At 36.5% G+C, this 60948-nt stretch overlaps 3 protein-coding genes and 2 long non-coding RNA genes across 8 annotated transcripts; 4 read left to right on the forward strand and 1 right to left on the reverse strand.

Annotated features, from left to right (window-relative positions):
* Positions 1–4489: 4489 nt before the first annotated feature.
* BICRAL (BICRA like chromatin remodeling complex associated protein) lies at positions 4490–29944 on the reverse strand. 4 transcript variants are annotated; one of them, XM_087963105.1, is made up of 13 exons: positions 27762–29727; positions 23594–23781; positions 22558–22606; positions 20313–20361; positions 19793–19861; positions 16332–18023; positions 15095–15185; positions 12607–12707; positions 11767–11828; positions 11502–11647; positions 11241–11335; positions 9688–9790; positions 4490–8375 (listed from the first exon to the last, which is right to left on the reverse strand). In XM_087963105.1, the coding sequence occupies exons 3-13, from the start codon at positions 22599–22601 to the stop codon at positions 7576–7578; spliced, it is 3252 nt and encodes a 1083-aa protein (XP_087819231.1). In that variant the 5' UTR covers positions 22602–22606; positions 23594–23781; positions 27762–29727; the 3' UTR covers positions 4490–7575. The 4 variants fall into 4 exon arrangements, with proteins under 4 accessions (XP_087819231.1, XP_026539103.1, XP_087819241.1 ...); XM_026683318.2 differs by lacking the exons at positions 23594–23781; positions 27762–29727 and adding an exon at positions 29798–29944; XM_087963115.1 differs by lacking the exon at positions 23594–23781 and having other exon boundaries at positions 28536–29727.
* On the forward strand, positions 25605–26021 carry LOC148132788 (uncharacterized). Its single transcript, XR_015749229.1, has 2 exons — positions 25605–25676; positions 25810–26021. It is a non-coding gene; the product is annotated as an uncharacterized LOC148132788 (long non-coding RNA).
* A 93-nt stretch (positions 29945–30037) lies between the features above and the next one.
* On the forward strand, positions 30038–37490 carry LOC148132789 (uncharacterized). Its single transcript, XR_015749228.1, has 4 exons — positions 30038–30177; positions 32891–33057; positions 36592–36789; positions 36832–37490. It is a non-coding gene; the product is annotated as an uncharacterized LOC148132789 (long non-coding RNA).
* A 1245-nt stretch (positions 37491–38735) lies between these two features.
* On the forward strand, positions 38736–42261 carry TBCC (tubulin folding cofactor C). The gene has a single exon (XM_026683331.2). The coding sequence runs from the start codon at positions 39765–39767 to the stop codon at positions 40833–40835; it is 1071 nt and encodes a 356-aa protein (XP_026539116.2). The 5' UTR covers positions 38736–39764; the 3' UTR covers positions 40836–42261.
* A 2939-nt stretch (positions 42262–45200) lies between these two features.
* Positions 45201–58984, forward strand: PRPH2 (peripherin 2). The gene is made up of 3 exons (XM_026683343.2): positions 45201–47133; positions 52324–52570; positions 56452–58984. Exons 1-3 carry the CDS (start codon positions 46553–46555, stop codon positions 56677–56679), a joined length of 1056 nt encoding a protein of 351 aa, XP_026539128.1. The 5' UTR covers positions 45201–46552; the 3' UTR covers positions 56680–58984.
* The last annotated feature ends 1964 nt before the right edge of the window (positions 58985–60948 follow it).

Raw genomic sequence — 60948 nt, forward strand, 5'->3', positions numbered from 1 at the left:
TTTTGAATATCACCACTGGTGCAGAGGTTGGAAAAGCCCCTTTTTCCTGCTTTTTCAACCGCAGCTGTGTCATGCAAAGCAGCTGCGTTTGAAAAAGCAGGAAATAAAGGTCAGGTAAGAGCCCAGGCGGACAGGTGGGCCAAAACAGCAGCAGACATAGAACGGGTTCTATGTATGCTCTCTGTCTGCTGCTCTTCAGAACTACCGGTTCCACAGAAGTGGACAGAACCGGTAGAATCCCACCCCTGGTCAGGGCCAAAGTATGGTTCTGAACAAAGAGCTAATGAGTAGACCAACACTTTGGAACCTCTCCAGATAAGGAGAGGATAGGAGATTGCCCACATGAGTAGAGATTTTGTAATGTTATAATCATTTGCTGAGCAGAGATATTTATCTACTGTTATAGAAGCAGGTTTCGTATCTCTATTGTTCTAAGATAATGTTTCATATATTGTCAAGTTTAGTTGTTTTCAGTGTTATAACTCACTTGGTGTGTGTAAGGAAAGAATAGTAAGGAAAACAAAAATAACCATAAATAAATAAATGAAAAATCAGTTCCTTAATGTTATTACATGCTATTACACTTGGTAAGTTACATTTTTTAAATATATACTTAGTTCATGCAATTTAGAGAATTCTCATTAAGAACTACAAATTAGTCCTCTGTACTTACAATCATAATTGAGCCCAGAAAATTCATTAAGTGGTAATTAACTGAGGCATCACATCACCGTACCCAGTTTTATGAACTTTTTTCAGCAGTCATTAAGTGAATCACCACAGTCATTAAGTGAATCACCACATCACATAATTGTGACCTATAATCTTCCCTGCTGGTTTGTCCACTTTGCTTATCCTGAAACCAGATTGGAAGGTCACAAATGGTGATCACATGACTGAAGGATGCTGCAAACATCCTAAATGTGAGTTGGTTGCCAAGTGCCCAGATCACAATTACAGGACTGCAAAGAAGCTGCAATAGTCATAAGTGTGAAGATTGCAGTAAGCCACATTTTCAGCACCATAACTTCAAATGGTCAATAAATAAATGGTCAGAAATTGAAGACTACCTGTATGAGGATGTTGGGAAGCACTCGGCTTGGCAGGGAGGAGGGATCAAGTGTTGAGTTAGCCTGGAGTCACTGCAAAACCACAAAAGGGCTAGAGCTGACCCTCCACCCCCAGGTTCCTTGGAGCCTTATCTAATTGTTCCCAGGAGTCTGCTGCCATTACTGACAGAACATAATAAAGTACCGTGTTTCTCATATAATAAGGCCGGGTCTTATTTTTTTTTGAGCCCCGAAAAAATGGCTAGGCCGTCTTTTTGGGGGTGACTTAATTCCCTCCCCTTGCATCTTCGGGCAGGCGGGCGGTGACGGCTTGGATGTTGACCTCGGCGTTGGTGGGGCACTTTGTATCAGGGTCAATGCAGGCAGCACCATATCTGGGTGTGCAACAAAAGTATCCAGCAAGCCCCCCCCACTGCCATTCCCCCCCATTTCGCATGTTTTAATATAGGCCTTAATTTGGGGGGAGGGGCTTAATTTCATTTCATGCCTACAAAACATGCTGGGACTTCCTATTGGGGGAGGCCGTATTGTTGGAGAAACAAGGTAGTTAGTTTGAAATCTGAATATGTGGGCCTGGGGGCCTGGGAATTCGTGCCTGACAACAGATCTTGGAAATCAGAATTATACACACTTGAAAGACCTATACTATTCACAATATTTTATGAATATTATAAAAAAGATAAATGTACAAATTTGCTGATTATTAAAGATGAATACATGGTGAGTAAAAGATCTATATAAAAGATTTGAAACTGATAAGTATTAAGCCTATTGATTTCAGTTGTTTCTTCACCAGAGCTCTTTTGCTATTCTGATAAACAGAAAATTATGATGATGCTTTGTACCCAAACATGTTTTAAAACAAGCAGAAGGAAATAGTTATCTACTCAGAGCAAAATTAAATGATGGAATTCACTGCAAGCCACTGTGCTAATAGCTGCCAGATAGGGTACCTTTAAAAGTGAACTTGACAGATTTATAGTGGATCAGGCTATTAGTAGTTTCTAATATGGATTTATTATTTCCTGCATATTAGCTGACTATTGTATTCTGCCTATCATTTACCAGCTGGTGGCAGCAAAGAGTTAAGAAAATAATTTTTTTTATTGAGTTTTTATTGATCTGGTTATTTCATGGCCATGCCTTTATAAAAGATCCTAATGTTCAAAAGTTTGTAGGCAATGAAAAGTTGTAGGTTTCTACAAGCATCTGTCATTCTTTTTCAGTCTTCCTGAAGAAAAAACATTTGAATTTTTCTTCTGCACATTAGAGTAAGAGAGCAAAGAAGGAAAATCTCAAATATTATAATGATCATTCAGTAGAGATGTTGCATGAAATAACAATTGTAATTTCACAGGCAGGTTCATACATAGTGTGGGGAAAAAATCAACAGTCCTGTAATGACTGCTTTGGTAAAACCAGGTTACTCTGTAAAACAGAATAGTACACTACTTCTCTACAGTGTAAATCTATTTATTAATATGGCTTATTAAAAATACAGAAGGACTACATATGTTCAGGAATATGAAATGTTATATAATTAGGTGGGAATTCTAAGAGTTGAAGTATAACACTCCTGGCCATACTTTTAAATGAACTTATCAATGAAAAAGCAATATTGTACTAAGCCAGTGGAAATAGAAGGAGAATGAATTGTTGATCACTGAGCAGATAAAGACACCACTTCAATTTCAAAACAAAGAAAGGATCCAGATTCCTTGGCTTTTCAGCCCTTTGATTCTACATCGCTGTGTTTCATTTTTGCTTCCCTTCTATTAGCCCTTTCAGGTAGGCCAAATCAAAAAACAAACAGGAATGGTACTTTATAGTTATATGACGGGGTCCCCAATCTGTGGCCTATGGCCCACTACCAGGCCATGGCCTATTCGCAACCGGGTCCCATGAGTAGTGAGTCAGTGTGTATGCAGACCCACTTACGCAAGTAGCAGGCACTCACACAAACGAAGCTGTGTACGTGCACCTGCTCCTTGCACAAAACCATTCCCTCTTCTCCTCTGCCCCAGGCCGCCAACCCAGAAACATTGGGGAATGCTGTTGTATGGTATAATACTCCAATAGATTCTGGAAACCCCACCAGATTTTCTATCTGCCCTGTTTATACCAAGCCAACTCAAGACTGGGTAATTTTGACTTTCCTTTTCACCTCATATTTTTGATAGCTGTAAGAAGGGTGATCAGAGAGAGAGGAAAAAGCTTAGCATCATGGATCTGTAAAATGCCCCATAAACAAAATATTCTGGGCTTAAGTTCTGAATACTAGTCAAAAATACTATTTGAAATACTTTTTATTTGTATCCCACACCTTTATTTTTATAAACTCAAGTAGTATTTTTATAAACCACCCAAGTCTGTAAATATCTAGTATTTTAAGTAAATATTCAGAAAAAAATCGATCTCTTTTCTGATCCTGCTCCAACAATTCACAACACAGTATGTTTCTCCCAATAAGAATTTTACTTCCCCTTCATCCATCTTACAGCCCACCCCCCTGCACCCTAAAATTGCTCTGAAGAAATTCACAGATCCTCAACTGCAGTTCTAAAGAGAAGTTTCAGGAGAAACTCATCCATCAATCTCCATTTCATAGTCACGTGCTTGTGTATGTGTGTGGTGTGTGTATATTGTAAGATCCATGTTGATACCACAGGATGTTTATAATTCATTCACATCCTTTTTTTATGCCTGAGAATAGCTCTCTGTAAGAGCAGATAAGTGAAAATATGTAATCAATCTCAATTTTCTTTTTAAAAATGGAATAGTAATCTGTATTTTTGCTTTTCATATAAAATTTGCTTTCATACAATGCATAAACTGATCATTTATGTACTCCAGCTGAGATTAATTCTGGAGGTTTTTAAACGATTAGACAACTATTTGTTCAAAATCATATGAAGATCCTGCTTTGGACAGGGGATTGAACTAGAAGACCTTGAAGTTCCTTTCCAACCCTATGATTCAATTGGCACTGACATGTGAAAAACAAATTAAGTTTTATGTAATAAAGTATTTGGCATAAAATACACACATCATCTTTTAAAATTATTGAAGAGCAGAATACTATATAATCAGTTAATGCAGCATTAGCATATTGGCTAGGGCTTTCAGCACTGGGCAGACATACGAACTATGTTCACATTTGACGTATACAGAAGATAGCTTTTTGTAAAAAAAATGACCTAATAGAATCTTTATACAGCTAAGCAGTTCTTGGTCTTACTAGTGCCTAAACAGGATACCATTTCAAAAACCTGTGTACTTGCTTTTTGTGCAATCTTGGAATAAAGGTTGAACATAAATATAACAAAAATGTTTTTAAATAGACTATGTAAAATAAAAGAGAGACCCTTTCAAAGTCTAACTATTTATCTTGGTTAAATCAAGACAATCACAGATAATGATTTTCCCAAATCTTTGGCTGTATTGCAATGGTTGTTTCAATTTGTAGTATCCAGCTAAACATTTCCTATTATGGGTTAACAATATATTTTTACCAATATGTGTATTTTAACAGTATTTATCCAACATAACAAAATAAACTGCAATTTGTCATATTTTTTACAAAACATTTTATAAATATTTTTACAAAATGTATACAAAGCAATTTCAAGTGAGACATACTATACAAATGAAAGTTTTTAAGCAAATGAAGTTCATATTACATTGACAAAGTGACACATCCTCTTTCAGTAAAGTCAGTCTGTAAGGCCTCCCAAATCTAACAGATCAGTTATGCTGACCTTGTTGAATCAGATTTTTTATAGTTGCCAGCTAAAAATGTTTTAACTTTAGACAATGTGGAAAGACATCAGGTAGTCAAGAGACCAAATCTACAAAGCAGGTAAGCACAAATAAATGGCCTTCACTGGATTTAGGATCATGGGCTGCATAACAAATTCACACTTTGTTTCTTTACAATGAACAAAAATATTTTACTGCATTACCATTTAAAATATTCAGAACTCTAAAACCAAGTTCAGTTTAATAAATAAATACATTAGCTATCCCAGGTTAATTCAGCTGAACTTCGTTCAGTGGGTTCCCAGCACAAAATCCTGGGATAAATATAGGTATGATTTAATCCACATTGATGAAGTGCATTTCAGATGTCTTGGCTAAGACGTTATCTAAAATTAAACTCTCACCTAAGATTCAAAACATATACACTTTATTTTGGTATTTAGGTTCAGAATATTCTGTACATACAATGGGAACTTTACACTAGCAGGTAAAATCAAAATAAGAAGTTGTACAAATGTGAACATTTTTTTTTTACATTTCCAATCAGATACTACTTAAACCAATTTATGTGACTGGTGCAATATACACCCTGCTTTCCAAATTACCTCATTATGGTTACAGTTCAATTATGTTTCCTTCACAAAACCTTGAGGGAAAAGCACCTTCTCTTTATGTTACTTAAAAGAAACAAATAATTAAAGCCATCCTCGCAAAAAATAAATTTGTGAAAATGCCAAGCCACCAATTATAGTTATTTAAATTATGGTTGCCATGAAGTGTACAAAATCCTAAGCCTGTGACTTTAAAATTCACATACTTTTTTTTTAAAGGAGGCAATAAAATTAAACATTTTTCTATTCCTATTATATGTGGATGGTACATTAACTGTTGTTACTCTTTTGCTGAATTAAATGATATTTTATTAATCCATGGCAATGTGATCACAATACAAGAATGGTAGTGTGTTTTCTGTGTTGAATAATATAACAGAATTCAGTTTTGCTGAATTATTTGGAATAAAGAAAGGAAAATGTGACTCTAAACATTCTGGCAATCTGACAGACAACCAGTTCATCATTGCTATGTAGCAAAACTACATGGAGCTTTACAACTGAATGAAGATCTCCATCAGATCAGCATCAGAGAGTCCGCAATAAATTTTGAATATTTCTGTAAAGAGAAGCTGCAGACAAAGCGTCTTATAAATCACAGTTCTCTGTCCTTTTGAGTGGGCATAATTGTATGCAACAGCATTAAAGAAAGTTTGTATAGATTTTTTTTCTTTAAACCTGGCAACCTAGAAGGAAAAATTTATAGATTTAAATAAAGAAATTTACATTATCAATATGATCACCAGCCAAATGCAAACCATGCATGAGGTTCCTTTGTCTCTAGATGATGAGATATATGCTTTTACATGTAATTTTGTTAATGGATAGAAATTTAACTTTGGTTTGTATGTGTTTTGGTAATATGACCACTGCTGCAAATGGATTAACATTCTGAACAATTAGAAGCAGAAACAACCAAAATAACACTGTCCTTTAACTTGTTCAGATTAAGGCTAGTACTTCTTAAACTATAAACATCTACTATAACAACACAATTTTTAAGTAAAAATGCTTGTCATACTTTGTTTAGAAAAACATAATACAATTTCAGAAATATTTAGTTGATTATATCCAATTATAAAATACAAAAGCTTTTGATGAAGAATCAATGTGTCAATCAAAAAGGTGTTTTTGTGTATATGTGTATGTTATGTGCATGACTACTTTGTAGCCTCTTTTGATATTTCCTAGCTACTAGCTTTTCTAAACTTTATGTTCATTGTTCCATACCAAATTAACTTAAACTCTACAATGTTATTCCTCTGAATTATATTGGTTTCTGCTTATGGAGCAGTTGAATAGCACTTGAAGTATAAAACTCTGTAAATTCTGCTTATAATTTCTCAGTTTACATTTTTTTCTCTATTTCTTGTAAATCTGACAAAGACATTTCTGCAAAGGTAAACTGTAAAAATTTTAACTAGAGATTTAAATCTTGACAGGATATAGAGAGAGCATTTTAAATTTTTCTTATTAAATATTGACGGTATTTACACCTCTTAGTAGACTGTGATTGTCAATACCAGTATACTACCTTATGTAGGGTTTAGTAAATTAATGTTTCATTAAGCTGCAACATCAAAACTGTTTATATGAGCAATGTAATCCGGTGGTTAGAGTGTAACACTTAGCCACAGATCATGATAAAGATGTTGGGAATTTTCTGTTCCATATTTTATTAGCCACAGTTTTGTCATGTTGCCAACTCTGGATTATATAACCCTAATTGTAACTATTGGAAAGCCAACAATTGTAAATCATGGTTCATGAATCTAGTTTAGTTATTCATTATAGCTTCAACCTCAGGCAACACATTAAACTATAGTTTAAAATAGAAACAAAAGCTTCTGATCTTACTAGCGCAGTTGAGTTGGAAGAAGAGAGGGAAGGGAAAGACTCACTGAGAATCACTCTTGAAATGGTATAGAACATGGATGAGAATTACATTCAATCACAGCCAACAAATAGGCCTTACCAAACAGTTTTCTCTTAAGGTTTTATATTACTGGATACCTCACTGTAACCACAATGAGTATTGCTCTCAAACAAAGAACAGAACCTACTTTAGAAAGTACACATCAGTGGTATCTTTCACATTTGTTTCTAAGGAAGATTTGTCCACAGTACTGTAACTATTAACACTCTAAGATACTATTTACAGCAGCTTCCAAAAGAGAGTCAGTTTCTACAATGCTTTCATTGTGGTCTGGAATAAACTTCTCCAGGCAGTTTTCCTGCGGAGCAATAAGTGAACAGTTAGGATACTCTAACGAGCCACTAGCAGCTGCCTCACTTTGTGGCTGCCTTTCAGTCTTTTTCAATTCTACTATATTTTTTAATGTACTTTCTAAACTCTTATTGGCAAGCAAATCCTTTTGGGGTTTTCCAGAAACTTTCCAGTTGTCTGGTGGCAAATCCACATTCTTTGGAGAACTCCGAGGAGTTTTATCTTGGAGGGAATGATTATATGCTGTTTCTGAACGAGAATCAACTGTATTCCAACAGGTTTTATTATGCGTACCACGATCTGCATTTGATAAGAGTTTATATGAATGAGCTTTAGAAGCTAAAGAATTTTCATTCAACTTGTCAAGACCTTTAAGAGCGATTTTTTGTTCAGAAGAAGCCATATGTTGGCTTTCGGGAGAGCAGCTTTCAGAAGAGCATTTCTCAAATGTTAAAGCTTTTGCAAGATCTGCTTTTTTAACAGAAATGTTTTCTTGTGGTGGACTCACAATATTGTTAGGCACTACATGAAGTTTGTTGCACATTAAAGACTCTGCTGTGCTTGACTTGTCTCTCATTTGGGTATTAGCAGTCTGGTTTTGAAAAGTTAAAGATTTGCTAGTTTGATGATCACTTTCGTGAAGCTGTGTGTCATCATCACTCTTGTCATATTGTGTGGTTGAGCAACAAAAGTCTGCCAGAAAACCATCTGAAAATTGGAAGAAAAGTATTTAATACTACAGTGTTGTACAATAGCAAGACATAAGAAATATTCTTTAATATTTCAGACCTGGGATACTGATATGTTTTCAGACCTGGGATACTGATATTTTGCCCAAAGTGGAATTTTGGGACCAACGTCTTTTTTTTTTTTTATCATGGATCTGTAGGACACAAATACTACAGTAAGCCCCATTTACATTAAGCCACAACTAAGACGTAAAAAATAAGTGATCTGCTAAATAAATAAAAACATACAGTGAACTATTGTACATATTAAAATATGTTTTTAGGTTTCAGATTGTAGCTTAAGCAGAATTCTGGTTAGTTCAGTGTTCAGTGTGAATCACAATGAAAAGTGTTGTAACAAAATATCCTTTAAAAAGAAGTCAAAGTGGGAAGAAAGGACCTACGAAATCCATTTGGTCTAGTGGTTAAGGCACCAGATTATAAGCCGGAGACTCTGACCTCTAGTCCTATCTTAGCCATGGAAGCCAACTGGATGCTCGGGCCAATGACTCTTTCTCAATCCAACTCATCTCACAAGGTGGTTGTTGTGGGGATAATAGGAGAGGAAGATGCATTGGATATGTTTGCTGTCTTGAGTTACTTATAAAAATAATAAAGGTGGGATACAAATAAATAAATAATATTAAGTTAAAATTACCTGACCTATTAATTATTGCTGGACTTATTAACTGTTACTTCACTGAAAACTGACAAATGCCTTCTGTACCTATATACACATTTTTTATAAAATAAAGTAATATTTAAGAATTTCAAAATATTCAAATTTTGTGTTGAAATTTGTTCTCAACTGCCATCATTAATTATTTTAGCTTACAACATTTCTATTCAAAATTAGAATATTTTTCTAAATATAGAAGTAAGAAATATACTTGCACACATAGTTCCTTTTAAAACAAATCACATCATATTTTACAAGCGAAAGTGATTTAAATATTGGCCCTTGGCAAAACAAATTTATGAATACATGAATACAGGTGTATCAAAATCACACACTGTATCCTTCCAACAAACATATTGTTTGGGGAAGTGAAGAATAGACAAACAAGTGGTGCCAGCGGGAAGAATTAAGATTAATAGCACAACATAGGCTACTGCATTACACTGTTATTTATTCATTAGTATGAATACGGATGCAGTATGGGTCTTAAAAACCACATATCCATCAAGAATTATGAGACTATGTTGCATTCAATTGGCAAATGAAACAAAATGAAAAAGCAGTGAAATAAACAAAAGAAGTCTCATGTCTAGGAGGAGTCTTAGTTTCTTACCAGGATCAACTATTGCAAGACGTTTATCCCGGGACAGAGATTGTCTTTCTTCCTGGTTAAACATCCTGTCAATCATTACCATTTCTGCTGAAGGATTTATTCTCTGGAAAAGAAAACAAACAAAATCAGCTCCCGTGTTACAAACAAAAATATGCTCCTGTTTTCTAGCCAATTGTTGAAATTATATGGGAACCATATTAATATCATATCAAACCACAATACAAAATAATACAACACAGTACAATACATAAAAATAGAACTCTGTCTGTTTTTGATCCAGAAGAGCCTTTTCTGCTGCAGTGCCTGCTCTTTGGAACATCTTATCCTAAGGCAAGATCTTCCCCCACCTTCCTATCCTTCCACAAGAGCCTAGACCTTGCTCTGTTGAATGGCCTGGGTCCAAATAGGATAGTTCAATGCTGGAGGTGGCTGCTGGATTTATGGCAGATTCCCCCTCCCCCTCGTTCTTTGCTCTTTACCCATCCATCTTTCTTTTTTGATTGTATTTCTCATTATGGTCTCTTTCATTGTTTATTTTATTGTTCTATTACCTAGCTTCTGTTCATTCATTTCATTTCTTCCTCTTCATTATTGTAAATTGTCTAGAGTAGCCCTGTGGCAAAACAGTTGGCATATAAATCTAACAAATAAATAGCATAACAGTTCCAGTGACTGCTGCACTCAATGCTGCTCCAGTGGTCACAGGATTGCCTTTCAGATACTTGGCAACTGGCTCGCATTTACAATGCGTCCCACTGTCAGTTTCCAGCAAAATTGATTTTCTTAACAGCCACATGATTAACTTAACAATCACGTGTGTTCTTTAACCACCATGGTGATTTGCTTTACGACCATCATAAAAATGGTCATAAAATCAAGTAGTGATCCACTTAACAACTGCAACCAAAGGAGGGAGCAAGGAATGTGGCAATGGTCAAACAGGATGTGCAAGAGCGCAATACAAGTTGGAAAGCAGCAAAGGTAGAAAGAGTTCAGAAGGGCTGGGGATGATGCACGGGTAGGGGAGACTTCCCTGCCAGATTACCCCCATTGACTTTCCAGGGAAGTCACCATAGAAGGTTGCAAATGGGAATCATGTGATTGAGTAAGGTTGCTGCTGTTTGTAGGGTGAACCAGTTGACAAGTTTCCTGACTGCGATAGCATGACTGCAGGAGTCTGCAGAGTGCTGAATTCCAAGGATTAGTCATAATCACCATTCATTCAACATCACTGTAACTTTGAACAGTTGATAAATAAATGGCTCTAGGTCAACTCTAACTGTAGTTTGACATGAGTGACTGTAGCAAATGAGGATTATGTTATAGAGCTAAGAATTTGTAGTAACCTTTGTAGTAACCTCAATTAAAAACTGGGTCGCCATGTTAGCTACTTACAAATGAAAGATACTTTGAAGCTATCTTATATCTTGGAAATGAATCAATTTTGCTTCCCTCTACCTATTACATTCACATGCCAGTATTAAACACATAGTTAATGTTACAACTAGTTTGGCCTGAAAAAAACATATATAATTATTTTTCATTGGTCTTACCATTGCATCTTCCAATAGAAGACATCTGTATTTATTTAGCATTGACTGTGTTCTTTTCAGAAGATGTGTTGCTGCAGATTCAAATTCATTATCCACTGAAAAGGCATTAAAATACATTTAGATAGTAATTTTTAAACAATAAAATATTTATAATAAACCTTTTCTTCCATTTTCCATTATATGTATAACATATAACTTATAAGCCCCCCTCCCCCCATACATACACACACCTTTTTCAAAATAGTAGAATGGGAAAAATACCTTTCCTTAAATCCTCTTCAGTTGGCAGTGATCCTTGGCACACATGGTATGAAAGAAGTCTCTGGACTGCATCCCTTAAAGATCTGAACTGACTTTTGTCAGGAGTTACAGCCTGTGCCTGATCTTTCTGTAATTGCTGTAGAATGCTAGTAGAAAGAAGATAACCATCAGCTATTTTACGATGACATCTGGAACAATTTTGCAAAATTTGTGAACGGCAAAAATTTTTAAAAGCTAAAATGTATATTGAAAGGAAATAACTTACAAGGCTCCTTTGGTTAATTGTTTAGCAGCAGGTCTCTTTTGTCCTATTATCTGACCATCCACCTAGGTCCAAAATACATTTCTGTTACATTAGGATAATCTTTTATTAAAAGAAACTACAATTTTTGTATATTTAAAAATGTTATAAAAAAATCTACTGAACTACTTTCTATAAACTGCATTAATATGAATTTGAACTTTTTGTGTCAAATATGAAAATAAATGGTTTATACGTTACTGAAGATAATAATTACAATTTTAGACACATTTGCCTTTGAAATTTTTCAAAAATAATCATCCTTATCAGTAGGATATGCCTGTATAATCAAGCATAAAACCAGAGTGTACTTTTTATAGTGTGATCCAAGGATTAATAAAGTGTTTAAAATTTATAATGGCAACTGCCACCAAATATCTAAATTATTGTTTAGTTTCATACAATTTCTCTATTTTCAAATGCACTATCAAAGATTTCCTCACGTCTTATTTTTCAAGATTATTGAATTCAAGCAAATGACAGCAAATATGCTAATGCAGTGTTCCATGTCACAATATTTTATTATTCCTGTAAGCAAGATTATGCCAATAAACAACCTCTTTCATTTTTTATAAACACAGAGCAAGTTCTGTTGATAAACAAATAAATGGTAAGCTGTTGAAAATAGACAGGATTATGTATTATGTATTACAGTATTATTTAGCTTCATATAATATTGAGATATAGTGATAAGAGATTTACAAATGTACTATTACAGATTTTTTTCACAAATCTCCCTTCTCAAAATTATTTTTGGTGGCAAAACGAGAAATTACTTACAGAAGGTGATTTTTTTTACCCTACCTGCATATTTGTTTGAGCAAGCAATGACCCTGCTGTTTTTTCTTGGTGTGGTAACACTGTTCCTATAGGTTGCTGTATGATTTTGGTTCCAGAATCTTGTCCTGTAAATATATTCACTGTGAAGATTCTTGATATTACACAAAGCAAACATATTTGAATCTTCTACCTAAATATACATCACTGAAAGATATTAAATAAATTGTCACTAGGAGTGTTTTTATATAACTTTTCTAGACTAGAGGCCCCCAAACTTTGTGGCTTGGCAGTCCAGCACAGGATGAGGAGATGGTTTGGTGTGAGTGGCAGGTGAATCCACATGTGCGCACAGCTCCATTTGTGGTTATGCGGCCTGGTTCCAGAAGTGGGCTGTGGTTTAGGGGTTAGGGACCCCGTCCTAGACTATAAAATACAAATAGTCCTTGACTCACGACCACAACTAAGCCCAGAATTTTGGTTGTAACTTGTTGCCTTCTCTCTCCTCCCAACATTCTCAAGAAGATTGACCTCTCTTGCCCTGCCCTACACCTCCAGGAAATCTGCTGTAGGCTAGAATGCCTCAGCCATCTAAACTCAGTGGTGCATGAAAATTGTCATGGGTCAGAAGGCAGTAGCCAGCTAGAAGTTGCTACAGGCCAGGCCTCAGCCCTACTAGGATTAGCAGCATGAAGAAACCTGCCTCAAACTGGATCCCCCAGCCTGCTAGGCCCAGTGGCACACAGACCTCATGCCTTCCCAATACCGCTCCCAAGAAATCTAGCTTTCTCCCTCCCCTCCCCACGTCTTCTCTGTGCCCTGGAAGGCCTTCTGGCTGACTTTCTGCTTCCGGCCAGTCTTGAGGAAGAATGCCTTTGGTTAGCTTTCTAACTGAACCTTGCAATGGCTGACTATGATTTTCAACAACTGCAGGAAAAACAAAAAGTAAATGGACTCAGGCATGATAGTACAGGCCTCTTGAGAGTGATGAGGGTAGGAGGGAGAAGGCCAGGCCTCTCAGGAATAGTGGGGAAGGGGGAGGGAGGAGGCCTATGCATGGCTGAGCCAAAACTTTCCAGATGTGGTAGGGCACAAAAAAAAGTCAGGCCGCTCTGGAGTGACGGGAATAAAGAGAAAAGACTCATGTGCTTCTGGGCTTGGCTGGCTGACACCTGCCCATGGCAGGTTTCTGTACAACGGTGGGCACCAGGCTCCTAAGACTTACCCCACCCTCTGAGGCAGTCCTCCATGGTCACTTAACAACCCACCTGTCAATTAATGACCTCAATAAGAGAGTATAAAAGAAGAGGCAGAACCAGAGGGAGGAGCTAAGAGAGTAATCAATCTGGAGTTGTAACATTGCAATTCAAATCCACCCCCCACCCACCCACCCCGAATTCTGTAAACTCTTACCCAGCACTAATTTAGTACTGACCATTAATTGACTAGATTCTTGTGAATAGACTTGAGCAGTAAACGTTGTGAACTACTACTTAACATATGATTCTGATCCTTTGTACCTGACAGAAAGCTAGGATTGTGGTCATTGAGCAGGTAGCCTATAGATGTCTCATTTAATGACACAATGATTTATGACCTACATTCTAAATTTGGTTTTAAGTCAAGGAGTACCTGTATAATAGTTATAATTCTATATATAGTCATTTAATGTAGACCTATTATATATAATTATATATAAAAAGACCTATTATATATTATGTATAATGTATATGCATGTGTGTTCATTTATAATACACTTCTATAGCTATCGTATTTTTAACTTTCTATATTTTGTATGCCATTCCATATTTCATTGTATTTATCCATACAAAATTTATATCTATATGCAATAATTTACATCTATATGCAATAAGAAGCAAGCAATTCATTGAATAAATGGGACCATAGATTTATCCTTCAAATCTTGCAATATGAATCTCTTTTCCTTCAAAACTAGGAGCAGATTACAATTGTCTTGGGAAGCTTATAATAAGGAATGGACAAAACATTCCATGCATAGAACAACCAATTTGGGATGGTCCATCCCCAGAACAAAGTACATCATTCATTTCTGGACGTGAACCCCTAACATGGAGACTGACTTTCATTTGAAATATTTTACCAATAAAGGAGAATATTTGTAGTTCAGGTTTGAAATGAGGGGTCCTTGGTGCTCTCTTAGCTTTTCTCAGTTCTACATCAAATCCTTTGTATACTTAATAGCGGCAAGTTCTATGTTCACATATATATCATCAAATAGCTGGTATTTTTTAAAACATTGCCATATGTTAATAAAGTCACTGAATCACTGATATTAGCCAAAAAAACTTGACAAATGCACTTTTAGATTTTAATTTTACTAACTCTTTATATCTTGTCTATGTATATCAATAGTATAGATATTAATATCTACTTACAATCCAAATTTTTCAACTAATACTTAAGATCACATTAGAATGAAATCATTCATTCATGAGAGATTAGAAAGAAATTAAAATCTAATAAACTAGATTACCTAAAAGATTTGTTGGCTGTGGTTGTCTCAAGTTGTCCTGTGATTTTGATGATGCAACTGAAGATGCCAGGTTGGTTGTTTTTTTTTGAATCTGCAAAGATACAAGACAGACATGTCACACATATAATTTAAGAAAATAGATATTTAAAAAGAAATAATCCACATAAAAATATATAAGCAGCTGAGTTCCACATCATTTACCCACAGTTTTAACCTGTTATTGGATGAATCACAATAGCTTCATTTAAGACATCATACTAAACCATAAACCAGGAACACCTAACATATTTCTCATAGTGAAAGATGTATATCCAATAATGCAGTGACATCACTGGGGATGGGAGTGGGGTAAGGTAAAAATGCTGTCAGACTTTTTTGGAAGGGCTTCAAATTATTATGTGTGATCAATTCTTTGAGTGCTAGACTTCCATACTATTTCTGATTTAATTAGAATTAAGGCTATTGATTCTGGTATTAACTGAAGACAGGCTCACCTTCATTCATAGAGTTGAACTTCAACTAATTATATTCAATTTACATCCTAAATCTTTATAATTGAATTGGAGCAAAGTATGGATAAAGTCCTTACTTCTCATTTATTATTTTTATATAAATGCTTTATTCATTCTCCATATACAAATTACTACAACATTTAATTGTTAGCTTCAGTAGTTAGTTCAGATATCACAAAGTTTATGACTAAACTGTTAGTTAACATGATGAAAGCAAGCCACAGTAAGCCTGGAATTATCTACCCTCCTCTATGCCTCTTTATTGTGTATGTGAGAGTAAATTGGAAATATCCATTTAAATTCCATTTTTAACATAAAATATCATTATGTTGAAATCCCAAACTGTGGTTAATCTTGCTTTTGATTAATGAAAATAAAGAAATTCATACACTGCAATTAATTTAAAACAGAAGTGAGAAGTTCACTGAATTCTGACATTCACTGTAGTTAATTATCTCATGAAGCTCATCAAATATAGTTTTAAATGAAAACACATCTAAGCCAGTAATAAACCTTATTTCTATGAAACCAAGTTTTAATCAAAATAATAATTTCATGTAAATGGGGGGGGGAGAAGAAAGTTGGTATTATCACATCAATAAAACAGCAAAGTTGTTTCAAAATACTACTTAATGTTTTAGAAGCACAGGCTGCATGATCATACCAAATCCTGCATCATTAAAGAAACTAAATTTATGGAATATTTTTGATCTTATGAATCATACCTGTCCGAAAGAAAATGGTGGCTGGGTTACTGATGTGTGACTAAAACTGCTGATAGGTTTTGAAGAAGAAACTGGAAGTCGATGTGATACACTGACTGACAACTGAGTTCTATTTTGCTGTGTAAGTTGATCTCCAGCAAAGCTTCCACTTGAAGCTACAGACTGAGCCGATGAGCCAATGTTTGAATGTACTGTAGCAGAGGAACTCACAACAGTAAAACGATTACTTGAAGATATATTTGAACCAGTTGCCTGTCCAGGAGACGCTGCTGAAAATCCTGTTCTGCCTTGGGAAAGGTTTCCTTGGTTTGGAGATAAATGTAATACAGCGGAAGAGGATTGTTGTAGTGGAACCTGACCACCAACAATTTGAGAAGTTCCATGGTTGACTAGAACTTGGTTTCCAGAAGGAGAAAATGTCTGACCAGAAACTAACTGTACAGCATTCTGATTATTCAGCATTTGTCCTGAATATGTTTGGTTATTTCTGAGCATATTCGTAGAGTTTCTATTTAACATAACATGCTCAGTGGATACTTGACTGGAAACAAGTTGTGAAGACTGATTCTGAAGCAGCTGTCCATTTACAGTCTGGACATGATGAACTGGACTGGGATTTACAGAGAGACTTGTGGGTATAAGAAACTGATTCTGAGACGCATGAGGTTGTCCCATTGGAGAATGGATAACAATGCTACCACTGGCATTACTTACTGTTTGGGAAGTAACTGGTTTTCTTGAATTTTGTTGACTAACAATATTAACAGACATATGTGGACCAACTACTGAATTCTGAGGGGAATTTGATGAAGCAAAGGGAATCCCTTGTTGTACATGATGCTGCTGTATTCCTAAGCTATTTACATTGTAAGTGGCTTGCTGTCCCATCTGAATTGGTTTGGGTTGAATATTGATGGGAATTTTGTTAGAATTTGGAGCAAGACCCCTCTGTATAATGATGTTGTGTACAGGCAACGATGCCTGAAAATTTGTACTATTAAATGGAACAGTTACAGGTTGTGCTACTGGGCTTGAATTTGAATTGCCAAACAATGAGTTCCCATTAGGAGTTTGTCTATGAACCAAAAGTCCACCACTCATATTTCCAGGTGCTTGTTGTCCGCCACCCTTCAATATAATATGAGATCCTTCAAGATTATTTATGGCCATCATAGAAGGTTGATTACTAAATGAACCAATTAGTTGTATTTGTCCAGAATTACCAATCTGACTGTTTGACAAATGCTGACTGGGAACACTGATCCCCACATGTTGCATAAAGCCATGTTGCACACCAACTGTATTGCTTGTAAAAGATGCTCCAACTGGTGGCTGTACTACTTGAGTAACTCCAATAGGTTGCAGCGTTTGACCTGAGTAATTGGAAACATTAGAAGCCTGAGTAAAAGATGCTGATGAGGAAGGATGAAGCTGTGTTTGTGCAAACTGTTGATTGGAACCTATGTTGGCATCCAAATAAGCCTCTTCTGCCAAAGTCTGCTCAGTAATATTAGCTTCTTGCAAAGATTTCTGGAGGATATCAAAAGGCTGATCTTCACTAAGATCAGGCAATGGAGATGATTCAAGTTCATCATCAAGAAACTGAAGGGTACTTGGCAACTGTAGTCCATCATTAGACCCTTCTCCAAGCTGACCACCAACACCTTTGATTGATGACTTAGGATCAGAGCTCTGAAAGGAAAAAAAATACAGTTAAATTTCTTCAATCTGTTTTTAAAAAGTCAAATGTAGAGCATAGTTCACTATAATTATTTTCCTTTTCTCAGTTTATTATTGGAACAATAATATTACTGTTGTGAAACACTGTAATATAATTCTAACATTCTTTTAACAAGCATTGTTGGTATATACTCATTTAAATCCCACAGAGGTCCTGCGAAGGATTAATTAAAAATAGCCTGAGAGCTCTGAATCCACAAACAATTCTATAGCCAAATCCAACAAGTCTGCTTTTAATTACCCCACTTCACAACAGGATAAAGATACTGGTATGCAAAATGTATAAATTGATGACAAGAGCATAATGTAAACGAGCAGAACATTCTCTTCTTAACCACTCTATTCGATCATTTGAATGTTGCAGCACATTTACTACAGTTTGTAGTTATTTAAGGGACTGGCAGCAAGTTATCTACTATATATCTCATTAAAAAGCTACAGCTGTTTACGTTTTATATTTTTCTTTAGAGAAAAATATAACAAAGACACTCTAATAATGTTGAAACTTTATCTAACTGCAAATCTATCATGACATGAAATATTGGGCTTTGTCATGTTATGAAATCACACTTTGGATCTGAAGGAAAGAACTACTCCAGAGTACGTACAGGAATTTTATGGCAACTCCTTAAAGCAGCTTGGTCTTCTCCAAGGACCACTCAGCTGCCCTCTGTAACTGCAGCATAAGCTCTGGAAAATATATGTTTTGTTTAGGTGCTATGTAGGTGTCTAAATGGAGACTAAAACACCCTTGAAGTGTAAAGACCTGTACAGTCCTGCTACACATCATCTCAACTTGTACTATTTGGCTAGCATGTCCAGAAAGTAGGTCATCACAATCTTTATTTTTTGTTAGAATCTACTATGTCTGAATTGCAAACTAGAAGTAACAAAGTAAAAAAAACAATGTATTATGAGTTCAACTGACTACAAATCCTGCTACAACAGATCAGGGTATATTAAGAGGTAATTCTGGGTTACTTGTATCTGTCTCATAATTCTTTCTAATAGAGAGAGAGGAAGTAGAATTTTTAGTAACACCTTTACCACTTTTCTTGATAAAATTTTCTTGTACTGTGACTTGCTCTAACTAGATACCCGCTCAGTTTCTGAATTCCAACAATTTGCATATGTGGGCAAATAGAATTCACAAGACTAAATACTTTGGGGAAGGAATAGCTTCCCATTGCAATTCATTTCAGGTGTATAAATACTGTGAAATTAAAATCTGGGAGAATAATTATTCATTAATATCACTAATAAAAATAGTATATATATGGTGTATAAATACTGTGAAATTAAAATCTGGGAGAATAATTATTCATTAATATCACTAATAAAAATAGTATATATATGGACAACATAGATATTAAGAGCCATGGTGGCACAGTGGTTATAATGCAGTACTGCGGGCTACTTCTGCCAGCTGTCTGTAATTTGGCAGTTTGAATCTCACCAGGCTCAACGATGACTCAGCCTTCCATCCTTCCAAGGTTGGTAAAATGAGGACCCAAATTGTTGGGGGCCATATGCTGACTCTGTAAACCGCTTAGAGGTCTGTAAAGCACTGTGAAGCTGTATATAAATCTAACTGCTATTGCTATTTGATCTTATAAGATAATCAGTTACTATTTTTATTCCATTCAATTACATATAATATAAACAATGCAAATAGTCTATAGAATCTACAATAACATTGTATATTTTTTCTTTATACTTACGCTGGTATTGGCAAAAATGGAATTTGAGTTGGCTGCAGAATATCCTATGTTACTCAAGTCTTCGCTATTCTGTGACAACACAAATAAATAATCATAAACTAAGAGCAATACATTTGGAATACAACTTTCTTTGTTATTTAATAAGAGTTTGTCCCTTAAGTGCTAAAATTCAACATTAAATTTTTCCTCCCACTACCTTTTCATCAACAATTGTGCTTATTCTTTCCAACTTCAGGAAACTATTGTAGCCTCAGAAAGATTCAAAGAGAGTTCTCTGCCACATAAACTTGAAAAGTGCTAAAATGTAGACTACCTCTTTTACATTTCCACTCATTAGGCACATAAGATTTCTTTTAAATGAAAAGAAAAAAAATGCAGGACTGTAACCGCACATTTCTAGTTTGCTGTGATAAACTTTGCATGTCACGGAATTTGCTTTGATTCTGCAGGCATACTTCTAACAACTCTGAACAATTGTTAACAAAATTAAATGTACAATAAGAGAACACAAATAACTTACAGATTTACTACCCCCTCCGTGTAGAAAGTAATTCAGTGCCTGTGGATCTCTAAAAGATATATAAAGAAAAGTAAGATGGACCATTTTAAATATTAAAGCATTTTAAAACATAAAAGTTGCTAACATTTCAACTGTTTCAATAGGTAGCAGCACATGGTATTTTTCCTGTAGACTTGGAAGGCTAGCAGATTTGGTCCAGGTTAGCATTTGGCTGGTAACTACCAAGGAATAGCAGGAATATAGGCTAAACTGGGAAATTAAATAACATCCCAGAAAGTTGCAATGGAAAAAAAAGCTTTCATATTGTTACCCACTCCCCCAAAAAATGTATGGTTGTGACTTTGTAACCATCCAGAGATGAAATTGACCTGGGGACATATTTATATTTAAAATATAAATTGGCTTATAAACAGAAACTATTTATCTTTTTCTTTCTGAGCATCTAAGCTATATTTATCTTTTTCATCTCTTGGTTTATTTTGATATATTCTTCAGCCAAGTGAATTTTTATAGAGTATTTGTATAAATAATACAGCAAATTATAATCAGTAGTAAAAATTACAGTTTTATCTTATATGGTAAAATTTTTCAAGTCAATTTTTCAGATAAATATATTTCATTGGTTGCAGATGAAATATGCTACAGCAAAATAGATGAAATATGCTACAGCAAAAAGGTTACAACCTCCAAACCAGTAACCAAGTTCAGGTGACCATCTATTGCAGGGGTAACAATGCATCATGCAGACCACACCCACCCCAGCTCCACAAAGGGGGGAAATGTCAAATGACAGCAATGGAGTTTGACACCCGTGATCTATTGCCTGCTTGATGCTCAGAAAGATAGATTCACTAAGTGGCTGTTATTTAAACTCACATACAAAGAATTTGAGAAGATTCTGAACATATTATTTCCTTGCATTCTTTTTTCTGTTCCATGGAATTCTGCATGAGGTGTATGCAGCTTCCCCAACAATCTTCTATCCAACATCTGCATAATTTTACTACTGTATTATCATACTTTAAGTCATGCCTTGGGATTAAGAGAACTTAGATTTCATTTTTGCTTTTTATCTTTAAAATAGATGAAAATAAAAAATATGGGATGCAAATATGTAAATATATATGTGAAAATATTTTCCAATATGACAATGACTTTTCTTAAATAATATTAAATTAAGAGGAGGAAGGGCTTGTTCTACATACATTCTGGGTTTTTTTATACTCTGAGAACAGAAACAAATGAATGGGTAACAATATAAACAGATGCAGATTTTGCTGATAAAAATCATAGAAGCCTATAAAAATTAGCCTGAAAAATTGGTTGTTACTTGAGAGGTGAATTTTTATGTTTAATGTCTAAATAGGGCTTGCTTCATTCTACTTCCCCATGCTGTCAGTTACCCTATTCCCTTCCCTTATCTCCACTCAGTTTTGTTCCCTGACCTTTCTACTGCAACTATCTTTTTTAGACTTTTACTTTTTTTTTCTCCTGGAAGAAAGGTCAATTTGTGCATATCAGAGTGGTCTGTGAGTTTATTCCTGCCTTTTTTGAGATTTCTGAAAGTTATGCATAAAAAATGCATGTGTGCATATATAAGTATGTTGTACGTACATCTTTATGAGGGTGGAAGGAATCTCCAGGATTGATTTCAACTGAAGTTGGCAAACCTAGGTTCAACAGACAGCACAGGATGCTTACCTCTGTGTATTTTCTTTTTCTACTTTTCTTTTGGTGGATGTGTTTGATCTTAAATTTAGGGTTATCTTTTATGGAAATTGAGTAATTTTGATTTAATATGATTTATGTATGCATTATTGATGATAGACTATAAAAATAAACTGATACAAATTTTATTTCATGTTTGTGTGTGTGTGTGTGTGTGTGTGTGTGTAGCAGAGGTAACTGCTTTGCAGAAAGAACACTGGTCTCATAATAAACTGAGTTCTTTTCATCAGTTCTGCTTCTGCAGCTTAATGTGCATCTAAAAAACTATTTTAAAAATTCGTTTGGAACAGTGAAGAATGGCAAGAAAGCTGCAGGAAATAAAGGGAAACTACAAAAATCAATCTTCCCTACTTCTTTTTGAAAATTTTAAATCCTGGGGAAAAATTGTTTATTTATTATTGTGAAACAAAATTATGCTTCAGAGGATAGTTTTAATTGGTTTCTTATCAAACAAGCTTTTCTTTTAAAATGAATTTTGAATTTTTTTCAAGGACAGGTATCTAAAATAAAATCTTACCCAATAAGATCAAAGAGACAGGACTCATCATCATCATCATCCATGACAACTAAGAAGAAAATAAAGTATTCATATTGTATCATAAAACACACTTGAAATTATTTTTATGAAAGACTGCTTTATGTAAGAAATTACACAATATATTTACCATGTAAATGCTTTTATCATGCTAATTTACTGTACTAGGTGAACATGTAGTAGGCTACATCCAGTACTATATGGAAGCTAATTTTCCTTATTATGAGTTACTCTTGCCCTCCTCCATGCACAACTCTGAAGAACTATTTAGATCTGTTCCAAAAATCCTCCCAATCCTTCAGATATTTGAGGTGTATTGATGGATGCAATGGGTTAGCATTAGGATACATGCTTACTTCTAGCACGAATCTATATCTGTAATCTAAGTTAGGTATGTGTTCTATTTCTGGACCGCAGTCTAAAAAAAAAGAAATGAAGTCTGATCCATATTAGACCAGAATCCCAATTTGTACTGGTACTATATTGCAGTTTTTCTTCCCCAAAATATTGTCATGGAAAAAATTGTCAAATTATAATGTGGCTGCCATCCCCAAAATATTTATTATTTGTCAGGATTGTCTTGTATGGAGTCAGTGTGGACCTAAATTGAATGTTCCACACATCGATAGTTTTTTGTGTGTCCCATTTGTTTGTTTAGCCTGTGAATGGTTTGTTTTTACTGCATTTTAGCTAGTTCACAACTTTATACTGTTAACTGATTTTTGTCACACACAATATTATAAATAATGCAGTGCTGGGTGTGTGTAACAGTGTCCTGCTTTACAAGATGAATTGTTTGTACTATTTGGTGCATCAGTTAGGTTTATTAGATGGCTCACAACAAATAATTCCCAAATCTGAGTGTACTTGCCCATTCTATTCTTCTAACTCAAGAGATTTGCCAAATTCAGATATATATTGCATTATTTCCTAACATATTTTACTATTTCATCCAAATGAATTTCAGCTCATTCAAGCTCATTGTGCCATAGTATGTCCATGACTGATCCTAAATCACCTGAAGTGCATCCAGATGTTTTGTTTAGAGAATTCTACAACTGTCTTCTAATTGTACACTCCACATTTTGAAACATGCTTTCCATCTTCCAATCAAGAATCTTAAAACTTCAGTGTTGATCACTGTTGTGATTTTTTTCTCATGAAATCTTTCCAATAGTTGGGAATTATGAGTATAATCCAGAGCCTCTGAAAAGCAGAGTGTGACAAGGTGGAACATCAACATGTGGTTCAGAGACTATGATTTTCAAAAATATCCACTGTGAAGTTGAAACCTTATATTTCAAATTCTCTTTATGTGCTTGAAGGTATTCTGATAGATATATTATGAAAGATATAAGCCAATTTTATTAATAAGACATTTCCTCCTCATATCTCATGTACTGACTTTATTACCTAAAGTGCTCTTAAAGACACAGGTAGGCCAACAAAGATATCTAATCTACCTTCCTGCATAGGTGCTCAGCTATTTACTGTGCCTGGATCTTCTAACAATTAGGATTTTATTCTGGAATATAATGGAACATATAAGATACATTATTTAAGGAAAAACTACATCTCGTAGTTTTAATTGGTCTTGTTTTTCTGCCTTTACCTTTTCAAGGGAATGTAAACTGCTGCAAAAGAACATGGTGTAACTGACATTTATCACAAAACACAACTTGTTCCTTCTGTTCTATCTATGTTTTTATTTATCCCACCTTTTTTTCATATACAACTCAATGTGGCAAATATACCACTACTCCTTCCTTCTTCTACTTTCCTCTCAACAGCCCTGAGCTGGGCTAAGAGAAAGTAACTGGTTTGCCATGCCTAAAGCAGGATTGGAACTCGGTTTCTAGGTTTCTAGCCAGCATCTTAACCACTACACCAAACTGGCTCTCTTTCTTCTTTCCTCAAATTTATTTTATATCTGTAGGTTTTTTATACAACAACCTTTAGGGAAGTTTAATATGATCAAGTGTATATATATTTTCATATTTTATTTGAAACCATGAAATGATTTAACATACTGTATTCAGCCAATTTTTATTAAAAGAAACTGGTTTTAAAAAAACATAGCTTAGTAGATGAATCCAACCTTTTCCTAGACAATTCCATACATCTTCTATATACATGTTAATTATTCCTTGAAATAAAAGAATGTTACTATATTCTATGTTACTTAAAGCAGTTTCAAATTGTTTGATATTATTTTGATAAAATTATATTAATCAAGGGACACTGCATTAGAATCCCCCGATAGATTACTGCAAGGATCTTCATTAAGACTTGTGGACTTCAACTCCCAGAATTCCTGAGCTAACATGACTGGAGGAGGAATTCTTGGAGTTGAAGTCCACAAGTCCTAAAGCTATCAAGTTTGAAGACCCCTGGGCTTACTTACTGCATAGTAGTATTTCAAGGATAAATTAGCATTATTATTACAAACACTTTGTCCTTAATTTGTCTCCCCCTTGTTATGAAGAATATGTATAAATTTTATTAATATGTATATTTTCAACCACTGGTTTAAATGTAAAATAATCAAACATTACTCATTTCTTACTTAGATGGGAGAAGACATGAACACAAATGACACAGTAAGTGTCTATGGAGTAAGAATGTGTGATTGCAGAACCCCTGTTTATAATCAGTCCTACTTCATATTAAATGTGCTTATATGTTTTGGTAATTTCCACTGGAAGGCAGGAAATTGGAAACATATTGTTTTCTCTTGCACATTAGTTTTACTCCTGATAATTTATTTGTGAGAAGTTGTCAAGTTATTCACTAGCTTGCATTTACGGTTCTGGTCTCGCTAACAATGTGGCAGATGTGTCTATAACTTCTCTAGATTGTGAGTTTATAAAGCTAGATGATATCATTGGCCTTATGATGTTTCCCAGTATATTGCTACATTTGCCCAGCTCATATACTAGAATAGGGACATATAGAAAGTAAGTTGAACAGAATGGCTAACAGTTAACAACTGCCACATTATTCTTTAGATTCATAATAAAAAAAAAATCATCTGCACATGCTCATTTATCAATTATCTACAAATATATACATTGAATCTTTCATAACATCCTTTTTGCTTTGTAACAAAGTAAAACAAATGTGATCATTTATCAGTGATAAATTCTAGTTAAAAAGTGAGTTTTTCTGTTGTGCTATTATTCTAATAAAGCTAGACCTTCTCAATGAATTGATAAACTAAGAACTTTCTTCAAGTTTTCTATTTATCAAAATGAAATAAAAGATTGTGAATGTATCTAAACTGTGAACACCACCTGTGCTACAAATGAATTATAAGCATGATTGAGAATAAGGGTGTATGTTAATTTTACATGCATTTGAATAGAAAGCAGCACTCCTAAGATTGGCAGGAATAAATAAGCACTATCTCATAAAAGCTATGTAAATTAGTTTTAGCAGACTGGGCCACTCATTAAATGGACAAGATTTATAAAGGTTATAAGTTGGTATTCTCATTAGTTGCAAATTCCCATAATTTCTTTCCATCTGTATTTTACATATGATGTACAGCTTTTTTTAAGTCTTAGAAAACAAACAATTCTAGTTGAAAGTATGGTTTGCTTTTAGATTCAAGGTCCTTTCTAGCACCATGAGGAAACATTAATAGAATGTCATTCTTTGAACATAAATACTGTGCCCTGGGACTTCTATGTGGTAAGATCTGCTGCTGGAAAAATATCATAAATATATCCAGAAGCTCATCTTTTCAGTTTGAAAAATATGCATGCTGCATAAATCTAGGCCTAACAAAACATCATTAACTAAAATGTGCATAAGCCAGATAAGAATTCCCAATGAAAACAATTTTTCAATGTCTCCTTTCAAAGCTAGTTTCTTTGATGCCAAATTACTTGCCAAATAAGAAATCCTCTTCTTTCATGAGACTTAAATCAGACATTTTATTGAATTTACAATATAATTTACTAAACTGCTATAAAATATTTTAAATGGGGGGAGGAGGATTATACAGAAAAATGTACATTTATTCCTTGAAGGAAAATTGAAATATTAAACAATATATCTGAATTGCTTTTTTATTTAAACTTTTGCTTGGTTTCTGGATATATTTAAAGCAGATATGTAAACCAATGTGCTAGATAAACCCCTTATAAACAATTGCCTAGGTGCAATGGTAACTGCACTATCCAGTTTAGATTGCCAAAAAGCAATGAAAGATGTAGCCTAACGATAAACACTAACACTTAGAACTTTGTTGAAAAACTACTACTTTTTATTTATTTATTGCATCAGTTATTTATTAGGAAACATAATAATAAACCAAATCCAAATCGTATTTCTTCCATTGAGGATATATGAATGGCTGTACAAATAGATGAAATTAAATTTACTGTCACATTTTAAACTTATCAAGGCAATTATTTCCTAATATTAATCGTTTCTTAAATTTATTCAAAAGATTTTAGTTCTGAAAAATTAGAAGATCAAAGGAAGACATAATAGTAGGAAATTATTGGAAAATGCAACATATCTACTACTGTTTGCCCCATTTTGTTTCCTGTGAAATATCTAAAAAAACCAAAGTTATATTAAAATCTGCCACCACTTCAATTAAGTATTCTGAGATTACAGAATGTAAGAGTACTTGTGTTTTAAATAAACATTTTACTTCATCAAGCCTTCAAAAATAGAAATGTAATGGCAGTGGAAGGTAGGAAAAAGTGTGGTCAAGTTTTATTATGTTCCCTTACTAGATTTTCTGGAATAGGACCTCACTGACACATGTAAAATTGTGTTATTGCAAAAAAGAATTTGAAAGGCCATCCAATTGCCCAAGGTCCTCCATTTTTAATCCACAGATCACACACTGCTTTTTAGTTACTTGCATCACATAGATATTTTCCTCTATTGAGTCTATGTGATTTATACATTCGAGGCTAGACTATTTCAAGGATTTATATCCCAATCTGGTGGGGAACACAAAATGGTAATTTCTATAAAATGAGTTCACAACAATTAATAGTGATAATCGTTGCCATTTGTCCCCATAACCACTAGTATTCTTCATAAGGTAGGTTATAAATGAAAATAAAGACGTAAGAACTTTTTAAAACGAATGCTAATTGTTCTATAGAACAAGAAACTGGGCTTGTAATTATTATTGTTAAAAGCAATAAATTACGTGGCACCATCAACCTCCGTACGATTTCTCCTTCAAATGAGTCGCAGTAAAAGATATTTCACCCCTTTGGAAACCATTTCATAAAGGTGAAGAAGGTCCCCGTTTCCATTTTTGCTCTACTTTGAGAGAGGGAAAGCAACTCCACGAAATAGAGGAAGACGACGCCCCAGCCGAAGGAGAAAGCCTCGTATTAAAAGCATTTCAAAATGGCGGCCGCAGGGAGCGAAAGAGAAGAAACTGCGCCACAAATCCTGGCCGATGGCCAGGCAGCGCCATCTTCCCTTGTTTCTGACCCTCCAGCCGGCAAGGAACGAGACCGGCACGGAAAAAATAGGATTCTTGTGAGGAAAAATTGGCTCCGTCGACTGAGCTTTGGAAATGCATGTTCAATTCGGAAATTCTCCCAGATTAGACAATTTAGGAAGGATGAAAGCCCGACAAAACACAAAGGCCTGAGTTTCCTTCTCAGCAAAAATCGACCATTTCTGCAAACCTACTGTACTTGCATTCCCTATTAAGAGTATTGCCCACTCCTCAACCAAAAAAAACGCACCCAAAATGATCCATCGGGTTTTCAATCCATTCTTTATAAATTTCTCTCCCTCCCCCCGTTCTTTAACCAAAACCAACTCACGATCATTTTTGGAAAATTAATCCCATGCCAGATACAGTCTTCAAAAGGCAAAAACGAAAGCATTGTTACAGATGTAGAATATTTATTATACTTGCAGATTAAAAAAAACATAAACAACAACCGAAATGGATTTTAAATCCTACCGACCCAGAATTATATACACCGAAACAAATCATTTCCATTCCTTGAAACAAGGACGCAAAGGCAAGAAATTGGTGGAGACTGGAGACAAAAAAATAATAAGGAACGAAATTAAGAAGAAAAAAGAATCCCCGTCAAAAAGCGCAACCCATGCTAGAAAGGCGGTGAAAATTAATACGAGATGGGAAAAAATGATCGCTGAAAACAAATCCAACCGGGGAGGCAAAAGAAAAGAAAAATCCACGGCAGCTTCCCGCCCAGGAGCGAGAAGACGAAGCGTCTCCATTTTCCTGAGGAGGAGGAAGAAAGTGTTCCACAGACCAGAGAGCTTTAGAGAAAAGCAAAGAAACGAGGGGGGAAAAAAAGAGGGAGGAGATTTGAAAAGATTATTTTTCTTTCTCCCTCTCCCTCTCCCTCTCACACACACATACACACTTGATTCCCCTCTTCCTCACAGACACACACCCTCAGTCACACTCGCAGACACACACACACACACACAAACACTTTCTCTCCCTCTCTCGACGGCCAAGGGGGTGGCCAGGAGAGGGGGAAAAAAGCCCAAACAAAACAATAACTAATTTTAAACCGGCTCAATCAGTGAGTCATTAAAAGAGGGGCTTTTCTTCCTCCTCTCCTCTACATTTGCATGGCCTCCGAGAGAGGGGCAGCCCCCCCACCATCCTCTCCCGCCGCCCACCTTGCAGCTATCAGCCTAGCCCTGAAACCTTATCTGTCCTCTCTCTCCCCCTCTCTCTCCTCGCTCTCTCTCTCTCTCTCTCCCTCCTTGTTTGCCTCTCCCCCTTTAAGAATCACATTTTGGAGGTGCCCTCAGTAGCCACCACCACAGCCTCTTCCTGCAAAAGAAATAAATATTTCATTTCCATGTGAATTAACATCTGCCCACCAAGCACCACCCGCGCAAAATCGCCCTCCTCCTCCTTTCCTCTCCTCCTCCTCTTCTTTTCTCTTCTCCTTCTTCTTCCTCCCTATGTCCCCTCTCTCTCTCTCCTCTCCTCTCCTCTCTCTCTCCAGATATATATTTATATACCTAGCCCCAGAGCCAATAGCTCTCTGGGCTGAAACCTAATATCCTGGTTTTGGCAACTCCTGGTTGTTAATTTGCTCCTCTTTCTTTTCTGTCTGTCTGGAGATAGATTTTCCCCCCTCTCTTCCCTCCCCGAAGGAAGGGAGGAAGGAGGTTGTGTGTTTTTTTTTTCCTTGAAATTTTTATCACAAAATTATAATACACTCAAAGGGAAACTCACCGTCATGAAAAAGCAGTGCCTTGTCAACGGGGTTTCTTCGCCATCACATCAGGGGCTGGCAGTGTAAGAGAGAGCGAGAGAGCGAGAAAGGGAGGGGGGGAGAGAGGGAGCGAGCGAGCGAGCAAGGAAGAGAGAGCGAGGATAGCGAGAACCCAGTGCGGGAGTTCCAGCTACAAGGCGAGGAGAGAGGCTGAGAGGCTGCGGGGACGCCGCTACCGCATTCACATACATTATTAGGAGCGGCGGTACTGAACTATCGCTCGCTGTTGTTGCTGCTGCTCCTGCCTACCTGCCTGCCTGCCTTTACATGGGCGAAGAAGGCACTTTCCAAAGATTGGGCTTGCTTTGAAAAAAAAGAAGCTGAGTTAGAGGCTGCAAAGGTATAATCTCTTGACCCTTCGCAGGAAAGCAAAAACTTTACTTTTGGATAATCGGGAAATGTCTGTGTGTCCTCGTCTAATGGAACCAACGTTGCAATTTACGTTGCATCGCTGCCTTTGGGCCCTCAGCTGTATTTTTTTTTTTTTAAGAAAACAAGAAAAACACTGCTTTAACTCAAATTCTCCCCTTTCCTTCCCTCCCTCAAATGACGTAAACAAAGGAAGTGGAAAAGGTTTGGGATTATTTAAACGGAACTGAATGTTAGAGGTTTTTTTTTAAAAAAAGAAAACTGCCCATGCACAGTCCTACCAACTTTATTCAGTCCTGACTTCATTCTCATTATTACTATTCCCATAGCTTGTCAACCTGCTGTCAGAATAGGGTTGCAGGATGCAATACAGCAACTTTAAGTATAGAGTATATAATGCATCTTTTTGAGTCCCCCAGACCCCCAAAATAGTATCTATAGTTAATGCTATCCAAACACAAAGATAAATAAATGGAAATATTCTCATTCTTTTGATGTAAGGGGTTTTTTTTCCCACTGTGCACTGAAATATTTAAAACTACCATGGATTGGTTCATTTTTAATGAGCGTCATAAATCTTTCAGAATACTAAGAAAAAGATATAAACTTCCTTGTTTCTTTTGGGTCAATTTAGAAACAAAAGTAAGAAAGGTTGGAGTGCAAAGGGAATTTAGACTTGTAAAGGAAAATTAACTGCGAAACAAAAAGAGAAGAGAGGTTGACAGGATAGTAAGAGGTGAAAGGGAAAGAGCAGAGCTCAGATCCTACTTTGCTTCTGTCTTCAGCCCCAGGAGGAATTTTGTTGAAATGGACCTACGGTATGTGTGAAAGTATGGAACAGCAACTCAAAACAAATAAATAAGGTATACTTAGCTACCATTAACAAGTTTAAGGCTCCAAAAAAAAAGCTTAAAGGATCATCTCAAGACCTTTCTTATGACCTTTGAAGATCATAAAGAATGGGTATAATGAAGTAGGCCTAATATTTTCCTGTCTTCAAAAAGGAAAAGGAGCTAAATAATTAAGACAGGACAGTTTGATGTTGACACAGACCAAGGAACAAATTATTGGGTAGTCGGTTTGTCAGGATTTAGAAAATAAGGCATTGCTTGGCAAGAACCAAAATGAAAAAGTAATGTCAAATTAATCTTTTCTGAGAGAATACCAGTTTAATTGATCACAGGGAGTGTGGACACAGTATCCGAACTTCAGCAAAGCATTCAATGATGTATTTTATGAAATTCTACCAGCTTACGGGAAGTATTAAGATTCAGCAGGATCTTATCAAACAGAAACACTGAGCAAAAGCCATAGGCCAAAAGGATCTTGATGGATCACAAACTGAACATTTGATAAGAAAGTAATTTTATTTGGCCATCAGGAAAAAAAAATGTTAATAGTAAGAGCAGTTCACCAAGACTATCCCAAGACTGGTAGACTTTCCATTTGAAGTATTTAAAAAGAAGATAAATGAGCATCTGTCAGAAATATTGTAGTAGTGAATTCCTGCACTGGGGTGAAGGGGCTGGATTAGATTATTTTCAATATCCCTTCCAATCCCTCCATTCTTTTGACTCTATAATTAAAAATATCTTACAACTGTTTTAAGCACCTTTTAAGTGCTTTTTAAGTCTGTTTCTGTGTAAGCCTAAAAGACAGAAATTAAGTTTTAAATACACTTAATCGTTAAACATATAAGGAAGTGTATTTACAAACACATTTCTGTTATTTTGTGAACAAAATATGCTGTTGGAACCATACTTTCAATTTTAAATTGGTCATATCCTTCTATGGAATGTTTACTAACGTAAGAAAAACCTTGCCAATATTTTATTTTTATTCTATCCTCTTATTTTCTTTTGTGTGCTATTCGGCAAAATGAACTGAAGGGAAAATTGCTAATTTTATAAGTGTTGGGAAAACTTTAATCCCCCCTCCTCAGTATTATTGCTTCCATTATTTTTAGAAAGAAGTTTAAACTATGCTTTTCTTCAAGTACATGTACACATGTACTTGAAAACATGGACATACCTTAAAAGTGTGATGTCTGACTGCTGAGATAATTTATTGAGATCTTTCCCATTATATGTATCAAAAGTAAACCCTGTTGAGTTCAGTTATACTTTAAGAGAAGAATTTATGTCATTGGGTTGCATTGCATGTATTACAATGGATTATAAGCTAAACTACAAAGCATCAAGACATTTTAACATTCATGTGAGTTAGGGATCAAGAATATTTTAATTATCTTAAATGGTAACAACTTAGAACATTTTCTTCATTCTTTGCTTTTAGATTTAGTTTATTTGTTTTATGTATAAACCATCATAACTAAATTACATGTACTTCATAATTTACAGAGCTTTCCTGAACTTGGTATTCTAAGATTGTTGATGTGTTTTCATTTCTTTTAGATAACTGATATATTTATTTCTGCACCTACTCAGATTTATTTGAAACTACATCCACCAGTTAAGTCATAGAAATATGCAACTGGGGTCAGGCGTCTGATAGTTGCTGTCATGTTAACCTTTCACCTTCAAAACTTATAGGGCCTTTCAAATGAAATAGTGGAATGGTGACAAAGCATCTCAGTAATTGAAACAAAACTCTGTTTTCGGTATGTACTTCAATGTACCCTAAAGCACTTTATTAACAGACTTCTACTTTTGTTTTCCAAAAAGAATTCAAAGGAAGAACGGAAGAAAACCAGATTGGACTTTTAGTTCCACCAAGAACCAATTGGTAATGGATAACATCTAATTTGTTAGCTAAATCCCAGATGCCGTAGAAGGAAGTGGAAAAGGTGAAGCAGAGCACTGATTGGATTATGTTGTCTTTCCGTTTCAAGGTCGGTGTAATTGCCGGTCAGTTTTAAACTGCTTTATGAGAGAGAGGGAGGTAGGAAATCTATAGCATGGAAATGTCCTACTAGGGAATTTCTAGTTTTTAGTATGATGAAAAGGTACTACAGTCAGAAAACTGCATCTCATCCTCAACTGCTATTTTTTCCTGCTATTTCAGGAAATTTGTGCAGGGTAAAATGGAATTCTCTCTCTTCTTGCCTTATACATTATTGTCTAGAACAGAGGTTCTGAACTAACTGGCAGCTAATTATGAATTTAAAATTTTTGCTCCAGTGAAAAATATCCAGGGAGATAAAGAAAGAAAAAAGTAAATGTTTCATTTCCCTCTATCTCTTTCAAATCCTGCATATACAAATTCAACTGTAAACTGGCTAAAGACCTGAAATAAAAATCTCCTAATTTGAGGGGCTGCTGTAAAGAAGAGAGGGTAAACCTATTCTCCAGAGCAGTGGTCCCCAACCTTTTTTGTACCAGGGACCAGTTTCAAGCACAAACACTTTTTCAAGGACGGGGGAGGGGAGAAGAATCCGAGTTTGGTGGTTTGCTTGCAGACGTTTCATTACCTGACTAGGTAACATCTGATGTTGTTACCTAGTCGGGTAATAAAACGTCTGCCAGCAAACCACCAAGTTCAGGGAGCGCCTCGGCCCTGCCTCCTCAGCCCCATCCCTCAGGTGTCTCCCTCCCTCCCTCAGGTGTCTGCCTCGTTCCTCTCTCAGTCGCTCTCTCGCTGCTCCACCAGCCCAGGAAGAAACTGCTTCAAAGAAGCGGGGGGTAGCTTTTCCTGTCGCCGCAGCTCCTCCGAGCGCCCGTTTACCCCCCCCCGCCCGCCCGCCGAGTTCAATCCACAGTGCTCCGTTCTGCCTGCCTGCCTGCCTTCTTCGTTTTAAAAAAGAGGCGAATAGTTATTATTCTCAGCCGAAGCTGTTCCCAAACAACCAAACAGGCAGGCAGGCAGAACGGGCACTGAATTGAACCACGGGCGGGCGGGGTGGGGTGAACGGGCGCTCGGAGGCGCTGCGGCGACAGGAAAGCCACCCCCCGGCTTCTTTGAAGCAGTTTCTTCCTGGGCTGGTGGAAGAGCGAGAGAGCGACTGAGAGAGGAACGAGGCGGGAGGAAACCGAAGCCGCTGAGCCAGAGAGCAGGACAGGCTTCGGTTGCTTCCTCCTCCCCTTCTTTCATTTGTGTCCTTGATCCCGATCTCAGCAGCATTCACCGAAGGCGAAGAAAGCCGCCATTTTTTTTCTTTGCGGCCCGGTACAGAGTGCTCCACGGACCGGGACCGGTCCACGGCCCGGTGATTGAGGACCCCTGCTCCAGAGCAGCAGTTGCTGTTGGCCCACCAGTGGGCCGTGAGAAAATTTTGGTGGGCCACAGGGAAATCTCACCCCCAGAGCACTCCCCCCCAAAGCAATTAATCCAGGCTGCGCAGAAACACAAGGCTGCGCTGCCCACATGGCCCACCCACTCACTCCTTACCCAGCAAACTTGTCTGCTAAGTTGCTATTTTTCCTTTTTCCAACCATCATCTCTTCTGCTGTTCCGGGAGATTTAGATTAGCTAGGAAGCAGGAAATGGTTGGATTTCTTGCTTTCTAGCTAAGCACAGCCGAACTTCCCTTAGGACTGAAGGTTTGCTTGCAAGCAAATGCAGTGCAGACTCACGGCAAGCAAATTTGAGAGACTGAGCTAGCCGATGGCAGATAGATAGATCACTGAATGATTCTGTGAGCAACTCAATCTGCCTGCTTTGCCTGATTTTGAATTTTTTTAAATGAAAAATTCAACATTTACATGAATGGTGTGTTGTGAGTTAATTTTGTGAGTTTGCTTGCAAGCAAATTTTATGTGACAGACTGAGCTAGACGATGGCAGATGGATAGATTTCTGAATGAATCTGTGATTCTGTGAGCAACTCAATCTGCTTGCCTGCTTTGCCTGATTTGGGGTAAAAGTTGCTCTTTTTTATAAAAAAAAATCAATATATAAATATTTATAATATTTACATACAAGCCATGCCCAGCCAGTCACATGACCACCAATCCACACCTACAAATTAGGCCACACCCACAGAACCAGTTAGTGGTCCCTGGGATCTAAAATTATGAGATTGGTGGTCCCTGAGGTCCAAAAGGTTGGCAACCCCTGCTCCAGAGCACCAGAAGGCAAGACAAGAAAAGACGGAAACTAATCAAGAAGAGAAGCAACCTAGAACTAAGGAGAACTTTCCTAACAGAACAATTAGCCAGTGGAATGGCTTGCCTTCAGAATGGCTTTTTGTCTGGAATGGCATAAGATCTGAGTTGAACAGCGGGTTGGACTAAAAGACTTCCAAGGTCCCTTCCAACTCTGTTATTCTATTAATTGTATCTGGATTGCTGTCTAGATGAACTTTTATGTTTCAATGCTCAACTTCTAGGAATCGGATGCTGGGAGAAACAGATTTAATTAAGACAAACTTTTTATCATACTGTTTTGATTTACAAAAGTATATTATTTTCTAAATTGAAAGACTTTAAAAGAATAATAATAGCTCAAGGATTTGCAGTTGATAGATTACCAGACCTATGGAATGTCGAATCATGAAGGTGTAATTTCTTAATATAACTAGTGAAAAACGGAAATTGAAGAGGGAAAGAATTTGGCTTTTTCAGGTTCTTCTACCTCTTTCCTATCTACCTCCCCTTTCCTTTGTTTCTTATCTTGCTTTCTTTGTTCTGCTCCTTCCTCCCTTGCCCTTCTCCCCTTTTTTATTTCATCCTTCTTTAATGCCTCCCTCTTCTTGCCTTTCCTCCTTCCTCTTCCTTCCATTTCTCCCTTTATCCTTCCTTCCCTTCCCAGAGCTGCTGGTTGGTGTGGGAGGGAACAAGGGATTGCAGGAAAGGCCAGGAAGTTGTTCAGGAATGTTGAAAATGAGGATCATGTGACTAAAGCAGCATGGCAGTGGTAAAGCAGCCAACAATCTCTGGCTCATTTTATTGGTTTGTTTATATCCTACATTGGTTTTTTTTATACACACAACTCAAGGCAGCAAACATACTTAAAATTCTTTCTTCCTCCTATTTTCCCTACAGCAACAATCCTGTAAGATTAGTTGGGCTGAGAGAGTCACTGGCCCAGAGTCACCCAGCTGTCTTTCATGGCTAAGGCAGGACTAGAATAGCAATAGGAAGAGCACTTAGACTTATATACTGCTTTATAGTGCTTTACAGCCCTCTCTAAGCAGTTTACAGAGTCAGCATATTGCCCTCAACAATTTGGGTCCTTATTTTATCCACCTCGGAAGGATGAAAGGCTGAGTCAACTTTGAGCCTGGTGGGATTTGAACTGCCAAATTACAGGTAGCCGATAGTCAGCAAAAGTGGCCTGCAGTACAGCATTCTAACCACTGCACAATTGATTCATGCTCTCCCAGTTACTAGCCTGGTCCTTAACCACTAGACCAAATTGCCGTGTGGAGACACGGCAAAGATTAGGCCTGGGGCAGTGCAATTTATGTTGATATATTGTTTTGCTAGTGCAAGATCGGAAGATGTGGAGAGACTTGGCTATAGAATTGCCAAGAGCAGGACTTGACTGAATGGATAACATCATCGTTTTGCTCACTCAAGATGAAAGGGATGCATCTTGTAGACAAATGTCATAATGGAGAAATTAATGAAGCAAGTCCAAGCTAAGAAAATAGGCAGGCCCAAAGGACTTCTCTCTAAGACAATGTACCTGTCATGCCCCTGGTGGAGACTGACTCTGAGGGAGAGGAGTGGAAGTGTGGCTCCGGAGGTTGTGGAGGAGGCTGGGGAAGGACAGAGGCCGGCTGGGAAGTCACCGGGGCCCATCTCTCCATCCTAGGGCACACAGGGAGGAGAGGATAAGGGAGAGATGTGGTCTACTCGGGAGGAGAGGGTCTTGATCCTTTTCATGGGCTGCAGCTGTGACAACTGAATAAGAGGACGGACATGAGTATGGGTGAGTGCTGGAAACAAAAGCGTGGAAATATCTCTATTCTTCTCTGAGTTTGGTGTCCTTCCCATTGTGTGTTCTGATATCTGTGAACGTCTTCCAGCCCTTATCTTACCTGGTTTGTGTTGTTTTTTTACTCTTTATTAGGTATTTTTAGTTTAAACAGCATTTCCTCCTTCTTATAATTGCTCGTGTGGGAGTTTTTTGTCTTCAGTCAAGGATATTTGGAGCTTGGAAGCAAATTGAAGGAATAAAAGGGGCTTTACCTGTTTCTTGTGACTATGTTTATTTTGTATCCCACCCTAGGTCATCACAGAACCTTTATTTTATATTAGTAAGAACAGAATGCAATTTCCATATATGCATTGAACAGTTTAAAAGAGAAATGATTAAAAGAATGTAGGCATTTGGGAGTGTTTTATTTCCTTTATTATTATAAAATCTTACCTCATGAGCAAAAGTTTGCTTCTCTTATCATTTTTTTCATTCTTTCGTATCTGTTAGGAGAAAATAAATACTGCTGTTGGTAAGAAAATTTCTCAGGGACTAACTTTTCACACAGTAAAAACAATGGTATGTAGGCCATTCTCTGCCTGTACCTTCAACTAATCCTTGTTCAAAACTATTTTCTCTATTTTTTCCTCAAAGAGATATCACAGAAACTTTGGAACCAAGGGCAGCACATCTGCATCACAAATGAAACCCATTTTCACCACTAAGATTTTATCAAAAGCATTCACAACATTACATAATTTGAAATAAAAGTATCACATTTAATATTGTATAGAATACTTCTAACAGTAATTATTAACTCAAGCTTTATTACCTCTCATTGGGACTACTGCAGTGTGCTGATGTGTGTACATTACATTTGTGCTTTAGCCCTGCACTAGTTCCCTATTAGTTTCTGAATGTAAATCAATGTTCTAGTTTTACAATTAAAGCCTACATGTTTTGACACCAGAGTACATACATTTCAGACCACATTCTCTGCCTAGTTTCTACTGTCCTATCTTGAATACTTTGAGGGAATTTGCTTAAGATTCTCCACTCTTGTGAAGTAAAAGTTGGAAGCTTATAGGTATATTTTCTGCCTGTACTTTGGAAAAGCCCCCCTCTCCCAATGGCACTTGGTTTCTACAAACTGGTAAAAACAAGTATTTTGGAGAGTCTTGGAGGGATAAGTTGGGATCATCAGCTTGAGTGATTGGCAGCAGGCTAAAGTTTCAGAAGGCGGAGAAGATATGAGGAGCTGTTACCATTGCCATGATCTCCAGTTTTTGCTCTTTTTTTTTTTAACCAAAAAGATCTACACTTTAATTTGGCAACCAATGTGTAGCTGGATACATGTAATTTATTAAGCCATGGCTTAACATATTGTCTGAGCCCAGCTACTTGCAGCTGATTCAATAAGACAAGTTTAACAAGGCGGTCAGGTAGATAAAAAGGCAAATGTGTTTCAAATATGTATTTGTATGCAGATGCCATCTGTCAGGAACATCTTCAGCAGCTCATCTGAAGCAAAAGAAAGCAATTGCCCCTTTTTGTTTTGTGTGTGTATGTATTTTTCCAAAGTAGCAACTGAAAATCACTCCCTTCTTTCTTTGGATTATTCAAAGAGAATATTTAATGGTTAACCATTTCTATTTATGGTATTGATATCACACTTTTCCACCAGAGACTGAAGCACTTCTTTCTCCAATTTTATTAATACCTTGATGAAATAATCCAGGGATAGACAACCAACAACATAGCTGCATAAATATAAATTTATAAATTAAATAAACCAGAATAGCAAAAAAATATTTGATTAACCCCAAAAATGTGGCCCTATCTTTTACATGCAAGGGTTGGGTGACAATATAATTTCTATACAAAACTTGCAGAATTTTCAAGGCTGGCAAAGCCAGTATGGAATGAATAAGCAGAACTTTACATTAAAATGGATTTCTGTGGTAGATCAGAATTCTATAATGAATGGCAGCAATTATCCAAGCTTTTCTAGAACAATTTTCACATATTGTTCAAAGTTACAACCGCACTGAAAAAAGTGACTTATGACCATTTTTCAGTTATGAGCTTTGCAGCATCCCCATGATCAAAATTTGGACGCTTGGCAACTGGTTCGTATTTATGACGGTTGCAGTGTCCGGGGGGTCATGTGATCATCTTTTTGTGACCTGACAAAGTCAATGGGGAAGCCAGATTCACTTAACAACCGGGTTACTAACTTAAAACACTGCAGTGATTCACTTAACAACTGTGGCAAGAAAGGTTGTAAAATGGGGGAAAACTCACTTAACAAATGTCTCAACATACATTTTGGGCTCCATTGTGGTCATAAGTAGAGGACTACCTGTACATCTGAACTACTGTTTTGCAATTTATATCAAAAAAATCGTTCTCTGCACGTCAGTGGGAGGTCGTTAGCTATTTGGACGAAAACTTGAGTTGAAACTCACCGCGCTACCTTTCACCTAAAAGACGGTTGGTTGCTCTCTTTGACGTTAATGTTGCCTCTTAAAGGGAAACAGGCCCCGCTTTACACATTTTTCTCGCCCGCCTTTGAATTACTACCATCAGGGGCCCTTTAAAAAGTGGATTAGTCACGCCCACGTCATCCTGGAGGTCACTTCTCAAATCCTGGGCGTGGGTCACGGAAGCAGCCAATCGGCATCCGTCTTAGTAGGAGGTGATCGAAGCCGCTGCAGAGAGAAAGAGAGAGAGAAAGATGGAGGCTTTTTCGGAGGGCGCGGCGCCGGTGGAGGGCCTCTCCGCCCTGGTTCCTGACAGGCTGCATCAGCGAGAAGCGGAACGGCGAGAGGAGGCGGAGAAGAGGCGTCGAGAACGGGACGCGCAGTCGGTGTTAGAAGAGCAGAGCGATTTTTTCACCGCCTCCTTTGCCCGCGAGCGGGAAGCCATCGAAGCGCTGCTGCGGTCGGAGCCGGCTCAGGGTGCCGAAGCGGCTGCCGAAGCCGTGTCAGAGGCGGCTCGGCGGCTGCAGGATCTGCAGCGGCTGCTGACGGATTCGGTGCGCTTCTTGGCTCCGTATGAGGTGCGGCAGGCCCAGGCGGCGCTGAGCAAGTTGCAGGGCGCGCTGTCCGAGAGGCGCCTCCAGCTGAAGCCGAAGAAGCGGTTCGCCTTCAGCAAAACCCTCAAAAAGGACCCTCCCTCGGCTCCGTCCAAGCCTCCCGCTCAGCATCCTCCCCGGGAAAGCTCCGCCAAAGACCAGAAGGAAGCGGCAACCTCCGCGTCGCCGGCTCCAAGTTGCGGCTTCAGCCAGACCGAGGGACGAGCCCTGGAGCTCGGCCCGACCGAGCTGCTGCAGCAGGACGTGGTGCTGTTCCAGCTCAGGCGCTGCCGGGTGCTGTTACGCGGCAACCCCAACACGCTGCTGGTGCGCGACTGTTACGACTGCACGGTCCTGTGCGGACCCGTGTCGACCTCGGCGCGGGTGGATGGGTGCAGCGGTTGCCTCTTGGCCCTCGCCTGCCAGCAGCTCCGGACCCACCGCACGACGGAGACGAGCTTCTACGTGCAAGTGACCAGCCGAGCGATGCTGGAGGACTGCAGCGCCGTGCGCTTCGCCCCCTGTTCGTGGGATTACGCGGGCAGGGATGCCGATTTCAAGACCGCTGGCCTTGACAGAAGCAAGAACAACTGGGACCAGGTGGACGACTTTAACTGGCTGGCCAAGGATCAGGCCTCCCCGAATTGGTGCGTGATCCCGGAAAAGGAGCGGATCACGGATTGGAATGGCGTTAACGGCCTTGCCTTTGTCGAGGACTCCCAAAACAGCTGAAAAGAGGGCTGACTTTTCAGGGCAGAATTAAAGCTGCGGTAAATAAGTCCTGAATGGCCCTTGGAATCTCTTTAAGGAGTATGATTGGGTTGCCAAAACACTTGTCCTGATAACCTTTCACTGTTTACCTGCTATCTGATTATGTGTCCTGAGACTAATGTTTAGTGTTGTGCGTGCTGGGGTTCTTTCTACAGATCTGTAATTGTAGCTGTTAAGGTTGTGTTTTTGTTCTCTTAGGAAGAAAACTTATGGAGCCGAAGATTTTAACTTCTAAAATGTTACCCAGTCAGTAACTTGCTCATCTAAATACTGAATAAAGTTATTAATGTAGACATTGGCTATTTTTATCTCCAGGATGTGTTTGTGATATATGTGGATTAAACTCCTTTTGAAGAGTGATATGAGATATTTAAAGTTAGGAATGGTTTAAGGTACTGTATATATATTTTTTGACAGCTATATAAGAAATGATCTAGAGATGCAGGATTTCAGAACTACTTTTAGCATCTTCATTTGTTAAAATACTTTATTAGTTTAAACATTATATCAGAAGCAAATTCTTTCTGGGATCTTCATCTACTAGTACCAAGCCAGAGAATTCTACAAAATTTGCAAAGCATATTGAAGATTATTCAGGAACTATGTCAGTTAGCATTAGTTCACTTTTACAAAACAGCATTCAGGTTGTTGAGGTTGCAAAAATGCTTAATTTTGGATCCCAAAGGGTATGCTTTTACTTTTGTGTGCCTGTAAAAATTCTAAAGATAACATATCTAAAAGGACACACCCAAAATCTACAGGCCCTAAGAATTATATTACCATAGATAAGCACTTTAAGTGGCAGAAAGTAGGTGCTTAAGTGTCCTTCTCAAATTAAACTACAAAAGGATAAAGTCAAGTTTGCATTATAACTTTCTGCTACATTTTGCACAAAATACTTTTCACAATAATATGATGATATAAGATTTTATAGAACTTTATATTTTAGAAATATTTCACAATCTGAACATTTTAAGATTTTATTTTATTTCCACTTTATTTTTTACAATTCCTTGTTTGAAAATTTCTCAGTTATTTGGACTGTTATTTATTAACAATTTTGTTACTGCATTCATTATCTTTTTTTAAATATTTATACTAAAGTAAATCAAAATATATAGAACCTGCAAAGTATTCTAAAGATAGAACTGTTCAAAGCTTCTGCAAAAAGAGCTGAACATTGCACAGGAGTTCATATAAACGCTCGGCTTTGAAATATCAAAGCAACTGTGTTGTTGGCAAGCTTTGTGGGGCTGCTTCAGATATTATTTTTCTCTCTCTCAGTACTCATGAAAATAGCCACAAGAGTCTTATGGTTTGACCATTTGGAAACAAGTGTTGAATATGTTCCTTAACAGATTAAAATTCAGTTGCTGTACTATAGAAATATTAGTTGTTTGCATTTTTGTGTCTAGTAAAGAGGGTAACTGATAATATCTTGAAGTTGTAGTGGTAGTCCTAAACTTAGAATCACAGTTGTGCCCAGTGTCCACCAGCATATGGAAACCTGCCTAGGGTTGGGAGGCATTGGCCAGCTAGGCCACCAGCACACAGCCCTATCCCTGCCCTACCACACTGGTCCACTTACCTTTGCATCACTTCACTCCATCCTGCACATGGGTTCCATTCTTGTGATGGTTCAGAAGGCTTCTCCAAACCATCATCAGAATGGTGGCATTCAGTAGCATTTTCTGCTTTGGATAAGAAAATGCAAATACAGCATTCTGAAAGGCTCTGAACCTCAGTATTTCAGAATTCTGAGACTTGGAACCTTTAGCATTTTCTCCTCCAGAATCTACTTCTTTCACTAATATCCTTCTCTCCAGAGGAGAAAATGCTAACCAAGCTGGCATCTGCTCAGAGCCTTTTAGAATATCAGCTGTGTTAATGTCAGACTTGCAGATTCCCCTCCCTGCACAGAAGTCTCAAATCCATTGTCTCCTTTGTCCCCAGAAATCTTAAATGGCAATTGCATGGTCACAGGGTACTTGGCAACTCATAAATGTGAACAGGTTGCCAGACTCCTGAAATGCAGTCATGTGAGCTGTGGGGAGGGCGGAGTAATGTTCCAGAAGTATTTTACGTGGCTGTTGTAACTGAACAGTTGTTAAATGGCCAGTTGTAAGCTGAGGACTTCAATTAAGCTTCCTATTACTTGTGTTCCAAAAACAATAAATTTTCAGTGTTTTTTTTTTAAATAAGCCCATTATGATTTTATTAAAAGGAAAGCTACAAACTTCTCTGGGGAGATAGGAACCTAGTATTGTAGATATGTCCTTAGAGGTTGAGTTGTGTTCTGACCCAAACCTTGTTCCAGGGAAACAAACACGAAACAGAAGTAACAGAAAAACCTTTTAATGATTTTTTTATGAATTCCGTTCCTTCACAGTTAAAAGGCTGTTTCAAATTAATTATCTCTAAGAACGAGCCTTAAGAAGGTGGTGCAAAGCTGCCAAGAACATTAGATAAAGTTACTAAGAAAGATTTCAAACACAAAGAGTCTTTAAACACCAACTAAGATATTCCGAACGTCCACAAGGCTTGAGTGCAAAAACTTCTTTGCTTCCTGTAAAGAACTCTGGTTTCTCAGCTGGCTTTTATCTCTTGAGGGAGAGGCCATTACCTTGCAGCCTTACTCCCGAGTCGCCCATGCTGCTGCAGCTGCTCTTTCCTTCGAGCAGCCCTGCGCGCATGCGCACTGGACACAGGCTCCTCGGGAACCTCTTCATCACTGCTGCCAGCCTCCATAATCTCCAAAGGAAGCATTCCACTCCCTGAAGGTCCAGGTGCCATCCCTGCATCACACACAGGCCCCTCATCTGAGTCCTTGCTCTCCAAGACCTCAGCCATCCGCACCTGCTGCCAGTGAACCACAACAAGTTGATTGTTTTGATGAACAAAGCCTATTTTACCTTTAAAAAGAAAAGTTATATTTTGCAAAATGTAACTCATAATACAGGTAGTTCTCAATGACCTGTCATCTAGCAACCCATTTAGAGTTACGATATATCTCCCCAGTACTACTTGCAACCTGATTTTAAAGATCTGATGACTGCATTCTTCCACTCACTTGATTGTATACTGGGTACTTGGTAACCAGCTCACATTTAGGACTATTTCCAGCAACCCATGATCACTGCAATTTTCAGTGGTTTTTGCTGATTTCCAGTATTTACTTCCTATTTCCAGCAAAAACAGCCATGGGGGGGGAGGGTTGGCTTAAGAACCATGGTGTTCACTTAACAACTGCCACAAAAGTAAAAACAGGTGCAACACATGATGACCTGCTTAATGATTGCCACAATTTATTGCCATAATTACAGGCTCAATTACAGTCCTAAGGCAAGGACTACTTGCAGTAGTATGTGATGCGGTAACAGTGAAGGATACCAAATGTACACGGTAGGAGCAAAGCTGGAAAGAGCTTGAAGGAATATAGAGGGACTGATACTTTTCAAGTTAGAAGATGGGTATATTTACTCTACAATGGCATCTACTTAGATGTTAGAGCCAATTTGGCATAGTGATTAAGGCATCAGGCTAGAAACTGGGGGACTCTGAGTTCTGCACCATTTTAGGATGAAACCAGATAGATAAGCCGGGGCCAGTCATTTTCAGCCTTAGAGATAGTGGCAAAACATTTATGAAGAACTTTGCTAAGAAAACTACAGGGAATTGTCTAGGCAGTATCCAGAAATTGGATACAATTGAACAGAAGAAAAAACAAACAAACCTAGATCTACTCACTATGATATTTCAACACCCACCATGACATCTTATCATGGAAATCTATCAATATGGGTTGCTCTGTAACATAATCAGGCTTCTGCTCCAGTTTCTTTGCATTTTGAAGATGAAACGCTGCAATTGCAATATTACCTGAGAAAAATCTTTGTCACATCTTGTTTTCTTTAATTTTTTTTACACACAATTTAACAGTACAGTATTTGGTTGTCTAAAGTGCCTAACCCATCAATATTATGTGTTACCTTTTGGTGATGTGTACCTATTCTATGTGTATATTTTTATCATCTTTCTGTGGAGATGCAGATCAAATAATGCAAGATTCATTTTTCAGCAATTCATTTCACAAAGGTATTTGTTATTTAAAGTGAGACTTTCATCTTCTCTTTAATTTTTGAATGTTAAGTATACTTGGATATATTGCAAAGATTTTAAGTATCTTGGTGATAACTAGTTCATTATTGCAAAATATTGCAAAAATAAGGATAATAGAATAGAATAGAACAGAACAGAATAGAATAGAATAGAATGGAATGGAATGGAATAGAGTACTTTATTGGCCAAGTGTGATTGGACACACAAGGAATTTGTCTTGGTGTAAATACTCTCAGTATACATAAAGAAAAGGTACATTCATTAAGGTGAACAAGTTCATGGAAGACACACTAGATTTTTTTCAATCTGCACAGCTCACATTTAAAAATGAACCAAGCATGTACCTACTACTAATATTCAATAAGAGCTAAACATAGTGCATACAGGTCCACACATATACAACATCTATTATTAGAATTCTATTCTACCATTCCACCATCAGATCAAAATAGCAGCATTCTTACCCCCCTTTTCCTCCAACAACCTGGTGAGGTTGGACTGAGAAAGTGATTGCTCCAAAACCACTGAAGTCCAATGACTAATGGTGGACTTGAACTTGGGTCTCTCCATTGCCGTTCCATTACCACACTGCCTCACCTCTTACCATACAGTACTGTAAGTTCCATTAGAATGCCCTACCAACATTTTCTAGCATAATAAAAGACCCTTTCTAACGTAATAGCAATGATGAAGTTTAGACTCTCCTTTTCCACTGTATATGAAGTTCCTTTCTCAGCAAGACCACTGTTGCCTGTTTATGATTAATCTGTAAACTGCTCTATTTTGGGCTCAAATGTCTTGACACTTCGACATAGCTTCTGTGATGATTTAAGAAAGTTGTCGCAATTAAGCTGGTAATTCTTGTTTTTATCTTTAAAATGCTTAGACTGAAAATCATTGAAAACATGACCTAATTCCATTCCCAAAATGCCTAAGTCCCAGAGCATGTCATTCAAGGTGAGTGACATAGGGATAAGTAGTATCATAGACTGGCTCATTTGTAGGTCAGTGTATGAAAAGCATCTGGTATAGGTTTCAAAACTAATTTCCAGAGGAGAATGAAGTCTAGGTACAGGGAAACTTCTTATATCTTTGTTTTCAGTTATATCATGTGAAAGCACAAACCCACAGAATAGTAAAATGAAAGGATTATTTTCTTGGCTTATCTGTGGACAGAGATTTCTTAAATTGGATTACACTAATTAGTATTGGAATGACGTAGTATAGATCCAGCTTTAATTATTTGAAATTGAAACAGTTTCTCCTTTGTATAGAAGGGACAACCACAAATAGTTGCATATATTATTTGCCAATAATCTTTTATTAATGTGATTATTTAGAAACAAAAAACAAATCTTGCTGATTTGAAAAATGTATTGGCACTTCTTCAATTTTGGCCTGAGGAAGATGGAAGAACTAAATAGTGTCCTGGCTAGAGGGTTGCCCCTTTGAATCTTCAAGATCTGAGTGGTGGCATATCTTTCCAATTCTACCCTTAACCCTTTTCAAAGAAAGGGTGGTTTGAGGAGAAGCTTGGTACCACCAGCGTTGTGAAAAAGATGGCAGTGATGAAAATCAAGTTTAACCAGAAGAAAAGAGTAAAACTAGCACAAGGATTATGGCTCATGAATTGGTTTTCAGTTTTTGCTGGAATTGTTGTTTTTTCTATGGGACTTTTCCTGAAAATTGAACTCAGGAAGCGAAGTGAAATGATGGACAATTCTGAAAGCCACTTTGTGCCCAACTCTTTAATACTGGTAGGTCTACTTGCCTGTGCATCCAATGCTCTTGCTGGCAAGATATGCTACGATTCCCTGGATCCTGCTAAATTTGAAAAATGGAAATTTTTCTTGAAATTCTATTTAACCACATGTGTAGTTTTTAATGTCTTCATTTTTTTAATTGCTCTTATTTGCTTTCTGATGAGGGGTTCTCTTGACAGTACGCTGGCAGATGGGTTAAAAAGTAGTATGAAGTTCTACCGTGACACAGATACTCCAGGAAGATGCTTCATGAAGAAGACAATTGATATGCTTCAGATTGAGTTCAAATGTTGTGGAAATAATGGTTACAGAGACTGGTTTGAGATTCAGTGGATCAGCAACCGATACTTAGATTTTGGCTCCAAGGAAGTGAAAGAGTAAGTAGTTGAAAGAAAATTAATTTTGTCATATGGTTTTTGCCTTTAAATCTTGTGTTTATATGTCATTCAGATTTTTTTAGAAGTACTATCATGAATGGCCAACTAAGATCAGCATTTCAGACTTTCAGATATATAACTTCATTGATTAATTTTCTTTTCCCAGTATATTGTCTTGTACTATACCATTATAACTTTAACAATGAATTATTTTCTAGCTTATGGTTCATCGTTTTACTATATTGTTCATTGTGCCTCCTTTTTACCTAAAAATAGTAATTGAATAATACATCTGAATTCAGAAAAAAAAAACACATACCACTCACATTTATTTGATATGGATTATGCAGGGAAACTTCTTTGTATGTTGACATTTATCTTGACCTCTGTTAAATCACTCTGTAGCTATTCTTGGCTTTCTCCTCTAGGTGGATAAATGGATTTATAGAGCTCTACAAGTGTACACATGCTCAATACATACTCCTTTTGCCCTTGAATGCATAAAATTGAATTCACACTGTTTTCAGGGATTCTAATCCTTTCTCCATCTTGAAAGTATGGCTGGATATGCTTTCATCCGACCAGGTGACTTCTGCTATAACATTTTTTTGAAAATATTCTATCATTACGTCCTCATCCTAGGAAAAGATTCAGTTTCCCCTAATAATTAACTATGCTAAGAAGAAATTGCTAGCCTTCAAATGGTTAAGATTTTTAATGATTTTGATTGCCATGAATAAGAAGCTCTCACATTTCTAAAGTATATTAACAGTGAACTGCATCAGTGGTTTTGTCTGCACTGAATTCAGTGGGATTTATTATTAAACAGATATATAAGAAATACATCGAATTTCACTGTTAGTTGCATTGTAAGCAGCTTGGGGAAGTTCATCGTGATTAATGCAAATCCCATTAGTTCCAACAGCACTTAAATATGTGTATATGGATGGGTTATAGAGATCCAGTGCTGAAGTTCTGAATTTTAATAAATAAACACTCACAGAAATATACTTAAATACATTTAACAGAACAGCAGAATAACAGAGTTGGAAGGGACTCTGGACGTCTTCTAGTCCAACCCTGTTCAGGCAAGAAATCCAACACCATTTCAGTCGAATGGTTGTCCAATCTCTTCTTTAAAACTTCCAATGTTGGAGGATCCACAACTTCTGGAGGCAAGCTAATTGTTAATTATTCTACCTGTCAGGAATTTTCTCCTTATTTCTAGGTTGGATCTTTCCTTGATTAGTTTCCATACATTGTATGTCATTGTATGTTGTACATTTGAGTACCTTTTCATAATTTCTTCTTTAGGAACAAATATGAACTATTCAAGATGCATGCAAAAACAAAAACTTTTGATTTTGCTTGTAGTGATTTTTCACTCAAATATTGTAATTTTAAAGTAGTCCAATGAAATAAATACAATTTTTTTGTTATGCTGAACAAATATATGAATGGGAACCATTCAAATTATGTCTTGATATAAATAACTAGATGGAAAAGTATAATGAGATGTCCACTATGCTGGCATTATCTGAAGATTTGGAGCTTGAGTTTAATCCATCCACAGGAGGACAGTACGTGAGAAATAAAACAAGATTACATTGACAGATATTTGTGTAATACTGTACTATTTTTAAAAATAGTGATAGAATTTTAGGTATAAAAATAGTTGCACTACTAACATTAAATACCAAGGAACACAATGTGATTGCTCATTTTAGTTTGGATATAGATACATACAATGCTTGCATTATCAAAGTACAGAATGTATTTGAATGTCCCAGGGACATTATCCTGTTCATACTGCAATCAGCAGGAGACTGAGTGGAGATAAGGATATCTAATTAGTGTATAATACTTCGGAGATTATAAATAGTCGGGATTATCTTCAGGAAAAAAGGTCTTTTAATCACTTTCAGATTCCTCAGGTGATAATAATAATTTACAATTCAATGGACAAGCACCTGCCACATAACACCCCAGACTTAACAATTGTTGATAAGAAAGACAAAAAAGTAGGGACAGTGGACATTGCAATATTTAGAGACAGCAGAAGAGAAGAGAAAGAACTGAAGAAAAATCCACAAAATACAAAGTCTTGCAAATAAAAGTAGAATGACTATGACAAGAGAAAGCAAGGACAGTACTAATAGTAATAGGTGTCTTGGGTGCAACCCCAAAACATCTGGACCACTATTTGAACAGCATTTGGTATTGACAAAATCACAACCAGTCAATTGAAAAAAGCTTTATTTGGAACAGCTAACATCCTCCGACAATACCTTTAACACCTCTCAGTAGGTGGACAACACTGCCAAATCCAATCTAAACAGCTGGCTGACTTTGCAACCAATCATAATAGTAATTTATTAAACTTGCATGCCATCAACTTTCTACAACCGTGAGCGTCTCACAACAATCAAAGAAATTACTGTAAAATCAATAAAAAAGAAAAAAGAAAAAGAAAAGAAAATCCCAGCACATTGAACTAAGGGACCTCATTCTCCATCTGTGATGGACAAGATGAAGAGCCAGTTTAGAGAGATGCCTTTAAAGATGTAAAAAGGATTGCTGCTGGCCATGATTCATACAACATAATTCAAGAGGTTGTCCCTTGTAAATGCAATAATTTGTTTCATTAGTACTCCATTTGTTTGATATTTCATATATCATTCATGAAACAGGAAATGATTATGTCATGGATTATTCAATTTCTCTAATGTAACTCAGGCATTATGCCTAAAAGTGAAGGAGGGTGAGATCATCTCTTTCAGATTGTAATTTGTGTTTCATTTTTCAAAGCAGCCAATGAACTAAAATTAGTCCAATTGTACATATAACAGTAAGTGCTATCCATCAATACTATTCAGTTCTGGGGTTTGTAAAATTATGCAAAAAAAAGTGTAAGTGGTAATAAGCAAAAGAAGCATGAAAAAATAAAAACAAACTTAAAACTAGTTTATGCTAACACTATTCAGTAGAAGGTCCACTCTTGTTTCCATCATGTCCATTCATTATTAATACATTGCCTTTTGTTCTTGACAGTTCTCTTTCTGAGTATCTCATGCGTTCCAACCATCCAACCATAAGACTTTGTTGGTCCTTCTAACTACCCATTTACTCTCTGTATGGTTATTTTGTTTGATTTATAGTTAAATTTGATCATCATTCATTCGGTCTGTATGATCAAACAAACTTTTATTCAAACCTGATTCATTAATTCTCTATTCCTTTTTTTTATCCAATTTTCTTCTACAACATCTTCCTGAATGTTAAAATACTCCAAAGACATTTAAGAGATCTTCATTTTGTTTTAGAAATTCTAGACCGAAACTTGAAACGTCCTTGGTGCTCTCTTAGCTCCTTGCAGACATTTCATTATCCAAACTAGATAACATCAACAGTGCTAGAAGTACTGAGATACAAACATTCTCCTTTGTCAGTAAGACAGAAATTTCTCTGTGGCTCTTTCCAGCATTTGTACTTTTCATCTAATTGAGCCATTGCAGTTTCATTTGAATTTCCTTCCACCAGCAGGCAGAGAGATTATCAAAGAAATTGACTTGATTCAGAATTTAACTGATGAGCTGTTTGCATTTACTCCAATAATTTCTTATGCACACAAAATATTTCCTAGTGTTTAATGGTATTTTAAACTGGATAAAACATCTAAGCCTATTAATATAATTTATCATATGGTACAATTGTTAAAGTTCTTTCAATAATGGGCATACCTGAAATAGCCACTCTTCCAATTCTGAACAAAACTCTAGTGATTTTATCAGACTAATAAAAAATTAATATTATAAAAATTATCTGATCATGATATTTTTTGATCCTACATGATATATAAAAATAATTATTTTTTTTTATTGTAAATCAACAATGACATTCCAGCCTTGTTTACAATGAACAAATTACCAAATAACTTTACTGCCTTGTGTTTTTCTCTGGCAGTGTTTTATTAATTAACACAGTTGTAAAGTGAATCTGGCTTCCCCATTGCTATTGCTTGTTAAAAGGTCGCAAAAAGGGATCATATGACCCGACACGGCAATCATCATAAATATGAGTTAGTTTCCAAGTGTCTGAAATTTGATCATGTGACCAGGGGGATACTGCAATGGTCTTAAGTGTGAAAAATAAGTCATACGTCACTTTATTCAATGCCGCTGTAACTTCAAATGGTCACTAAATGAAAGATGGTAAGTTGAGGGCTGCTATCATTCTTTGATGATTATTGAAATCTTTCCTTAATTCCACTCCTTTTATAATCTACAATACATTTCAGTATTTATTATTCAACAGTGTACTCCCATTACTGTCAGTACAACAGTACAAAAATACAGTATACCATTAATCAAAGTTCATTCCCATTTTTAGTGGTTTTATTCTTTGCCCAGACAATTTTCTGATTCTCAGGAAAAGTTTGCAGGTGGTGGAGGAGTAGACATCTGCTGACAGTTCTTTAGCTCCAAGTCTTCAAGTTTGAATTGGTTATTACTAGTCAATAGTATTTAAATATGAATAAAATTTTATTTTGAAGCAAAATATTCAACATTGGGGGGATTAATATGATGGGACAGGCAATCTTACCTTTCTTCTTATATTAATATACAATCAACATTTTTCCACCGTAAATTGAGAATTTTCTTTTAACTATTTAAAAAAACCTACATTTTTAAAAAGAAAATATATTTTTGTGTAAAATTTACATTCTACCTTTCATGCAGGAGCTCAAGGCTGTGTACCTAAGTCTCCTCCCTTTCATTTTCTACTACAATGCTAACCCTGTGAGGCAAGTCAAAGTAAGAGAAAGCAATTTGCTCAAGGTAATCCCATGAGAACTTGACCCTGGCTTTCTTGGTCCTAGTCCAACATCTTAATATTGCATCCCCTTTTAACACAAATTAATTCCTCATTAGCATATAAATGTGCCAAACAGTTCCCCATTTTTTCATTTGAGGCTTGACAATAACATACATCCCAAACCAGAAGGCTGTTCTCAATCTAGATCAAGAAACAAAATACCAGGTGTTTTAAATGAGAAAGATCATATCCAGATGTTCTGAGGAAAAAACGCAAACTAATTCACATGCTGCAGATGAAACCAGTGGAGGTAATGTTGCTCCATCTTTCTTAGTGGCTGTTCCTAAGTACAGATTTGCTCTTATTCATTTACAGTCGCATTAAAAGTAACGTGGATGGCAAATACTTGGTGGACAGCGTTCCCTTCAGCTGCTGCAATCCAAGTTCTCCACGGCCATGCATCCAGTACCAAGTTTCTAATAATTCAGCTCACTACAGTTACGACTATCAAACAGAAGAGCTCAATCTATGGACTCGTGGCTGCAGAGAGGCTCTCCTTAATTACTACAGTGGCATAATGACCTCCATGGGAGTGACTGTCCTCTTTGTCTGGCTTTTTGAGGTAATACAATTGGCAAGCTAATTTCTCTCTCAGTTGTTCAGAATCATGACACTTCTCCACAAAGAATTGCACCAACAGCAATTATCATTTTTTGTAGAAAATATTGCAGGGTTATACAGGTACCAGTCTTGTTTAGATTTTATTATGTAGAATAATTGCCATTTTGTAGAAAATTTTGCAGGGTTATACAGGTATCAGCCTTGTTTAGATTTTTTTTTGAGGGAAATATAGTTTTCAGAAGAAAAACAAACAGGTATTATCCCCTTCCTCCATCTGGGCTATCCTATAGGATTATAGGGACATCAGATTTGACACAGTTGTCGTGTTAAATTTGATTATGTTTTGCTACGTAATAGGAATCGTGAGGAATTTCCTTTAGTGTGGTAAATATATTTTAATTGGGCTGAAAATACTTTATTGATCCTCATCCCACTTCTCTACAATAGTAAAAGTGTTTTAGATTTATGCAGGCCATTCCCTCTCCTTGCATTGCCTTTCTTTCTTTCCTCAGTCAGAATTCACCTACTTTGCATTGGTCCTATAGGATAAAAGGTTCTTGTTGAAGTGGATTTTTTTTCTTATGAAAAAAAAACACCTGATGTATGTTGGGATATTTTGGAATAAACATAGATCCACACCTTCTTGTGGGGGGCCATTTGCCAACTTGATGACATAGCCCCAGTTCCCATTTTTTTCTCAACTCTCCATTTTTTACTGGTCCTCATGTCACTTATGTGGACACTAAACAAAAGTATGCATTTCTGAATATTTGGAAAATTGGTATTCATTTATTATTTAAGTTTCTTCAGGTGCTCATTCAGCCAATGGCTCTGGCCAGTGTAAAGTTAAAAACAGAGAAAACAATACTTCAAAACCACAAATAACAGGAGGGCATATTGGGAGAGAGAAGGAACTGTTAACTCATCTTCCATAGTAGATACCCTGTGGAAAAAGCCAGGTCTTCAAATTTTCTTGAAAGCCTTCAGACCTTTGTGGAGGAGATGCTACTCCATAATAAAGAAGACATAATCTTCTGGGTACTATAAGATGGTGCTGCTTAATAGAATACGATCCAAAGCACAGCAACCTTCTCAAAATTGATGATCAGGCAAAAGCAATTAGAGAAAAAGTGTCTCTCAGATGTCTTCCACAGTTCAATATTTCATATCCCTGAATGAGAAAACTGAGATCTAAGAGGCTTTAAAGTCAATAAAGTATTTTTCTTGTATTTATATATGGTATAATTGCAATTATTCTGATATTATTACTCAATAAGTTCATTGCATTAATGAGTGAATATAAATGTTCATTTTAATTGATATGAATGGTTTGGGACTTGAATGCTACAAAATATTTTAAATAGACTTAAAACCATGTATATGCCAAGGTATATTCACAAGTACTACAAATTGTGACTCTTGAAAATATGTTTTTCTGATTGATCTCTAAAAAACAAATACAGAACCCTAACATGTCATTGGCTTTATTTTTTTACTGTTAACAACTTTCAAGAGTCACAATTGTCCCTTTATTGACTAATAGGTTAAACACATTTGTAAACAGCAGGATTCTGGATTTATCTTTAAAAACGATATTGCTCATTCAGTTAGAAGGGTATTAACTGTAAGATACTATGCTAAAACTTACTAACCTCTACTTAACTTGCTGTCTGCAGATGCCATTAAAAGATTTGCCAAAGTAGATTACAAATAGATTTTTTAAAAAAAAAATCATCAGAATTTGACTTTTTCAAAATGCCAATGGCAAGCTGAATTTAGGATCAGAACATCTGATAAATTGTCCACCAATCGAACTGTCTTCAGGATTTGTAAAACATAAAAATGTCTGCCTTGGCAACAGGTTTCCCATGTTTCTATATTTATGTTTTTCTTTTTATTTATTTTATGATTTCTATTTAATTGTTATGATTGATTTTTATTTATTCTCTCTGTTTGTTTACTGAGTTCAAAAGTATTCAGTTTTATTAAAATAAAGGGAAAAAACAAGACCATAATACATTTTTTACAGTTTATCTGTAGATGAATTGTTCTAGAATGTTATCATTTATAGCTGACCTTTAGAAAGTTTGCAGTGTGATCTAAGAAAATTGAATCCAATTGAAAGATAGTTGCAGCTACAGCTTTCTTCCCTACGTTCCATAAATCACCTATAGAAGCATTGCATAACCCATAACTCTGTATTAGGAAAACCTAGGAATATTAAAAATGAAAGATAATGTTGCAATCCCTGCAAACTCCTAAAATATATGTTTATTTGAAGCATATGTCTACATGAAAATGAAATAATGTCTGACCATCCAGATTATTCCAAGAGTTTTTCTTGGGAAACCTAAGTAGTTACTATATGCTTCCTTATTATGGGTTGCAAGCCTATTTTTCCTGCCTCAATTTCAAGCACAGGTAGTCCTCGAGTTACAATAGTTCACTTAGTGACTATTCAAAGTTACAACAGCACTGAAAAAGTAACTTATGACCATTTTTCACACTTATGACCATTGCTGGATCCCCATGGTCACATGATTTACATTCAGATGCTTCTGACAAGCAAGGTCATTGGGGAAACAAGATTCGTATTACTAATTTAAAAACTGCAGTGATTCACTTAATAAATGTGGTAGGAAAAGTTGTAAAATGAGGCAAAACTCACAACACATTTCTCACTTAGCAACATAAATTTTGGGCTCAATTGTGGTGGTAAGTTGAGGACTAGCTGTACTAATTCTTGCTTTTACATACTTAAGTAGTTTTAATTTTGACTGCCTTCAAAGTAGCTGATTCCCTATGAGCTTCATATCGAATATTTATGAAAACCAAAGAGCAGAAGTTATGCACAAACAAACATGTAGATGTAATAACTTTCAGTTTACAAGAAAGAGTTTCATAAGAGAATTTAGAATACAATTACAAAATGAAATTTCAAATTAGTTGGAGAAGCCAGCTGTTGTATTTTCACTAAGGTCTGATAATAGATAGTATCACTCCTTGTTATATCTTGATTTGTGTATGATAGTAGCAATTTGATATAAAATGTATCTGTTTTATCCTGGAAGCAATGGAAGTTAGTATACTTAGGGAGTTTACAAGTTGCCAGTTAATCCCTGTTCTGAACATTTGTAAACTCTGTTACAGCGCTAAATGGTTATACATCTTTCAGGTTTTGATATGGCATCCTTTTAGCCTGGTCACAGTCAGTAGAAATACGGTAAGGCAGTGGTCTTTAGTTTATTTCCTATGGTTAGCTTAAGGCATAATCATTAAAATCTATGGTAGGAGCCTGAGTTGGAAGAAGATAAGTTTCAACCAGTATGATTGTGGTGGTATAGAACACAAGGATAAGTACAGGTAGTCCTAGCTTAATTATCATTGTGGAACTTAACACCAATCCTTGAAATTCCAGATGTTGCAATGTCTGCATAGTCACATGGTCACAAGATCACTATTTGCAACCTTTATTGTTGGCTTCCGAAAAGCAAAGCCTGCATTACGTGACCAGGCCACATTGTATTTAACAGCTGCTTGGGATTTTCTTAATGGATGCCACTGGAAGTGCCAGAGCTCCAGTTGTAAATCTGCACAATTATGTGACATCACACTTTACAACAGCATCACGTAGTGACAGAAATGCCGATCCCAGTTACCATCATTAAGCGAGGACTACCTGCATGTACTGTTCAAGTTATAAATGGGTAATCTGAAACTTAAACTAATATATCCAATTTTTCTGTAGATTTGGTAAAGAATATTCTTGCTTTGGGACTTTTGATTATTTATAATTAAGATTCTTTTCAATATATATATAGGCTGTGAAATGAGCCAACCTTTACTCAAGTTGACTGACAGTTCATTTTCTATCTCACTTAGATGTTAATAATGATAGGGTTACGCCTGTTGCATACCTCTCTGGAAAGCATCACCAATCCAGAAGATCCTGAATGTGAAAGTGAAGGATGGGTCCTGGAGAAGAGTCTGAAAGATACTTTCAAATCCACCCTGGAAAATTTGAAAAACATTGGTAAGGGAAACCAAGTGAATGCTGAAGGTGCAGAAGATGAAGGTGCAAAAACCCAAGCTGTTGCAACCGTCAGCTGAGTTTCCCAGTTAACATGACTGTACCTAAAGACTGAAAATTGTGAATTCTAACTTTTGAGAAATGAGCCATCACAGCTATATATTTATTAATAACACTTAACATTTGCACTTACAGCAAGAACATTACAAAGCATCTTGATATAACCAATATTATATGTATATATTAAGATGACTACTTTTATTGGAAATGATTAACTATTATCTTAAAGTAAGTATTTAAGGCATTTGGGTCTTTCATATTAAAATTCAAACATTGACTTCTATTTTGGTATTCTGGCACTGTGCATTTGGTTGTGGATCACTGGAACTGGAAACCAAGGAGAAAATGTAATTATTTTTATATTTTAAGTTTACAAATATTTGGAAAAATGTATATACTGGATTATGCATACTTATGATAAGACAAAAAAAATACTGACTGGAAAAATTAGAAAGGTATGGAGAAAAATGCATTTTAACTTTCTTTTTGGACAAAAACAGACATCTAAAATTGCAATTGAAGAACTGTATTCAGTCATATTTATTGACTATATAGCAATAACAAAGTTAGTTGCACTGAATTTTAATGCACTGAATGGAAATGGATAATTTTATAGAAGCAAGATTACAGTACATAGCTTTGTAAACCAGTATAAATTTTAACCTAAGTTGCTAATACTTGTTCACCTGTAAATCCAGTGCAAAAAATAAGCTGTCTTTTAAGAAAGAACCATGAAGCACTTTTTGTAACCCGCATCAAAATAAACAGTTACCATATTCAGTAAAAGGGGTTAGGGATTTTTTTCCTGGCACTGAGAAGCAACTAAAAAGATTTGCACATTAATTTAGTGAATTAGATGCTACAAAGAAAGGCCTGGAGTTGCCTGTTATGGTAACATACAGAAGATGACGGTTTCAATGCATTTTAATACAAAATGTATTTACTAAGATTGTCTAGTATTGTATTATTCTGCAGGTATCTTTTAACATTTATAAGCTGGAGTGAAGCAAGGCGGAATCAAGTAAATATCTTTGTGTTATATGAAGCACTCACAGAGACACTACATAAATACATCTTTGCCAGGTGAGCCTTTCCCAAAAGAAAGCAGAGAAGTCTGCCTATTAATCAGCAGTTTAGTTGTAGAATTGAGCCAACCCAAGAGTCTTGTAGCCTTTGATAAGAGTAATGAAGGAAGAATTAATATTACTATGATCAATAAAAAGCAGAATAAAGTTGTTCAAAGAGACAAGTGGCAGCAAAGGCAGTTACAGACAGGAGGTGCTTGTTGACAAAGCCTCTTCTGAGGTCTAAGTTAAATTAAATTTAAGATCAATAGTCCACCTTGGTGGATCTGTTTTCACTGGTGGCCATTTCCCCAGTTTTGGGCCTTGGATTCCATTTATTTGGAAGAGGCAGCAGCAAAAAGTAGGATCTTTGCCTGACTGATGGCATTGTAACGGTGCAGAAAATAGAAAATCAGCAAATGGCTGGTAGTTCTCTCCTAATATGAAGCTCCAGCCATGAAGAGAATAGCAAAACTTTTGAAATAAAAAAAACGTGATGCTGAAGGTGATATGAAATGGAATAAGGTTGAAAGCTTAAATGATCAAGGAAGGGAACTTAGCAATAAAGAGAAGTGGGGGAGGAGAGATGGAAAAGGCAGAAATGCCACAAGGAATTCTACTGCATTATACTGTATATGAATTATACTGTAGTCCCAATCAGCGATGATGATATTCAGGCAAGGATTTTAATAACAAGAGTTATGTCAAGTGTTGAAGCTGAAGAACTATCACTGTTTGATAATTGCTTGAATATGAAAAGTGAGAAAAACTTTATACCTTTATTCAATTCTGCATATGCTATCTTTCTTTTGAAGTGGTCATTTTGCTTGTATTTTTTGTAATGGCATTTTGGGGGTTTCCTCAAATAGTATCCAAATCCTACAATATATGCTGGTATGTTTTAAAGTATTAGGACAGTCAGTCCTCTGAATCTTTAAGGTCATGACAGTAGTTTTTTAAACCAGAGATGAAAAGTAGGGAAATGGGAATCTATTTCCTACATTTGCAAGACTCACTACAAACATAATATGCTAACAGAAGCCTTAGTTTTTGTATAAACCTGGTTTATCATGGATCTAATTAGATCAATATGAGTCAAATATTCATATAAAGCAATTGCTAAAAGGTTTAATTAGGAAGGTTTCAGAAATCTCATTGGGGCTATTTCATTGTGCTAATTCTTTGTATGTTATACAAATGTTCTGTAAATATTCCAGAATTTTATTGTATTGCATTAAAATTTACCTCAAGTCTAATCATACTCAATTCAAACTATCATTTCTCATTGATGGGGGTTTTATCTGGTTTCATTTTTTTACTCAATACCTTTATCAGAAAATGTAAGTTTATTTCCAGTTGCCAATCATCAAAACTGACAAAAGATATCCATTATAATCAGTAAACCAGAGCAGAATCAGATTTGTGTCCCACACCACAATTATGTATATTTTTTGTATGAGAATTTATTCTTGCTCTCTTTCCCTTGAAGTAGCGTCATCTCAATTATTATTTTTTTTAAATAAAGTTTTATTGAGTTTTAACAAAACAAAACATCTTATTTGAGTACAGCATCGTTTCAGGTTATCACATTTCCATGCAGACACAATTTCATATGCATATGCAATTTCATCTTATGTATTCAACTTCATATCTTATTACTCTTTTTCCAACTTCTCACTATTTCTCCCTTTACTTCTCTTAATTTTCTTTTATGGTTATCTCATTTTCTTCTTATTCAGTTGTATTTCTTTTACCTAAATTTCTATATCTTTTTATTCATTGTACTTACTTTTGTCTGTCTTGTTTACAATTTCATATGTTCTCTTCCAACATTCTTAAGAAGCAAAATTCCCCCTATGATTGCCAATCAAAGTGCAACACCTTTAAATCTTGTTGTTATTATCATATGAAATCTCATTAAACACTGAATTTGTGCATTCTAAAATTATAACATTCAAATTTCTAATATCTATTTTATATCATGTAGATCTCATCATTCAGACTCTGCTTGGTACTTCCCCTTGAAAATGTAAAAAAGAAAAATTCTAAAAACATAGCAAAAACAATATATATAGCCTTCGGCTTTGTTCGGGTATTTTCCCACGTCATTGTAGTGGTGCTTTTAAAGTTGTAGCAACGTTTCAGCAGAATCTCATCTGCCATCATCAGGCTTTTGTATTGTGTTCGTCTGTGAGTTAGACTTTTACAGTGGTTTCAGATTTAAATTTGGGGCAGCCTATTGCTGTGCCAGAATGGTTTTTTCTTCATCCTGATTGGTTGAGAGTCTTGGTCTGTGTTTATTGGTCTTGGAGTTTGCTGTGTTCTGCTTCTAATATCTTCTGTCTGTTTTTTTGGCTCTTTTTGTATCTTGATTGGCTGGCAACATTGTGTTACTTTATTGGAGGCCTTTAGTGCAGCTTGGCTTCGGGTAAATGGACGGCTATCATTAGTTAGGAAGCTGGGTTTCATCTGGGTGCCTGGTTGGGGTGTGTTTGAGCTGGAGGTATCAGGAGGGATCTGTTTGTGCCCAGGTGTTTGCCTGGCTTGTGGTGTGGAGATTTTTTTGTTTGTGAGTGCAGGCTTCCAAATGATTGACAGCCTGGTGGAATCATCTCTTCTGTTCATGCTTTCTGGTCTTTTTTCAATCTCTATGGCTTCTCTGATGATTCTGTGGCTGGGATTCTCTATAGTGGCTAGGGTTTTGGTGCCATTGAAGTTGATGCTATGACCTGTGGCTTCCATGTGTTGGACTAGTGAGGAAGTGTGTTCCAGCTTTTTGACTGCATTTTTGTGTTCATCCAGGCGGGTGCTTATTCTTCTATTGGTCTGTCCAATGTATGTGGCCGGGCATGATGCACAGGGGACTTCGTATATGCCTTGGTTTTCCAGGTCAATTTTGTCTTTGGGGTTTCTGAGGATGGCTGCTATTTTTCTGTCTGTTTTGAAGGCAGTCTTGATGTGGTGTCTGTATAGTATCTTACTAATTTTGTCTGCAGTGCCTCTTATGTAGGGCAGGACAGCTGTTCCATGGGTCTGTTCATCTTCTGGGTCTCTGTTATGTTTCAGTGTGCTTTTGTGGATCAAGCTGGTGATTTTGCTTTTGTGGAAGCCGTTGGCTGTCAGTACTTTAGTCAGGGTGCATAGTTCAGCCTTAATGTGTGTCTTGTCTGCCAGGCGTTTGGTTCTAGTAATTAGTGTTTTAGCCACGGAGTTTATCTGTGCTGG

Source organism: Notechis scutatus, chromosome 1 (genome assembly GCF_049901735.1).
Source record: "Notechis scutatus isolate UNSWTSFEM ecotype Mainland chromosome 1, rNotScu1.2, whole genome shotgun sequence".
Lineage (NCBI taxonomy): Eukaryota > Metazoa > Chordata > Lepidosauria > Squamata > Elapidae > Notechis > Notechis scutatus.

Excerpts from the sequence above, each read along its gene's own strand:
- BICRAL (XM_026683318.2), bottom strand. The coding sequence starts at position 22,601 with ATGGATGATGATGATGATGAGTCCTGTCTCTTTGATCTTATTGG. Across the intron at positions 19,862-20,312 it reads ACGGAGGGGGTAGTAAATCT|AATAGCGAAGACTTGAGTAA; the intron begins GTAAGTTATTTG and ends GTGTTGTCACAG. Across the intron at positions 9,791-11,240 it reads TTCTATTGGAAGATGCAATG|AGAATAAATCCTTCAGCAGA; the intron begins GTAAGACCAATG and ends TTTCTTTTCCAG.
- TBCC (XM_026683331.2), top strand. The coding sequence starts at position 39,765 with ATGGAGGCTTTTTCGGAGGGCGCGGCGCCGGTGGAGGGCCTCTCCGCC.
- PRPH2 (XM_026683343.2), top strand. The coding sequence starts at position 46,553 with ATGGCAGTGATGAAAATCAAGTTTAACCAGAAGAAAAGAGTAAAACTA. Across the intron at positions 47,134-52,323 it reads GGCTCCAAGGAAGTGAAAGA|TCGCATTAAAAGTAACGTGG; the intron begins GTAAGTAGTTGA and ends ATTCATTTACAG. Across the intron at positions 52,571-56,451 it reads TCTTTGTCTGGCTTTTTGAG|ATGTTAATAATGATAGGGTT; the intron begins GTAATACAATTG and ends TATCTCACTTAG.